Genomic DNA, 72,089 nt, shown 5'->3' on the forward strand with positions numbered 1-72,089 from the left:
GGCCTGACATCATATTATCTTACTTTCTTTCACTCTAACTGTATTCACTATGACAAATTTGTTGCTCACTCCATCGGCCAGAAACTAAGTTCCTCAGACATCCTGTCTACCTCTGACATACTAGGTGTTCAATAAATATTTTTTTAAACTATATCTCAAATCAGACCAGCGCAAAGGAGAAATCAGAGAAGGGCAGATAGAGATTAAATACTTTTGCAGAAATCAAGAGAAAGTTAAGTTGGAGAATAATTTGTCTCCCTAGTATGTTGTCTGTGTCTAAGAGCTCATACCTACTCTTAACGTGTTCTTCCTAATTTTATTTTTTCTTTGCCCTTGCTTTCTCACTTTTTCTTTAACACTGTTGCATTGCATATGTATACATTTTAAGGCTTCCATAAATACTAAGGTCAAGTTTAAGTATTAATAAAAACCATGATTAAGAAAATGATCAGAGAAGCTCACCTTTGTTTGTAATCTTCAGTATTTCCTTTAGGAGAAACAGTCGAAAACAGTGGAGATTGAAAAGCTTTTACCAGTACAGCTGCTCTCTCATCATCAGGTAGGAAAGCTGTAAAATTTCAAGTTCTATCCTTATAATAAATCTAGGACTGGGGTTATCAGGCTTAAGTAAGTAGAATCTTCTTAATTTATTAAAGGGATTTCTGGGCCCATCCCTAGAGGCTCTGATTTGACAAACCAGGGTGGAGTCAATTTACATTGTAATGAGCTCCTGGGGAATGCTGAATGGCTGACCTTGATCAGGAGTTCCAACTTCTTTGCATGGGTGAATATTTGGTGTTCTCTCTCCAAGGTCTTATAATAGTGAATAAGATTTTTAGTCCTGGCTGATTTGGCTCAGTGAATGGAGCATCGGCCGGCAGACTGAAGTGTCCTTGGTTCGATTCCAGTCAAGGGCACATGCCCAGGTTGCAGGTTCTATCCCCAGTAGGGGGCGTGCAGGAGGCAGCTGATGGATGATTCTCATTAATGTTTCTCTCTCTTCCTCTATGAAATCAAATATATATATATATATGTGTGTGTATATATATATATATATATATTAAATAAACCTCATATTTAATAAACAATTTCACAGGAAAGAAGCCTTCTACAAGCTATTAACCCAGAATGTCATTGTATTTTCTCCTTAGCCATATCACTTTAGCTTAAGCCATTAAATACTTTCACTAGAAAACAATGCCTGATTTCATTGTTAGTTTCTAGATGTTTGCTGACGGAAGTCGTCATTACATTATTTATAGATAAAAAAATCACGAGTAGATATATGTATAACCCATGGACAGACAACAGTGCAGTGAAGGCCTGGGAAGGGGATAGGAGCCAGGTGGAGGAGGTTAATGGGGAGGAAAAAGGGAACATCTATAATACTTTCAATAATAAAGATCAATTTAAAAATAAGTCAAGAGTAGGGAATAACTGCTTCAGGAATGTTTTACAGACAGGAGGTCAGGGGACAGCAGGGAACAATTTCAGATAGTTCATAGTTGAGTTCCTTGAAGAAGGAATTTGCACAGCTTCCCAAATTGTATAGTTTTATCTTCTGGAAGATTTTTATTTGCCTCATTCAATTATCTGCTAATCAAACTACAGTGATCCATTTACTGTGGTTAGGAGAATGGGAACATTCTTCTGTCTGCTATCTGATCTTACAAATCTTGGTCCCACCCTATGGAATCTTAAGTACATCCTTTCCCTTTATCTGACTCAGCACTCCATACCTACTCCCTCTTCTCAGTCCTATCTCCTCAAATAGACTTGTGATTTCTGAGCATTCTTCCCCTCCTCAACCAGGGCAGCCTGCTCTTCTACTCAACATTTTTTTCTACCCAATCCTCCTTTCTCTTCTAAGGCTTGATGCAGTTAATTTCTATAAGACTTTTGTATCAGTTACTCAGTCATTTTTTCTCACCATCCTGAACTTACATAATTCATATGATTTCATTTTGACAGGAAAAACTTATACTCTTTGAAATGAAGGGTAAAACATTGAGCAAAATTCTGATAAAATATCAAGCAAAATTCTCCTATCTTGGAGTCTTTTAAAGCCCCTCTTAGATTTTAAGTAAATAATATATTACTAATTCTGGAAGACTAAATATTTTAACTTAAGATAATTCTAGAAATAATGCTATATAGCATGCTAAGCTCTTTTTTTTTTATCTCTTGCTATATATTTCCCACAAACCTGTGTGTTTCGTGGTATTAGACTACATTTTACAGTTGATAAAGATGATTTAGAGGTTAAGTAGTTGACCCAGGGCACTCAGAACAGAAAATTACAGATCTGGGATTTGAATCACAGCCAAGTTTCGTGACACATCCTTATTTCTATTAAATGTTAACCAAATATTTTGCCAATTTATAAAAAAAATATCTCAAGTCTGCATTATAATTTATCATGAGACACTTTATAGTCCTAGAGTAACAACCTTAGAGAGAGTACAGATCACTTTAAAGTGTTAGATTTTACATAGGAAAGCTCTTGATTTCAAAAAATTCCTGAGGAAATGTGTTTTCTTCCACTACTGTCAAAGAACAAAATTATCAATGAGTCATAGTTCTCACAGCTTATTTCATGAATTTTTACTAGTTCCATGGCATTCATTAGCCACAGGTCCCCTCACCAATGGCTTCATGGCAGCACATGCCCACCTTCTGTGTGGAATGGACATGGCTGGCACCACATGAGGTTGTATTTGTTACTCTGGACTCATTTTGTCCAGCAGATTACCTCATCCCATTTCAGAAAGGAATAGTGGCGGGGGCGGGCGGGTGGGGGTGGTCTCTGCCCAGCTCAGTGTTATTATCCTGGCTCCTTTCCTTCAAGGCTGTTCAATTGGAAGCAGGGACTTAGTATCCATTAGTTGCTTCCTACAATTTTAAGAGACTTATAAGTCTATATGTTCAACTGCTATTTTGCTTAAAGCATTAATATTTAAAAATAAACAGCCCTCGCCAGTTTGGCTCAGTGGATAGAGAAGTGGTCGGCAAACTGCGGCTCCACGGGTCGCCGTTCTGTTGACTAATGAGTTTGCCGACCGCTGGAATAGAGCATCGGACTGAAGAGTCCCTGGGTTCGATTCCGGTCAAGGGCATGTACCTCATTTGCAGGCTCTTCCCTGGCCCGGGCCCTGATCAGAGCTGGGGGAATCGATGTGTTTCTCTCACATGGATATTTCTCTCTGTCTTTCCCTCTCTTTTCCACTCTCTCTACAAATCAATGGAAAAATATCCTCGGGTGAGGATTAAAAAAATAATAAGTAAAATAAAAAAATCAATCATTATAAAAAAAAATAAACATTTATGGCTAATGTCGATGATAATACAACTGTTCTTTTGTTATTGTAATAATAGGTCAATGCTTATTTGTATTAATTTGGTTTTACTTTTTCTAAAGGAAGATAATCTTCCTACGTGAGAACTCAACAGAGGAAAAGAGGTCTTAATTTGGTTTTACTTTTTCTAAAGGAAGATAATCTTCCTAGGTGAGAACTCAACAGAGGAAAAGAGGTCACTTTTACCTCTGCTCATTCCAACACAGAAACAAGCCCTCTTTGGTTTAACAGCAATGGTCTGGCTTTAGTGGGAACAGTTCTGACTCTGAGGCAATGAAGCTCAGAGTCATAACTGTGTTCAGTTGAGAGCACATCCCAGATAACACCTTAAATTAAGAATCACTGCTTGGCTGCCTCCTGCACGCCTCACACTGGGAATCCAGACCCCAAGCAGAGAACCCAGCCATGGCATGCTGGACCCTTCACCTACAGAACTGTAAGTTCATAAATGGATGCTAGGTAGTTTTTTTAAAAATATATTTTTATTAATTGATTTGAGAGGGAGAGAAAGAGAAGGGAGAGAGGCAGAGACATCAATTTTGTTCTTCTACTTATTTATGCTTTCATTGGTTGATTCTTACAAGTGCCCTGACCGGGTATTGAACCTGTAACCTTGGCATATCAGGATGACACTCTAACCAACTGAGCTACCTGGCCAGGTCAATAGATGCTGTTTCAAGCTGCTAAATTTGTGGCAATTTGTTACACAGCAATAAAAAACTAATACAGACACTTTAGTGAACTATCATTTGATGACCAATTAGAGAAACAAATAGGGCTAGAAATGTTTTTTTTTTGTGTGTGTGTGTGTGTTTTTTCAGGAAATCTCCACGTCTTATGTTGGAAATGGAGAACAGGTCAAAAATTCTGTTCAACCAAAATAACAGTTAAATCTGAACGAGAGCCTCACAAGAAACTTAGATTAGCTTTAGCTTTGACCATTTAACCTTCAAAAAAATTCTCTGTTGAGATTTTTTTCATGAGAAAATAAAAGGATACAATTTATACTTCCCCTAGAAGGGAGCAACAATCTGTCCCTGAACCAAAATATCATTAGAGAATAGACTGTATTTCTTATTTTCTGAAGAGGCACCCTACTTATCTTTATTCCTATTCTCATAAGAGTGACCCGATGTATTCACATGTTCAGTAAGATGGGTGTGAATTGCTGTTGATTTCAGCAGTCTTTTCTCTGACTAGATTCTATAAGAGTATCTCATACAGAAGTCTTCTGCAATATTGAGAGATTCTTGTACTTTTGTTTTTGCTCTATCTTCTCACCCATTTATACAAAAATTTTAAACTTTATTTTATTATTTATTTATGTTTCTATTGATTTCTCAGAGGAAGGGAGAGGGAGAGGTAGAAACGTCAGTGATGAGAATCATCAATCGGCTGCCTTCTGCACGCCCCCTACTGGGGATTGAGCATGCAACCGGGCATGTGCCCTGACCAGGAATCCAACCATAACCTCCTGGTTCCTGGGCAGATGCTCAACCACTGAGCCACAGTGGCCAGGCAAAATATTACAATTCTTTTCATATATTTGGATCTTCACTTTAGAGTAAAAAATCTAAATTAATGACTTAATTGGCATGATTTACAAAGTGAAAATTATTTCCTGTCAAAATGGGGCCATTTGGAGCGCCCAAGACTCCCTGGTTGATGGGTCAGGGATGAAAAAATGATTTGAATATATACCACTTTGAAGACCCAAGCTATTAAGGAAAGAATGATTGAGAATGAATCCCTGGAATTTTGAAAGAAAAAATAATCTTACCTTAAAGATTCTTTTGCCTTCTCAGTGATAAATACTGTGAGACTCATGTTCTCAAGACAGCAAACATCTCACAAAGGGGCATGTGATTGATCACACAGAACTCTTTAGTTTTTCTTGGTTTGTCTCACATGCACTACTCTTTAAGTTTGCCGTGTGAGGATTTCGCTATCTGAGCCATCATCCCCAGCTGCAGGTTACACCTGGATCTCTAACTTGTAAATATCCTTCCACATAAGACAAGCACTGCAACCGGACCTTTCCTTTCAATTTCCTCAGCGGCACCCATAGCTAGACTTGTGTTCACACCCAATTCCAAGAGGTTCGTTCAAGTAGTGTAAACAGAACAGTTCAGCTCTTCCATAAAATCTGGTAGATGTGAGGCAGCCATGGCCCTTTTCAGGGAGGCAGAGAAGGTCTAAGAAGAAAACAAAAAATCACTCGTTTTAACTGTTCTTTTGCAAGATCAGAGATTTATCTTCAGCAGTTCATGATCACATTCTTCCATCTTCTTGGTTACTCAAAGCTATCCTTTTAATTACCATTCTTACCCCATGAGAAGTTGTCTCAAACTTCAAGTCCTCTACATTATACCACTCTCAGAAGGTTATTCCCCACCTACATTCATGCTAAAGACTCTTGTTTCTTTTTAAAAAATATATTTTTCCCTAGAAGGTTTGGCTCAGTGGATAGAGCATCAGCCTGTGGACTGAAGGTCCCGGGTTCAATTCCAGTCAAGGGTACATGCCCAGGTTCCAGGCTTGATCCCCAGTAGGGGGTGTGCAGGAGGCAGCCAATCAAGGATTCTCTCTCATCATTGATGTTTCTATCTCTCTCCCCCTCTCCTTTCCTCTCTGAAATCAATAAAAAATATATTTAAAAAAATATATACACTGAGTTGCCAGATTATTATGATCTCTGAACGCATAATAATCTGGCCACTCAGTGTATGTGTATATATATTAGAGGCCCAGTAAATGAATTCGTGCATGGGTGGGGTTCGGCCAGCCTGGCCAGGCGGAGGGGACATGGGTGGTTGGCTGGCCTGCCTGCTGGTCGAACTCCTGGTCGAGGGGACAATTTGCATATTAGCCTTTTATTATATAGGATATACACTGAGTGGCCAAATTATTATGCGTTCAGAGATCATAATAATCTGGCCACTCAGTGTATATATTTATTGATTTCAGAGAAGGAGGAAGGAAGGGAGAGGGAGAGAGAAATGAGAGAGAATCGTTGACCAGCTGCCTCTTGCACACCTCCCACTGGGAATCGAGCCCCAGACAAGGAACTGAACAGTGACCACCTGGTTCATAGGTCAACACTCAACCACTAAGCCATGCCAGCAGGGCTCACCTGCATATTCTTACTCACCTTTTAGTTTTGCAACAGTCATATCTCCCCTCCAGGACTTGGACACTACCATCACCCAGCCAGTCCTATAATTTAGCACCCCAGCTGGGCTGGAGACTCCTGTTTCTAACCACAGGAGGAAGACAGGTAGTTTTTGTGAGAGGCAGGGTAAAAATCTAACCAGCCTGCAGTGGCTCTGGAACCTCGTCTCTGTGGGGTAGTTTTGTTCATTAAAGTCGTTGTTCTGAAACTTCACTGCGTATTAGAATCCTCTGAAGAGCTATAACAATTGTGATGTCTAAACCTGTGGCTTCCACACTTGAGACTATATCAGAATCATCTGGAAGGGCATAGGCTTCAGGTGGTTCACTTCTCAGGTGGTAGTTTGAGACTCGGAAGAGACTGGAAGGGTTTTATGGAGTATCTAGAAGGCAGCAGATGTGAAACCTCAATGTCCTAGCTCAGCCCGACCACAAAATAGGCATCGTGTCCCCAGTTGCTTGGCCAGCAAACTTTCCAGTCTTCTGGGAATGCTTTTCCCCAGAGATTTCTAAAGGCTTTTTTTAGCCTCTCTTCCTTTCAGTCCTGATGGAAGCAATGTTGCCTGGCCCTGGGGTCAGTGCTACAGATCCTTAAGGCATACTTGCAACAATCCCCCCAAGGACATGTACACGGTATTTGGTTATCAGCATCATTCCTATAATTACTGCATTCCCAGCGATGCCTAGGGCTCTCATTCTTTTTATTTTTTTATTTTTTTTTAATAGTTTATTTCAGAGAGGAAGAGAGAGTGAAAGAGGAAGGGAGAGGGAGGGAGAGGTAGAAATATCAATGACGAGAAAGAATCACTGCTTGGCTGCCTCCTGCACGCCTCACACTGGGAATCCAGTCCACAACCCAGGCATGTACTCTGACTAGGAATGAAACCGTGACCTCCTGGTTCATAGGTCAACACTCAACCACTGAGCCACACCAGCCGGGTAGGCTATGAGGATTCTCTCCAACTGTATTGGCAACCTAGCCCCACAGACATTTTCTTAGGTCTTTGCACTGCAATATCCAAGAAAACCCTGGGGTAGTGAAGAGGGAGCCATTTGTTTTTTTCTCAAGAGTCACACCATACACTTACCTAGAACCACTCTCTTCCAACCTTATCTGTAGCTTCAAGCAACACATAAAACAAGGCAGGAGCGCCCCCTGGCAGTATATGATACCAATTACTATTGGATAGTTGGGGGCGGGGGAGACACAGCCCCTCCACCATTAGTGCTCAACTTGGCTGGATCCTTGCACAACCAGCAAACCTGTTTTGGTCACAGTTGTAAACTTCTTAAGTTTAATGTCTGTGGCTCATTCAAGCCCGTGGGAATGTCAACATGGCTGTGTGGGTTATAGCACACCCACCTCTGTGGATCTAGGGCTAGTTTCAGAACTACAGTCTGTTTTCTCATCTGTACGTGGGGCTAGAACTAATAGCTACCTCGTGGGCTGTCGGAAGGATTAGAGAAATATATAAAAGTGTTGAGAATGGTGCTTGGCACAGAGCCAGTGCTCTCTATTTTTACCAGCTACTGTCACGTGTTCCCCCCTAAAGATACTGTTGTATGATGAGAGTTAGTTTTATGAATAAGTGTTAAGATTTCCTTGAGAGAAGAAAAAAAGTGGACCTTCCCATTAAAAAGATGACGAGGCAACATGTATACATACACATAGGCATCTGTTTCTTTACCTATAAAACACTGGTCTAACATGGGGTGATCATTTGTTTTTCTAGTCTACTGGGTGCACTACATCACCTAGAACATAAGGATATTGAATAATTCCTGTAGAATTAAGTGATGGCATCTCATAAAGGGTGTCATGTGATAGAAGCAAGATACAAACAAGTAACCTTTGTGCTCTTAAGTTTTTGTTTTTAATATAACATCATCCTTAACTCCATTAAACCCTCTGGACATTGTACTAACTCAAATTATTTTTCTGTAATAAACTCAAATCCCAGGCCCCACATTAGAAAGGGAGGAAAGAAAGTTAGACTGTTAACTCCTGAATTCAGAGTGTGCTTTTTTATTCTCATGTGTCAATATTGGTTTGAACTTTTCTTAAAGCGAAGGGATGAAACGTAAAGGGTTTATTCTCCAGAAAAACAAACAAAACACCTCACCTTAAAGTCTCAAGTTGTGTAAGTTGCTAAAGCTCTGGAAAGCAACACTCCACCACCAACTTTGGCAACTCAGCAGGGGTGGCTGTGTTACAGCTTCTGACTGAGTCTATGGATTTATAGCACCTGGATCCTTGCCCCACTGATCTGGCCTCCAGGTGTTGCTGGTAGGACCAACGTGCTACCTATAAAGAAGAATAAAGATGAATATTTCCAAGTTGAATTGGTCTTTTAATATTTCCGAGATTAAAAGGAATGATACAATCTAGAATTTTTTGTTATTGTAATATTTGACCTACTTTCAGATCATGTATTTTATTCTTCAAAGATTTTAAGTTTTCCCACTTCTAAATAGTAGCTATTCCTTCATTTGAAACATGCCTTAATTTAAAGGTTCAAATCAAATACCATTTCTCCCAAGTTTTCCCTGAAAGAATTTAATATTCCCTCCACTAAAATGTCAAAACAGTTAATAAATTTAAATTCTATAACTTTGCCGAAACTGGTTTGGCTCAGTGGATAGAGCGTCGGCCTGCGGACTGAAGGGTCCCGGGTTCGATTCCGGTCAAGGGCATGTACCTTGGTTGCGGGCACATCCCCAGTGGGAGGTGTGCAGGAGGCAGCTGATTGATGTTTCTCTCCCATCGATGTTTCTAGCTCTCTATCCCTCTCCCTTCCTCTCTGTAAAAAATATCAATAAAATATATTTAAAAAAAAAAAATTCTATAACTTTTTTAAAATTAAAAAATTTCAAATACATTCAATATTATTTTTGTTCACATTCAATGTATTTACATTCAGTGTTATTTTTGTATTAGTTTCAGGTATACAGCATAGTGGCTAGATATAAATTCTACCACTCTTAAGGTATGCATCTATTAACATTTCATAGCTTTTCTTTTTGCACACCTAACTTCTGCTTTCATCACTGAGCTCATTGCTCTATGTATAAGAAAGGCTCGATAACTTAGTTAAATAAAGAACTGTATCAAAAATCACAAAAACATTTTAGAAAGATTTATTATGTCACAGCTGAAATTAATAATCTGAGATGACATTTTTTCTTTCCCCCCTCAACCTGAAAAAAATTACCTCATTACTTGGTTTACTGCAAGTCACGCCTCACATTTCTTTGCTCCTATCCCACCCCCCAATATTTCTCTACTGGAAAATGCTGAAAATACATGAAAAAGGTCAGACAAAATATAATTGTATACAAAAAAATTATACAATAAAGAAGTAAAGTGATACCTTCTGATGCTCCAATCCCACCACACTAAACTGCCTGTCGGATTTGTATTTTTCATAGTGGTGTCTAATTTCAAAATCCTACTTTGAAATACCTTCCAGTAGTCCATTTTAAATTTCTACTGTGTTACCAATTATCTCCTCTTAGGATGTGCTTCATTCTTTAGACACAATACTTGGCCACATGGTTAACAAATATGGTCCATACTTGCTAAAAAGATGTGGGATAATCCAGTACAAAACCACATAAGTAAGTAAATAAATAAATGAAAAAATAATACAAAGGAAAATAATATGAGTAGAAATTCATGATGAGAGTGGGGGAAAATACACACACACACACACACACACACATCTGGAATACACATTGGTATAAGTTGTTAGGTAGAGATCCAATTTTTTCCCCCAGATGGCTACACCCACTTGTCCTAAACCATTTGTTGGATAATCTATCTTTTCCACACCAATATGAAATGACAGACACAGGCTTTCAAACAAGATATTTATTTTTTCAAATAATTCCCTATCTAGCCTACTATCGTCACCAGTAAATAACCCCTCACTATATCTTTAAGGTTTTTCTTTTCTTCGTGCTTCAAACCTAATCCCATGTGGGTGATAGTTATGACTGTGGACCTCTTGGGGTATCCCTATTATCTCCTCCTCAGGAGGAGACAATCCAAAGAAGAAGCTATTTGAGTTGTTGATCTCAGAAATCATGTCTGGCAGTGCAGTGCCCTGAGGGTTGGTGTAATGTGCTTTGAGATACCTGGTCCACGCTATAATTTTCTTTAGCCATGAAGTAAGCCCAGTCAATGTTGTCAGAGAGATGATAAAGAAGTCTGCATTCCCAATAGTGCACGTAGCCAGTGATTTTAGCTACCTGTCACAACATCACACCATAATGACAGCTGTCCAATTTCTTTCTCAAAGCACTTGAGCTGTACTTATATTTCACTGAGATAACTGAAAATTTTCATCCACTCACAGACAAGTGATCTGCAGTGCAGTGTGTTGACAAAAGAGAATGACTGGGAGGTAAGAGATCCAGGTTCCAATTCCTGACCTCACTCATGCAGTGAGCAAGTATTCAGGGGCAAACTCAATCTATTTGAGTCTCACTTTTCTTCATCATCTATGGAAGGTAGTTGGACTAGGTAACCTCTTGACTTCTGGCCAGATAAAAACTGTAATTCTATAAGAATATGTTTTTTCTATTTGTTCATTTAATACTTATTTACAGTCAAGTTGAGTCCTTGCTATGTGTAAAGATATGTTTATTGTGTTAAGGAGTCTCTGAAAGGAGTTATTTGGAACAGGGAAAGTGGGATGGAACAGAAGTCAGTGTGGCTTCAACTTAGAATACGCTGGTCTCCCCATTCCAAATTAGAATACAGGTTCTGTGATGTACCCTAACTCTACTGCAAGTCTTATTCTAATGAATCTGGTCAATGTTAAAGACTCTTTCTGGGTTTGTGTGGGAATAACACACTGAATGTAGATGGTAGTTTATATTTTCCAATGAAGGCAGTTAGTGCTTGTATAATTTTTTTTTCAAGGCACTTAAAACTACTCCTTATATTAAAGCTCTGACCCAGTTACTAGCCTAGAAGCTATCTAAACAGTAGAGGTTTCATGACCCCAAACTGATGCTACCTCTCTTTCTATTTAAACTAGTAAAACTCATAAATCAAGTTTTTTTGTTTCTTTGTTTTTTTAGCATAAATTTTCATCCTAGTAATTCATAAATGCTATACAAAGGACATATGATTAAAACACTTGGGATTAATTATTTCAGAAAGACCTTTAAAATATATTTTTTTTATTAAGTTCAGAGAGGAAAAGAGAGTGAGATAGAAACATCAATGATGAGATAGAATCATTGCTCGGCTGCCTCCTGCACGCCCCCTACTGGGGATCGAGCCCAAAATCCAGGCTTGTGCCCTGACTAGGAATTGAACCGTGGTCTCCTATTGGAGATAGTGAGAAAGAAGGATCAGTTTGAATCATAAAAGCCAGAAGGTAATTAATGGAATAATATGAGTGATGGAGACCCATCGGAAGTTGCCAAGCTGGAGAGTGACAGCATAAAAATAGAAAGAAGGTATGATGCACTTAGTGGAAGGGAACTGGTTAGACCCTGAGAAAGGGCTTCGAAGGTCCCACTCTCTGACATACAGTGAGTAGAGTATAGACCACGCAAGAACTGACTCATGAGCACATGGTATAGTGAATTTATAGAAATTGGTACTAATCTCAGTGGTCATTGTACACAGTCCCCATGCTATACATTTATTTTGTCATATCTAAAAATGATGTCTGAACATTTAATTTCTGTCTGGTAAGAACTAATAGGGGCTTAAGAAGACATTTTCAAAGAGTGAAAATAAGTGAGCAAAATTATATTTATACTAAAATTCTCTCTACCCACTCCATAGTGCAATAGATCCTTGAGGCAACTTCCAATAAGAATAATGCTATAGAGGAGAAACCAAGATGGCGGCATAGGTAAACATCTGAACTGCTGCCTCGCACAACAATTTCAAAACTACAACTAAAAGACAAAATAGACATCATCCAGAACCACAGGAAGGCTGGCTGAGTGGAAATTCTACAACTAGAAGGAAAGAGAAAAGCACACTGAGACTCACAGGAGCTGCAAAAGGCAGAGGTACGGAGGCGCGCGCGGAGAGGGCTGGCAACTGAGTACGCGGCTGGCTTTCTCAATCGGGAGAGAGACAAAAGCTCCTGACTGCTCTGAACTCCAGTTCTGGTTGAGACTCTGGGACCCAGACTCATATGGGGAGAGACTGGACTGTCTGGCAGCTGGCGGAACTCGAGGGTGGCTTTCTCTCAGAGGTGCTTGCAATGATTACCACGGGACACTGAGACCAAGGGCCCTCTTAGGGGAGGGCTGATGGGAAGCCATTGCGGTTTGCTCCACTTTGAGATCCCGCCCCACAAAGCCATTGCTGCTTGCTCCACCCTGAGACTCCACCCCATCCAAGCTGAGTGCAGAGGCTTTTGCATATGAATGGCCTGGTCCTTTGAATTCTAAACTTACCTAACAAACTGCAGCTGAGTCAGTGAGACCCAGAACATCCAAAAGAAGGCCCAAGGCCCCACAGCAGCTTGCATTGCTTCACAACAGGGCCTCATCTGGGCACCTCCAAAACCCAAACAAAGAAGAGGAATCTGCAGATATCTCCGTAGCTCCTGCTGGGTGGCCTCAGGCAGAGGCTAAATTAGCACCTCCTTGGATATTCAAGAGCCAGTGTACTCAGCAATCAGAGTGGGACCATCCAGATTACAAATCCTCAGATCCATAAGGGACACACTCAGGGGGCAGACTCAGTGAGCACCAAAGCCCCACTGAAGCAAGTCTTGTCTCATAAGGGTGTCTCCAGCACAGAAGTTCTCCCAGTGTAGACAGAGCTGATCCTCGTAGCCAACTGGCCTGAAGGTCAATTCCTCCCAGTGATACCAACAACAATCAAAGCTTAACTACAACAGGACTATGCACACAGCCCACAAAGGGGTGCACCAAGAGTGTCCACCTCAGGTAACTGGGGACGCTGAGCCACTGGGCCCTATAGGACACCTAGCACACAAAGCCACTCTATCAACTCAGGGAAGCAGCCAAAATGCAGAGACAAAGAAACAGGTCACAAATGAAATAAATGGAGGAAAGCAGACGACTGGATATAGAGTTCAAAACCACAGTTATAAGGTTTTTCAAGATTTTTCTAGAAAAGGCCGATAAATTTAGTGAGACCCTCGAGGATATGAAAAAGGACCAACTAGAAATTAAGCATACACTGACTGAAATAAAGAATAATATACAGAGATCCAACAGCAGACTAGAGGATCACAAGAATCAAGTCAAAGATTTGAAATACAAAGAAGCGAAAAACACCCAACTGGAAAAGCAAAAAGAAAAAATCCAAAAATATGAAGATAGTGTAAGGAGCCTCTGGGACAACTTCAAGCATACCAACATCCGAATTATGGGGGTGCCAGAAGAAGAGAGAGAGCAAGATACTGAAAACCTATTTGAAGAAATAATGACAGAAAACTTCCCCCACCTGGTGAAAGAAATAGACTTACAAGTCCGGGAAGCGCAGAGAACCCCAAACAAAAGGAATCCAAAGAGGACCACACCAAGACACATCATAATTAAAATGCCAAGAGCAAAAGACAAAGAGAGAATATTAAAAGCAGCAAGAGAAAAAGTTAGTTACCTACAAGGGAGCACCCATACGACTGTCAGCTGATTTCTCAACAGAAACTATGCAGGCCAGACGGGAGTGGCAAGAAATATTCAAAGTGATGAATAGCAAGAACCTACAACCAAGATTACTCTACCCAGCAAAGCTATCATTCAGAATTGAAGGTCGGATAAAGAGCTTCACAGATAAGAAAAAGCTAAAGGAGTTCATCACCACCAAACCAGTATTATATGAAATGCTGTTTAAGAAGAGGAAGAAGAAGAAAAAGGTAAAGATAAAAATTGTGAACAACAAATACATATCTATCAACAAGTGAATCTAAAAATCAAGTGAATAAAAAATCTGATGAACAGAATAAAGTGGTGAATATAATAGAATCAGGGGCATAGAAAGGGAGTGGACTGACAATTCTCTGGGGGAAATGGGTGTGGGGGTGCGGGAAGAGACTGGACAAAAATCGTATACCTATGGATGAGGACAGTGGGTGGGGTAAGGGCAGAGGGTGGGGTGGGAACAGGGTATAGAAGAGCTATGGGAGGAAAAAAGAGGAACAATTGTAATAATCTGAACAATAAAGATTTATTTAAAAAAATAATGCTTTAGATGCTCTCTATCGTAGCTGAGGTGAGTGCTATGGTCTTCAGGGCAGACCAATAAACATAACTCTGGTAATCCATTGTACATCTAAAATTGGGGAAAACTACAATGGAATTGTTCTAATTTTATTGGGTAAATCAAATGAAAAGACCCAGTATCTGATAAAGGAGCAAAGAGCTTTTAGACTTTGGTCAAGCAGAGAGCATGGCCTAATGATGGAAGAAATAGATACTACAGTTTTCTTCCTTCAGTTTCTCAACTAGATCCCATTAGCCAAATAGTCTAAAAGATTTGGACCATAGGTCCAATTCAGATATTATTAGAGACCATCATGATTTAAATAGCTGTACTGGCTTTTACCAAATTACCCAAATGTCCAGTCTAAGACCAATGTGTTTAAATGGTTTTATGGTGCTGCTAATATGATATAACCAACTCTCAAAATGAAAACGCTGTTAGGAGCAAGTATCCTCAGTTTCAGCATGTGGCTTACCCAGTGAGATTTCTGAAAAGTTCGGGCTTGATGATGAACCAGTGTACGGGAGTTCCACATTAAGTCATAATGGCTTTGTGTTGAGAGAGTACATGTCAATTGGTGAAATCAGGCACAGAGGAGAGTAAGAGTTTCTTGTACTAACAACGTAGCAATTGATCACTCACTTGTTACTCAAAACAATAGAACCTCAAAGAGGAATTTACTTCCAGACAGAGGCGTGACCTTACTCGAATGTCCTTCTTGGAGAAAATGTCTACTTCAGATTTGATGGAGAACCTTAGGGAAGAACTGACCTGTTTCATCTGCTTGGACTATTTCACCAGCCCAGTGACCACTGAATGTGGACACAGCTTTTGCCTGGTGTGTCTCCTGAGGAGCTGGGAGCAACATAACACTCCTTTATCTTGTCCTGAGTGCTGGAGGACCTTGGAGGCCCCTCATTTCCAGCCCAATGAGCGTTTGGGGAGGCTGGCTGGCATCGGCAAGCAACTCAGGTCCCAGGTGCTGCAGAGTGAGGACCAACAAGGCCCCTATGGGAGAATGCTGGCAGCCACTATGATGTACCCTGAGGATGATCAGGGTGTAAACGCTTTCTCAACCCAGTGTCATGGAATAAACAGAATGTCTCTTTCCAGTGAGGCTGAGGAGCATCACAAAGTAAGATCAGCAGCTCAATACAAATTTCACAACACTGATCAGGTTCCATCACTTAACTACCATAGTATGTCTACCAGCGACAACCATCTCCAGGCACAGACCACAAACTTGGCCTGGATTCTGCTTTACCCTTTCTTTTAGGGTCCCAGTCATCTTGTTGTTATTGGTCCTCGAGACCCCTACACGACACTGCTCATTTGTCACAGAGTGTTTGTTTCTATTGCAGGAGAAACTCCAGGAAATCCTAAATCTTTTGTGTAAAAAGAAAAAGGAAACTCAGGTTATGTTAACCCACGAGAAGGAGAGAGTGATATTGTGTAAGGTCAGTAACTGTCCTATTTGTGCATCTTGTATATGATTCTGTGAGGGGGGCATTTCTAAAGGGATACTTGGTGAAATGAGAGGGCAAAAAAAACAACATTTTCCAGTCCCCATCTACAGTATGCAGTATACTTGCTCTGGCCTACCTACATTTGCTTGTCCACCTGGGAAGCTCAAAACTCAGCTCAATTTCCTATCCCCAGGCCAGCTTCCCCCACCCCTTGGTGCACCTATATAACTCAGAAGCTACCTCTATTTTAGCTCTTACTATAATTATCTAAAATACAATGTATACTTATAGATAGATAGATATCATAAGATGGAAATCAATAAAAACATTTCAAGTGCTTTGGGCCCAAAAAAATTCCAAATTAAAAACAAAAGAGAATGGGAAAATATGACAAAATATTAGTAAGGATTAGTACACCTGCACAAATGCTAGTTTGTCGAGGTTAGTCACAGATTTAATTTTAGCTGTCTAGCAACGCAGAGAACCAAATGTTTGGATATTTTAAAAATATGTGTGTATCTAATTCTCCCACTAAACTTTGAGTTCTTAAATGGGAGTATTTGTGATGGACATTTCTATATCTAGTATGTGAGCCAATGACTACTTTGATTGAGTAAATATTTGTTGAATAAATGAACACACTTTTAAAAGTAATGCTGTCCTTATTTTATACTGCCTTATATTTTATAATGGGACTGATCATCACCTGCCATATATTTTTTTGTTTATTTTTGTTTGTTTTCTTTTTTTCCAGTAGAATGACAACCTCCTGGGAATATAAAACTTGGGGTTTCTCTTTACTACTCTATCTACACACAACTAAAATACAGCTTATTCAACCTAGCTAGTCAATAGAATATATATATATATATATATATATGTCAAGTTTCAAAAATTGTCACAGTGAAACTCTAGGACTTACTTTGTAAGGGTAAAAAAGCACATTCTGTTACTAACCTTATTATGTTGTGTGTGTGTGTGTGTGTGTGTGTGTGTGTGTGTGTGTGTGTGAGATGGCAGGAAGAGACAAAGAATTGTAAACAGGTTGTTGTGTCCGAATATGTGAAAATGCACCAGTTCCTGAAAGAGGAGGAGCAGCTGCATGTGCAGCTGCTGGAAAAGGAGGAGAGAGAGAACCTGAAGAAACTGAGGGACAATGAGATCAAGCTGACCCAGCAAGTAAGGGGCCTGAGCAAAATGATTGGTCAGATAGAGTCCATGTGTCAGAACTCGAGTACAGCATCTTTAGAGGTAAGGACTTTGGGAAAATTAATGGAAAAGTAAAGTAGTAACACATAATATTTCAAGTCATATGAGATAAAATGTTCTTTATTAACCTAAAAAACTAAGTTTTGATACAAAAATAGTTTTCTGAAAGAATTAACATTCCATCTCATATAAATAAAGAGGTGGAGAGAAAAAACAGAGGGATACCCACCCGAACCAAGCTTGATGATGACTCCAGTTTCTCCTGTGCCAGCCTCTCTGCAACCTCAGCTTTGCCAAATATTCTAAGTTTAGTGAGCATCAACCATAGGCTGCACACATTAAATATCTTTTTTTCTTTATTGATTAAGGTATTACATATGTGTCCCCATCCCACCATTACCCCCCACCCCTCCCCACTCATGCCCTCACCCCCCTGTTGTCTGTGTCCATTGGTTAGGCTTATATGCATGCATACAAGTCCTTTGATTGATCTAGCCCCCTTACCCACACCCTCCCCTACCTTCACTCTGAGGTTTGACAGTCTGATCGATGCTTCTCTGTCTCTGGATCTGTTTTTGTTCATCAGTTTATGTTGTTCATTATAGTCCACAAATGAGTGAGATCATGTGATATTTATCTTTCTCTGATTGGCTTATTTTGCTTAGCATAATGCTCTCCATTCCCATCCATGCTGTTGCAAAAGGTAAGAACTTCTTTTTTACCGCAGCGTAGTATTCCATTGTGTAGATGTACCACAGTTTTCTAATCCACTCATCTGCTGATGGGCATTTAGGCTGTTTCCAAATCTTAGCTATGGTGAATTGTGCTGCTGTGAACATAGGGGTGCATATATCCTTTCTGATTGGTGTTTCTAGTTTCTTGGGATGTATTCCTAGAAGTGGGATCACTGGGTCAAATGGGAGTTCCATTTTTAGTTTTTTGAGGAAACTCCATACTGTTTTCCACAGTGGCTGCACCAGTCTGCATTCTCACCAGCAGTGCATGAGGGTTCCTTTTCTCCGCATCCTCACCAGCACTTGTCCTTTGTTGATTTGTTGATGATAGCCATTCTGAGAGGTGTGATGGTACCGCATTGTCGTTTTGATTTGCATCTCTTGGATGATTAGTGACTTTGAGCATGTTTTTATATGTCTTTTGGCCTTCCTTCTGTCTTTTGAAAAGTGTCTATTTAGATCCATTGCCCATTTTTTGATTGGGTGTTTATCTTCCTTTTGTTAAGTTGTATGAGTTCCCTGTAGATGTTGAAGATTAAACCCTTATCAGTGATAACATTGGCAAATATGTTCTCCCACGCAGTGGGCTTTCTTGTTGTTCTGTTGATGGTTTCTTTTTCTGTGCAGAAGCTTTTTATTTTGATGTAGTCTCATTTGTTTATTTTCTCTTTAGTTTCCATTGCCCTAGGAGCAGTATCAGTGAAGAAATTGCTTCGGCATTTGTCTAAGATTTTGCTGCCTGTGGATTCCTCTAATCTTTTTATGGTTTCCCATCTTACATTTAAGTCCTTTATCCATTTTGAGTTTATTTTTGTGTATGGTGTAAGTTGGTGGTCTAGTTTCATTTTTTTGCATGTATCTGTCCAATTTTCCCAACACCATTTATTGAGGAGACTGTCTTGACTCCATTGTATGCTTTTGCCTCCTTTGTCAAATATTAATTGAACATAGTGATTTGGGTCGATTTCTGGGTTCTCTATTCTATTCCATTGGTCTATATGAACACATTAAATATCTTCACAGAGCCCTGATGAAGTTAAATACTATCATGATATGTACTATAGGTAATTGTTATCTACTAAATGGGGTTAATAGCTCTTATTTACTAACTCACACCTAGGGAAGTTAGGTAATTTGCCTGTCAAATAGCTAGTAGGTGGTAGAACCCAGGTATATATGTACTGAGCCCACATTGCTCACCATCTCTGCTCTACTGTTCGCCCAGGCTGCTGCCTTCTCCAGACCTCCTCAAACATAAGCTATGGGAGCTATCTCCAGCTTCAGATCTCTTTCCTGGACTGGCTCCTCAAAATGCTACTAATTTCATATCTTCCCAACAACCCATTCCAACTGTACACACAGGTGTAGTCTCAGCTCTCACTGTCTACTTTCCTGTAGTTACCTCTGACTCCTCAAGACATTGGATAATGAAGCCAATAGTCTGGCTCCTTTCTCAGCCACAGGTTCTCTTGACAAAGTGATGATATGAAAAAAAAGAAAGGATATGCCCTTGCTGGCATTGCTCAGTGGTTAGAGCAGCCTTGGGCAAACTACGGCCCACGGGCCGGATCCGGCTGTTCTATCCGGTTCTCTTGCTCTCCCCTCCGCTCCTTTACTTTAAATTTATATTAGTTCACACAAACACTCCATCCATGCTTTTGTTCCGGCCCTCCGGTCCAGTTTAAGAACCCATTGTGGCCCTCGAGTCAAAAAGTTTGTCCACCCCTGGGTTAGAGTGTTGGCCTGCGCAACAAAGGGTCATAGGTTTGATTCCAGTCAAGGGCATGTATCTGGGTTGCAGGTTAGATCCCAACCCAGTCAGGATGCGTGCAGGAGGCAACCAATGGAGGTGACTCTCTCACATTAATGTTTCTCTCTTTCTCTCTTCCTCCTCCTCCCTCTTTTCTACTCTCTCTGAAAATCAATGGAAAAAAATATCCTCAGGTGAGGATTAAAAACAAAAAAGGAAAGGACAAAGTAGTCTCTAGTCCAGCCGTGGGCAAACTACGGCCCACGGGCCGGATCTGGCTGTTCTATCCAGTTCTCTTGCTCTCCCCTCGGCTCCTTTACTTTGAATTTATATTAGTACACACAAACACTCCATCCATGCTTTTGTTCCGGCCCTCCGGTCCAGTTTAAGAACCCATTGTGGCCCTCGAGTCAAAAAGTTTGTCCACCCCTGCGAGAAATGTCTCATGTTTCCTAGAAGAAGCAGGGGATTTCTTTTCTCTGCCATATGCATTCCCACTCAAGGTGTCCTAGAGCTGTAGGAAGCAGATTCTGTGAAATTTTCAAGGACTATATCCAGCATGGATTCAGTCTTTGCTGTTGATCAGAGTGCACAAATACTAACGGTCTTTCTGTTATACCCTTAGGAGATGAAAGAAGCACTGGAAAGGTAAGTTTCCATCCTGTGTTTAGTGATGTCAGATACAGGGATGTGGTGCTGATGAAACAGGTGGGGGTCAGAGTGGGGATGAGAGTGTCCATGCTGCTGGGACAAAATGAGCAGATCATGTGGAGGAGATGGAGTGACACTCTGCCCTCTTGTAGGAGTGAGCCACTGTTGCTTCAGTGTCCAGAGACCACCAGCACAGAGCTGAGTCTGTGCCGCATCACCGGAATGAGGGAGATGCTAAGAAAATTCCACGGTAAGTCAGCCTGATTTCCAGAGTTAGCTTCAGCTTCCTCTAACAGAATATTCAGCGTCTGGGCACCAGGCTCTCAGTGAAGGCATCCCGAGCCAGCAGGGAACACCGGCAAAGGCTGGGCCACAGAGCATCTCTGTGCTGGAGTAGACAGACACAGGTGGGATAGATGTCTGCCTGGCTTTGTCTTTTAATGATTCCTGATCCTTCCTTTGTTGGTTTGTTTCATTGTTCTGTTTTGTCCGTCTCAGCCTCTTACACATACTCACACACCTCTTCAGGGGTTTCTGCATTTCCACCCCTGTCTTTGTGAGAACAAAAGCTAACACACTTAAATCCCAGTGAGAGAACATTCAAAGAACTATCCTTTTAGAATATTCCAGCAATTTAGACTGGCTAAGAATGAGAAAGGTCAGTGTTAGTTCTCAACATTGATCTTGACAATCTGACTTTCAGAGGAAGGCCTAATCAACTTTGGACTCCATAGATATTTGATAAGTGCCTACTGTGTGCCTGGTACTAGGCTGTGAGGCTCTGAGCATATTTACAATGATAATAAGATAGACTTGCCTTTGCTTTTGTAGGACTTCCAATGAAATTGTGGAGATGGACATTAATAATCACAGATATTTATTGATGATTGGAATTTGACCTATCAATAAAAGTATAAATTGTATGATAAAGGGGACCTAATCTTGTCTGGAGAGTAGATGAAAGTAGGAGGCCTCCTCTTTAAAAAAATATTTTTATTGATGTCAGAGAGGAAGGGAGAGATAGAAACATCAATGATGAGAGAGAATCATTGATTAGCTGCCTCCTGCATGCCCCACACTGGGGATCGGTATGTGCCCTTGACCAGAATCCAACCCGGGATCCTTCAGTCCACAGGCTGACACTCTTATCCACTGAGATATCAGCTAGGGCTGGAGGCCTCTTCTGTAACATCCTTTCAAGAGAGTGAGAGAGGAGTCTCTCACTGGTGCTCCTCATCAAAGGGTCACTGGGGTTGAACTAACGCTTATGCAGCTGCATGTAAGCATGACATCATGAAGAATGCTGTTTAGGAATTACTATTCCAGCACTCGGAAACTTTGTAATCTTGGTCCAGCTTTCTAACCTTTATGAACCTAAGTTTTCTCTTTAATAAAAAAATAGATAAACAATAATGCGTGCCATGATTAAATGAGATAATGTACAGAAAATGCTTGATGTCTAAGTAGGAGTTCAGTCAACGATAACTGCCTATATTTCTCTCCCACTCCAATGGATGAACCAGAAGCAATCCTGGCTGAAGCAAATACAAACGACAAAGAGTACATCACCCTGTGTGGATAAATAGTTCTGAGTGCTCAGACTGTCTTGTGAACAAACAACTTCCATTCCATTATCAGAGATTCCTCTCTCCCTCTCCGACAGGCTAAATATCACTTTCCACACAACTGTCTTCTGTTTCCTTTTAGAAATGCATTCTCTCTTTTGTGAAACAGTAAAAGGGCTCAGAGATTATTTACTAAAAAAAAAAAAAAAAAAATCCCCACCATGCTCACCTAAGTTATATTTTTAAAAAGTAGGACTGAATACTAAGAATTTAATTTACATTCCACATACATGGGGGAGGGGGCCTCAAGAATATAAATGAGCCCTAACCAGTTTTGCTCAGTGGATAGAGTATTGGCCCGCCGACTGAAGAGTCCCAGGTTTGATTCCAGTCAAGGGCATGTACTGTGGTTGTGGGCTCAGTCCCCAGTAGAGGGTGTACAGGAGGCAGCTGATCCATGTTTCTCTCTCATTGATGTTTTTATCTCTCTATCCCTCTCCCTTACTCTCTCTAAAAAATCAATACAAATATTTAAAAAAAGAATACAAATGAACATTCATTCTTTTCTCCTCTTGCAGCAGATATAACTCTGGATCCAGACACAGCCAACGCCTACCTTGTCTTGTCTGAGGATCTGAAAAGTGTGAGGTATGGAGGGATCCGACAGAAGCTACCTGACAACCCAGAGAGATTTGACCAGTCTGCAACTGTGTTGGGTGCTCAGAGCTTCACCTGCGGGAGACACTACTGGGAGGTGGAAGTCGGAAACAAGACGGAGTGGGAAGTGGGCATCTGTAAGGACTCCGTGAGCAGAAAGGGGAATCTCCCCAAGCCACCCGGAGACCTCTTCTCACTTATTGGCTTAAAAATTGGAGATGATTATAGCCTTTGGGTCTCATCACCTTTAAAAGGTCAACATGTCAGAGAGCCTGTGCAAAAGGTCGGTGTGTTCTTAGACTATGAGTCTGGACACATAGCATTCTACAATGTGACAGACGAGTCTCTCATCTACAGCTTCCCTCCAGAATCCTTCGAAGAGGCACTCAGACCTATATTTTCCCCTTGCCTCCCAAATGAAGGGACGAACACAGGCCCCCTCACCATCTGCTCACTAAGTAGCTATGTCTGAGGGAGATGCTCCTGAGTCTCCTCTGAGAATGAGGTCTAAGACCAACAGATGACTATTCATTAAGATGACAAATGTGTTGATAGTATTGACATCAGGTGATCTAAAAGTAAAGCTCCCCCCGCCCCAAAGAGTTTCCATTGACTTGAGCCTACAATGAACAGCCCAATTGGACCATCAACTTCTAACACAAATAGGAGAAAGCCAATCCTATTCCGTGTCTTTAACTAAATTTATCATCTAGACCGTCCCATGTATGCGCCGATCATGAAACATGTAGAGTTAGAACTAGCCCTTATTACCCTGAATCCCATGGCCATAGGCCAGTTTTATAAATATATGTCATTTTTTTCAAGTGTATTTATTTATTTGACGCTAAAACACTGCTGTTTGAATGTGTCTTTGTTCCATGTGCAGAGCTCTGCATACTGATGCAATCCTAACCCCCCAGGGGCTGGATGCACGGGTCCTCCCTTCCAGGGGTGATGAGAGGGGCACACGGCACAGCCTCCTCTGAAAAGTCACTTTTCTTTCCATCCCATGGGGCCTGGAGCACTTGTACTCAGGGAGGGTTCAGAATGCTGCAAATATATGTATGACTGTCATTGTATCATTCATGCTTCCATAATCACAAAACGCTGAAACATCTGCTAACACATTCAAAGATGACAGAGCAAAGTCTCTACTCAATAAATCTATCAATGCTGTGAGTGCCAAGTTATCTTATTAAGTTTTATGTAAGGTTATCTTCTGTGCGTTTGCTATTCGCAATGAGCAGAAGCCTTTTTAAAAATTTTTATTGAATTTATTCAGGTGACGTTGGTTAATAAAATTATACAGGTTTCAAATGTACATGACATATTATACTTATAACTATAATTTTTGTTTTTTGCTTAATCCCTTCACCTTTTTCACCCAGCCCCACACCCCCCAACTCCTCTGACAGTTGTCAGTCCATTCTCTATAGGTCTGTTTCTATTTTATTTGTTAGTTTATTTTGTTCATTAGATTCCCCATATGAGTGAAATCATATGGTACTTGTCTTTCTCTGATTGGCTTTTTCACTTAGCATAATGCTCTCCAGGACCATTCATGCTGTCGCAAAGAGTAAGATTTCATCCTTTTTTAAAACCAAGTAGTATTCCATTGTGTCAATGTACCAAAGCTTTTTTATCCACTCATCTATTGATGGGCACTTAGGCTGCTTCCAAATCTTGGCTATCCTATCTAATAAAAGAGTAACATGCTAATTGACCACACCTCCACTACACCCACAAGCCATGCCCACCAGCCAATCAGGAGCAAGTATGCAAATTAACCTAACCAAGATGGCTGTGGCCACAGAATGAGCAGGAGGCTTGGGTTTCCCTGGCAATGGGCAATGGAGGAAGCCAAGCTTCCTGCAGCCCTGGCCTGCCCTGGCATCCATTCAAGGCTACAAAGTTTCAATTATAGAAGATAAATAAATCCCAGATACCAGGGCCTCCGCTTGGGTCGCCAGGGGGTGTGGCCAGCCTGGAAACCACCACAGACCCCTCGCCCAGGCTGCCCCATGCCCCAAGGGAACCCCCACCCTGATCCAGGACACCCTTCAGGGCAAACCAGCCAGCCCCCACCCATGCACCAGGACTCTAGCCTATCTAATAAAAGAGTAATATGCAAATTGACTGTCACTCCAACACACAATATGGCTGTCCCCATGTGGTCAAAGATGGTTGCCCCCATGTAGACACAAGATGGCCACCACAAGATGGCCAGCAGGGAAGGGCAGTTGGGAGGGACCAGGCTGGCAGAGGAGGGAAGTTGGGGGCAACCGGGCCTGCAGGGAAGGGCAGTTGGGGGGGACCCAGGCCTGCAGGGGAGGGCAGTTAGTGGTGACCTGGCCTGCAGGGGAGGGCAGTTAGGGGTGACTAGGCCTGCAGGGGAGGGAAGTTAGGGGCAATCAGGCTGGTAGGGGAGCAGTTAGGCATCAATCAGGCTGGCAGGGGAGTGGTTAGGGAGTGATCATGCTGGCAGGCAGAAGCAGTTAGGGGCAATCAGGAAGGCAGGCAGGCAAGCAATTGGGAACCAGCAGTCCTGGATTGTGAGAGGGATGTCCAACTGCCTGTTTAGGCCTGATCCTAGTAGGATCGGGCCTAAATGGGCAGTCGAACATCCCTTGAGGGGTCCCAGATTGGAGAGGGTGCAGGCTGGGCTGAGGGACAAACCCCCCCCCCCCCATGCACGAATTTCATGCACTGGGCCTCTAGTTGTAAATAATACTGCAATGAACATAGAGGTACAGATATTCTTTCAAAATAATGTTTTGGGTTTCCTCGGATATATTCCCAGAAGTGCAATTGCTGGATCAGAAGGCAGTTCCATATTCAAATTTTCGAGGTAATTCCACACTGATTTCTATAGTGGCTGCACCAATCTGCATTTCCACCCACAGTGCACAAGGATTCCCTTTTCTCCATATCCTTGCCAACATATATTTTGAAAATTAAATATCACTCTTATCATTAGATATTTCTTGAAAACATGAATTTTTAAATCCCTAAATATATAAACATGTACCTTCTAAGAGTCAGTGCCTTTTGTTAAATTACATTTATCATATCAAAAATTTATATTCAATAAATGGTATTATTTAATGATATCTAATAAATATTTATATTAAAAATTTCTCAGTTAGGGTTGTAATGTTCTTTAGTCTTCCAGCATCCAGGAATAATACAGGGTCATGCAGGAACTGTAATTGTCTTGAAAAATATAATTAAAAAAAAATATTTTTATTGATTTCAGAGAGGAAGGGAGAGGGAGAGAGAGACAAAAACCTCAATGATGAGAGAGAAACATTGATCGGCTGCCTTCTGGACATCCCCCACTGGGGATCAAGGCTGCAACTCGGTCATGTGCCCTTGACCAGAATCAAACCTGGGACCCTTCAGTCCACAGGCCGACACTCTATCCACTGAGCCAAACCAGCCAGGGCATTGAAAAATATAATTTTTAATGGGAGTAATATTTTATTTTCTTGGTTCCCCTAACTTATTTATTTATTCCCCTAGGGTGGGAAATTTAGCTTGTTTTCCATTTGTAGCCACTATAAACAACACTGACGAATGACATAAAGATAAACTTTTGGGTGTATTTATAAGTATTCCTCAGGTGTATCTCCTTCGGGCAGAGCAGTTTCTTGTGGATCCCGCTGGCATATGTTTATAGTTGTGCATCTGCCCACAAGTTTTCTGGCTCCACAGGTAGTCCAAAAGGTTTTACTCCCTGGCATTTCTACACCGAAGATGCAGAAGCGCAGCTTGGAGACACAAAAGAACATGTTTTCCTCTGCCCTACAGTCTTGCCAGCAGCACTGCATTTATTCCTAAGAAATCTCTGGGAGCAACGGGGGAGTAGTGGTTGGGCTTTGAAATCAAACAGTCCTTGGTCTGAACACTTATCTTCACAAAATAACTGTTTCAATGTTCACAAATTATTTCAACTCTCCGAGCCTGGGGTTCCTCTTCTCAAAAACTGTGAAGAATACCTAGGTGTGATGAGTATGTGAGAATACAGAAAACAGTGGATTCGTGTGCATGGTGATTTGTTACTTCTCCCCTGACCACCTTAGAGACTGCGCTTTGCAATTTTTTAGGGACCAAAAAGCCATAGAATGCTTATGAGGAATATAGAAAACATAGGCAACAAAATCTCTGAAAGATTTCCAAGGTAGTAATTATTTTACTAGTATAGGAAAAGTATTAATACAAAATTTAGTTGGAGAGCGAAAACCCTTTATGGATCATTTTCTTATCTTTCATGGAAATCCTTTTGACCTTCACACTTGTGAGCAGCTCATTGCCTAATAAAAAATAAATATAATAAGTAGAATATAGATAAAAGTGAAAACGTCTAATGTGTTAACCTCACTTTCATTCCTCTGTCTTGGTGATCTCACACCTTCATCTGGACTCTGGGAGGAGGTATGAACTTTGCAGGCCATGTGCTCTGCTGGCACTGTAAAATGCGATCCCTAGAGGAATGGCGATGCAGCCTCATTAACCTCTGTGGTTCCGCTGGTGGTGCTCAAGTAGATTGGGGGACCTGAGATATTCGCCTTATGAGCCTTTGGGTGGGGCTTGGGTGGTCACCACCAGCTGTGAACCTCTTCCTCCCTTTATTGTGGCCCATATCTAATATGATTTATTACAGTGGTCTGTTGACTAATGAGTTTGCCGACCACTGACCTAGACTCTCGATTCCAATAATTACAGGCTGTTGTTGTTCCTTGTGATTAAGCCCCTATCCCAGTGGTTGGCAAACTCATTAGTCAACAGAGCGGCAAACTGCGGCTCACGAGCCGCATGTGGCTCAAGAGCCGCAGTTTGCCAACCACTGTTATAAATCATATTAGAATGGAACTTCCATTTGACCCAGTGATCCCACTTCTAGGAATATATCCCAAGAAACTAGAAACACCAATCAGAAAGGATATATGTACCCCTATGTTCATAGCAGCACAATTCACTATAGCTAAGATTTGGAAACAGCCTAGGTGCCCATCAGCAGATGAGTGGATTAAAAAACTGGGGTACATCTACACAATGGAATACTACACTGTGGTAAAAAGGAGTTCTTACCATTTGCAACAACATGGATGGACCTGGAGGGCATTATGCTAAGTGAAATAAGCCAGACAGAGAAAGATAAATATCACATGATCTCACTCATTTGTGGAATATAATGAACAACATAAACTGATGAACAAAAACAGATCCAGAGACAGAGAAACATCAATCAGAACGTCAAACCTCAGGGAAGGTAGAGGAGGGTGGGGGTAAGGGGGAGAGATCAACCAAAGGACTTATAAGCATGCATGTAAGCCTAATCAATGGACACAGACATCAGGGGGGTGGGGGCATGAATGGGAGGTGGGGAGTAATGGGGGAATAAGGACACATATGTAATACCTTAATCAACAAAGAAATTTAAAAAAATAAACTGGGCCAGACTTTACAGGATCTTAAAAAAATAAAAATAAATAAATTAATTAATTAATAATAAATCATATTAGATATGGGCCACAATACGAGACAGATGGGAAAGCACTGACCCCTAACCACCACCATAGGCAACTATCATCTATATCTATCCACCGATCACCTATATCTATCTATCTATCTATCTATCTATCTATCTATCTATCATCTATCATCTATATCTATCATCATCTATATCTATCTATCTATCATCTATCTATCATCTATATCTATCTATCATCATCTATATCTATCTATCATCTATCTATCTACCTATCTATCTATCTATCTATCTATCTATCTATCTATCATCTATCTGATATATTACTCACCTGGGATGTCCTATTATTAGCTTTCTTATTGACAGCAGCACAGAACCAAGTTTTGTGAGGCCTAAAGCTTATGCAGGCCAGCTGCTGTAGCTCAGTTGTTTGGAGCATCATCCTGTGCACCAAGAGGTCTCAGGTTTGATTCCTGGTCAGGGCACATGCCTGGGTCGCAGGCTCCAGTAGGGAGCATGCAAGAGGCAGCTGATGGGTATTTCTCTCTCATTGATGTTTCTATCTCTCTCCCTAGTTCTTCTTCTCTAAATTAAAAACAAAACAAAACAAAAACATATTCAAGCTTATGCAAATGAGGAAAGTCATCTTTAAGAAAAATAATTAAAAATTACAAATTTTAACCTTAGGTCAGAATTTAGAGGGTCTCAAACAATTAAGGGGCCTGATACTTGTTTAACTAGTTTCGTGGTATATCTGCGTATGGGTTAGCCCCGTGGTTGGCAAACTGCGGCTCACGAGCCACATGCGGCTCTTTGGCCCCTTGAGTGTGGCTCTTCCACAAAATACCACGGCCTGGGTGAATCTACTTTGAGGAAGTGGCATTAGAAGAAGTTTAAGTTTAAAAAATTTGGCTCTCAAAAGAAATTTCAATCGTTGTACTGTTGATATTTGGCTCTGTTGACTAATGAGTTTGACGACCACTGGCATTAGCCAGATGCAAGGTGAGGTGACAAGGCAGTAAAACCAGAACTCTAGGTTCAAATCCTGGCTCCACTCCTAACTCTATGGCACTGGGCAAGGTGCTTAATCTTCGTATCTCAGTTCCTTCATTGGTAAAATGTGGTTGAAGATAATGCAGACTCATGGATTGTTGCAGCAAATGACATAACACTTGCACTTATTATAGAACACCACCTAATTTAAGGTTAACTGCTCAACAGATGTTAATTATTAATAGCTCTTTACTAAGCTTTAGCAACAACGTTAGCAGGACTCTGCATTTTTGTTGCCTTCTGTGGCATTTTCCACGGTGCTGACCATGAACTTATATGGAGTTCAGAAATACAGCCTCTCTTAGTCTTGCCCTTGCCCTTATGTCCTGCTTTCGATCCTTGGTGGAAACTCTACCTCCAGTTTTGCGACGGCCTCAAAGCACAATGCTGATCCTTCTGAGTTCCTAATTCTAATCCTCACTCCTTATCTCTTAGGAATTCTTCCTAAAAATTCTTGAGCATTTCAAATATTGCCTTTTATTTGACTCAATGACTCTTTTTCTTCCTTTCTTCCTTTGGCGTATATCTAAAGAACTGTTATACTCAGTTAAATTTTTATTAGACATTTTAAAGAGTAACTGTTAAATGTGTTGTCTTTTTTGAGGTGTCAGAGATGTTTGCTAAAACAGTCATCCAAACTTCCATCCAACTTTTCTCCCTCTCCTTCCCCTGGCTGCAGCCTTGGCCAGCTCCCTCCCCCAGCTCCCCTTACGAACAGCGGTGTGTGGCAGCACGCTGATAACTAGAAATGGCGTGGTGGGAGTACATACATCAACCAATCTACAAACATTTTAAATCAGCTCTCTACCCTGTAGAGACCTAGTTGTTGAACAATTATCAGCATTTCACCTCATAAAATTTCTGCACATTTAATCCTCTCTGGTAACTGCTTCTGGGCATACCCAGATTAACATAAAAGGGGAGAGGAGAAAATATAAAATCAGTTTGGGACATGTTGAGACAGTGGATAGAAATCTTGAGATCCTTCAAGATCATCAAAATAAAATTGCTTTCTCCAGTAGGAAAATTATCACCAGCCAAAGCTAAGTCTTTGCCCTCAGGAACTAAAGCTTAGGATATTCGCTTTTAGTAGAAATAACTCCCAAGATTGAGGAAGCAAAGCCTTTCTGGTGTGGTGGCCCCCCGTACCTTCCTCATCAGACCTAGTTTCCAGGCTCTTGTCTACAAGTGTTTCACTGAGATGGGAATTATTTTTTCCTTAAACTGTATTTTGCGTTTTCCTCACTTCACTTATCATCACAGGCCAACCCTTTCTCAATTTCCTTCTATTTCTGAAATTTTACCCCTTCTTTGCTGCTCTTGAAATTCTCCAGGAATTTTTTTAAGCTAACCTGTACATGTCAATTCATGAAATGTGCTTTCTTTTTCTGTTAAATATTTCACAAATTTAAAAAAAGTATATATAATATATATCCCCCCCAAGTCTTTTGCCAACTGCTTCTGGCCCTTTAACTCTTTCTTAATTCCTGCAACCTGGATAGCACTGGGTAACACAGCAAATTAAAAAGTTTGGCTTATGAGCAATAGTTAAAGATGCTCTTCCTCTTCCAAAACTGCTGTCTTTCTTTCTTTCTTTCTTTCTTTTTTTTGGTGTCGGGAGTGGGATTTGGCTGCTGTCTTTTTTATACCAGGATGTTTCTGAAATTGCTCAACTTAGTCTCCTTTCCCTTTGTTCCACCCTTGAGTCATTTTCTTTCTTTAAAAAAAATATATATTTTTTATTGATTTCAAAGAAGAAGGGAAAGGGAGGGAGAGATAAAAACATCAACAATGGGAGAGAATCATTGATCAACTGCCTCCTGCACACCAGCCACTGGGGATCAAGCATGGAACTTGGACATGTGCTCCAACCAGGAATCAAACCATGACCTCCTGGTTCCTAAGTTGGTGCTCAACCACCAATGCTGGCTGGGCCGTTGAGTCTTTTTCTCAACCCTTGTGATGCACAGTCTAATTCTAACAAGTGTGTGTGTGAGAGAGAGAGAGAGAAAGAAAGATATTTCTCTTCTTTCCACAAATGGATATATACGAAAATACTGGATATTCATGTCTACATGGTAAAAATCAGAGTCTTTGGCAAGTTATTTGATCCTCTCATTTATATCCCCCCTTCTCCAGCTTATTCGACTTATTTTTTATTAGCTCCCTGAGACTTGAGTGTATTTGGGAGTAAGACCATTCCTCTAGCCCAGCCGTGGGCAAACTACGGCCCGCGGGCCGGATCCGGCTGTTCTATCCGGTTCTCTTGCTTTCCCCTCCGCTCCTTTACTTTGAATTTATATTAGTTCACACAAACACTCCATCCATGCTTTTGTTCCAGCCCTCCGGTCCAGTTTAAGAACCCATCGTGGCCCTCGAGTCAAAAAGTTTGCCCACCCCTGCTCTAGCCTCTAAGCTGGTAAAAAAGCTTGTTAGAATGGCTGCCTTTTCTCCATGTATCTTCTTAGATTTGAGTTTCTTGGGGTGTATGTTACAGACTTTTAAATCATCCTAAAGGTGGAGGATAGAGGAAATGAAAAGCCCCTCCAGTTCTGGGAAAATAAGTTAAAAGGGCCTGAATTATCTGTAATAAGGCCACATAAATATGTTTAAAAAATGACTAATTATACATTTAAATTCACTTTTTGTCAAAGAGTATAAATACAGATATAGTTGCATATATGCCCTCTTATGGCAGTGTCTCTCTTTTCCGAGTCCAGCATGGAAAGAGAATGATCTGGTTCTTCGAGTAGAGGGGCTGGGAATTGAGAAAATGAAAGAAAGAGACAAGACACAAACTGGAAGGAAAAAGCTGGGACCAGGTGGGACCGCTGCCCTCTTCTGATGGAGAGACAGTGACCCAGAGCTGATGCAGCATGTTTATTTTATACCCCCACATACCAGGAAGTTTCACCAAAAGTCAAGACAAAGGAGATTATTTGCATTCTTGAGTAGGCCCGAGTCCTATTCATTCCTGGAGCTTGACTGGATTTACATATCAAAACCCACTCCCCAACACCTGGGCAAAGATAGGAGTCAATGCTGAGAACACATCTGCCTTTTTGGTAAGATGTGTATCCAAGACGCGGCTTTGCCTGTCGCCTTGGGTTCAGCTGACAATTACTAAGGAAGAATGCCCATGTGCCTTCCCAGGTGCTCTCTACACCCTCTCTATGCCATATTCCAAACTAAGACAACCATTTGGGGTTGTATTTAAGGTCTGATGGCAACATCCTCTGGTACTGTTTGGCTTTGCCTGGAGAACATAACAAGCATTATACATACAAAGGGAAGGATGATAAAAGTAAAGTTGGTACAAGCCAATGGAACCTTTGTACTTTTTTCCAGTATTGGAGTAATGGGCCATTTCCTCCACCTCTTTGTAATGAGATGTTTCCCTTAAGATGTCTGTTAGTAGAGGGAAGTTTTGCTGTGAGTCAGGTAGTTAATTTATTAACGGATGTATTTTAAAGTGCTTTATAGCATATGCTTTGTAAGCTAATTAAGAATAAAAATCGATGCAGTGAAATTTGATTCTTAATGACACCTTTTATGGCCCAATGTTGGCTGCCCTTCAGGACTCATCTTCTGTACACATATGTATATACAATTCATATACAAATAGCTGAAAAGAGCAGGCTTCCTTCTCTAACAAAGAATCCCATCAAGCAGAGGGTTGCTCTTGACTCCATCCCTGACATATAAATTGTTTTCTGCTGTCCTTAGCAGGATGATTGCTTTGAGAAAGGAGGTGTGTTGCAATACAATGATAATAGCCATAACAATGAAAGCAAATCATTATAGCACTTACTTTTTGCTCAGGACTGTCCTAAATGCTTAAATACAAGTGCTAATTTTATCCTCATAATGATCCGGAGAGATAGTTACCATTATTACCTCCCATTTCCTGATGAGAAAGTAAAGTACAGAGAGGTTGAGTAACTTGACCAGGTTCACAGAGCCAACAAGTAGTAGAGATAAAATTTGAACCTAGGTGGTCTGGCCCATGTGTGCAATTTTAAACTGTTATTTTAGTTACAGAATAAAATAAATCCTTCACATACTGAATATACAAAGCTGTATTTATTAACTCTTTAGGAATTGGATGAGTAATTAGATTATTTTTTTACTAGAGGCCTGGTGCATGAAATTCGTGCACTGAGCAGGGGGTGTCCCTCAGCTCAGCCTGCACCCTCTCTAATCTGGGACCCCTCAGGGGATGTCCAACTGCCGGTTTAGGCCCGATCGGGCCTAAACTAGCAGTCGGACATTCCTCTTACAATCCGGGACTGCTGGCTCCCAACCCCTCACCTGCCTGCCAGCCTGATCAGCCCCTAACCACTCCCCTGCCAGCCTGATAGACACCTAATGTCCCTCCCCTGCTGACCTGGTTGCCCCTAACTGCCCTCCCCTGCAGGCTCAGTCACCCCTAACTGCTCTCCCCTGCAGGCCTGGTCCCCCCCAACTGCCCTCCCTCCCCTGAAGGCCCGGTCACCCCCAACTGCCCTCCCCTGCTGGCCTGGTCACCCCCAACTGCCCTCCCTCCCCTGCAGGCCCAGTCACCCCCAATTGCCCTCCCCTGCCAGCCTGCTCACCCCTAATTGCCCTCCCCTGTTGGCCATCTTGTGGCAGCCATCTTTGACCACATGGGGGCGACCATCTTGTGTGAGGCATGAGGGTCAATTTGCATATTACCTCTTCATTATATAGGATTAGTTCCTGTAGGGGAGAGGCACTGAAAAAAAGAATCTGTGGAAGACACAGGATCTCCTTAATAGTCCCTGAGTACTCTGCTGCTGGAAGCAGATTTTATGTTATATACCTCTTCTCATCTCTACCAGTTACCTTTCACTTTATGAACAATATCTTGACTCTGCATTGGGGGGTCAGAGCCTTACTCTTTTCCTGGAAGCTTGCTCCTCTGGGGACTGTAATGTGGCTTTTAACCCAGTGGGTGATCACCAGGGCTAAGTGCTTAGATAAGCAAGCTCACTGAGATATGCTGAGCCACTGCTTTCAACCTTCTTTGATGCGTTTAGGAGGTCAAGGCAAAGAGAACACCTTTGACTTGAAGGATTTTTTATGCATATGTATTTTCTTTATAATAAGATTATACTCTTTTGGATAATGTGTCCCAGGTGGAAAATAATTTCTTCCATTTATGAAACATTTATTATAGGCCAAGTACTGTGTGTAATATTTACACTACTCTTGAAAATTTAAAGACATCGCCTAATGCCACACACTTAAGGGAACTGGATACATACCCAGCTCTGCTAACTCCAAAGCCTATTTTTTAAATACCGGACTATATTATTCTTCAATAGAAATTAGTTAGGTGAAGGTCCAGTTTGTTAAATGGAGCATTTGACTTTGAGTGACACTATGGTACATAAATGTAGAAAGAACAGTGAATCCTTTGGCTGTTAGAGACAGAAAGTCAGTTCTTTTGACAAGTTGGGGCTGGAGGAAGTAGTTTTAAAGCAATTGTCATATACATAATAACTGAAGTTGTAAGACAGCACCATTCCATTCTAGTAAAGACTGAAGATCAAGAACATAGGGTTAAGTACTGAGATTTAGAAAAAAAAAATAATCAGTTTAGCTTAAAAAACAGCAGACCAGAAGAAAGGAAGAGTTTCAAATAAGGGTCTATTGAAATTTCATTTGAATCAAGATAAGTCATTGAAATACTGGACCACTTTAGTATTTTATTGTATTAAATTCATTCATAAATAACTTCCATGAGGAAAAAAAATAGGTGGAAAGGAATAAGATGTTATAATAGACTCCATTTCTTTTCTTCCCATGTTTAAGTTCCCTTTTCTTTCTCCATTCTGCATTTGGTTGACCAACTCAGATAAAACAAATGTACTTTACTTATTGGGGCATAAAATATAAGATCTTAAAATGACAGCAAATTTTAGTTATAAAACAAAGGATTATAGTAAAATGTCATGTTCTTGGTTATTAAGTAACCAGAGGATACCACTGACATTTCAAGCCAAAGCTCAGAACTCTGGATCCTGAAATGACCAATAGTTTCTCAATAGGGCTGAGGATTTGCCCATTGGCAGATGGAAATGTCCATCAGAATGTTCTTGACCACCTGGTATAATTGGATAAAGTGTCAACATTTTGGGACACACATGTTTACCTTCAGAAGGTTAATAAAAATTGGTGGATTGGGGCCAAACTGATTAGAAATTGGGGGAATCATAAGAAATAAATCAATAGAAAGAATAATCCCCAGAATTTATAAGAATACACTTTGTACATGTTTATACTTTTAGAGCCCTTTAAAAACATCTTGTTAAAAAGAGACACAAAGTTATTTTGCCTTTTTCCTTTTACGGAGATAGATAGCTAAAACAGGCACCATGCCCAGCATCAACCAGCTAGGAAAGTTGGAAGTGATGGCAGGGATGCAGAGAGGATGGGGCACATGAAGTGGGGCGAGTCCCTTTGATCCCTGGACAACATTTCTAAAGCAGCTCCTTTAAAAAAAAAAAAAAGGAATGTATTGGTAGTATTGTTATTAAGATGATGAGGAAAAGACATTGGAGGAAGCAGCATGAGTGCAAAAGAAGGTAGACAATAAGTGGCACTAAAAATCCCATTGCTCTGTCATCCAGAACTGACTCTTCCCTCAACTTGACCCCAGGATTCTCCCCACTAGCGACCTTCCCTTTATGCTATGACTGCCTGCTTCCTTTCCTGCATTTTATCCTGTGTCTTTCTGAGACACGTTCACACTCTCTTCTCCATTTTGCCTTTAATGTAGGGGAATGACTTCCATTTCTCACCATACGCTGCCGGACAACTGAAAACAGCGTAATGATGAATAGCTTGATAAGCCAGCATCCTTTGGTATTCCTCCATCAGGAGGATCTGATCAGAACACATATAAAAATGCAGTCAGTTTTGCGATAAAGCTTGCTTTGAAAATGCAAATTTGTGCCATTTCATTTGAGCATACCAAAAATCTCACCTTTGGCAGTGTCTGATTTCATCCACGAGAAGCAGTAGGTGGACATAGAAAACTGCTTTCATCTGAGCCTAGTCACGCAGGGATGCACAATGTCCCCCCACCTCCATCCCCACCCCCATCACCAACATCTGCCCACTGTCTTCATTCACAGAACTTATTTAGAGCCACATGTGGCATTACAACCTTCCTTCTGATTTCCCCCCTTCCCTACCCTTTCTGATTACCCTCCTGTCACCACCTCACAATCACTCACAAGTTTCAATCCTTCTGATGCCTATATCCACAAGCAAATTCAGGTCTTTATCGCTGGCAAGTGTCATATTTATTGTAGCATTTATGTAGTTCTTAACCATTTAACAAATATAAAACTGTGCTCCTATATTTATTAGGTCCTATTTTTTAGTGTGTCACTGAGAAAGTTTTTAAGTGTTAGGTTCATAAACTCGTAAGCCCTGTGGTTTTTATTGCACATTTTTGCATAACGCGGTGATTTTTAGGAATAAATATGTAGCATTCTAGCAGAACTGACTATATGTGACAGGATGTTAAATTCAAACTCCTCTCTTTAGGATTTCACAGAGGAACAAGATCATCTATGGGCCAACCTTGTTTTTTCTTATGTTAAACTTGCAAAGGAGTTGTAAAAAAATATATAGCTTTTGCCGTTACTCTTGTTTTAGGTGAGCCCATGTTAAAGTCAAAGTAGCTGGAGGTTTCTTTGGAAATTGGAGGCTTTCTTTGGAGAGAGGAATCCATGCCCTCGGGATCCTAGATCCCCTCTCTATGGGGGAAGGATAGAGCTTACTTTCCTCTAATCTCATGCCCCATAAAAGAGACTTCAGGTCATTGAAGCAGCTAAATGTACATCCTCAGAGTTCGAGATTACACAATGGAGTGATGTCAACCTGAGGCCTGACAAGAAGAGCCTCCAGCCTGGCTGAAGTGGGCTGAAATCCACTGAGCAGTACTCACTCCTGTATATCCTGTTACCTGTGCTTAAAAAAACTATCCAGTGGGGTGTTTCTGGGCATGAGAAGAAATGGAGATGATGGCCCAGAGGAGTGCAGACAAGATGCAAGGTCAGAAGAAAGAAACGGTACTATTCATGGGCCGCACAAGGATGTTTCACTCAGTGATGGCCCACAGATACACAGTGGTCCCTTAAGATTATAATGGAGCTGAAAAGTTGCAATCACCTGTGATGTCATAGCCATTGTGATGTCAGATGGCTCATATTTATGGTAGTCTGGTGTACACAAACTGATTGCACTGCCAATTGTATAAAAGTATAGCACATACAATTATGTACAGTGCATAATACATGATAATAAATGACTGTTGCTGATTTAGTTTTCGCTATGCTATGCTTTTTATTCTTATTTTAGAGTGTACTTCATACTTATATAAAAAATGTTTGCTGCAAACAGTATGCTCTGCTACATTGGCAGCAGCCTTATACATCCTGTGTTTACACATCTCTTGATTGCATCTTTTTCTCTTGTGCTTGATTTAATTGCATGTTGTTTTGTACAGTAACATGCTGTACAGGCTTGTACCTAGAAGCAGTAGACTATACCAGCAACCTAGCTGTGTAGAAGACTAACACCATCGAGGTTTGTGTGAGTGCACTCTATGATGTTCACACAACAAATTGCCTAAGGATGCATTTCTCAGAACGTATCCCCATAGGTAGGTGTGACATGACTGTATTCTCCTGGCTTTAAAGGTGGAGGAAGGGGCTATAAGCCAAGGAATGTAGGATGCCTCTAGCAGGGGTCCTCAAACTTTTTAAACAGGGGGCCAGTTCACTGTCCCTCAGACCGTTAGAGGGCCGAACTATAGTTTAAAAAAAACAAACTATGAACAAATTCCTATGCGCACTTCGGGCCCAGGACAAGTCAGCTGCTAAGCAGCACAGGCAGCGGCACCTGGTGGGCCGGATAAATGTCCTCGGCGGGCCGCATGTGGCCCGCAGGCTGTAGTTTGAGGACCCCTGCAGAGGATGGAAAATGAAAGGAAACAGAATTTCTCTAGACCTTCCAGTAGGAACTCAGGCTTTTCTACACCTTCATTTTAACCTAGGAAAAAAGATTTTAAACTTATGACTTCCAGAACTGCAAGATAATACATTTGTGTGGTTTAAGCCACTTAGTTTGTGGTAGTTTGTTACAACAGTAATTGAAAACTAACATATGCTGAAGTTACAGGCAGAGGGGAAAGGGGAGTAGAGGGAAAGGCCTTTAATTCTGACTTGAGAGTAGGATTACAATTACATTTGCCCACTGAGTGCCAACTTAGCTCCAGAGACTGAGGCAGGTTCACTGGGGACCAGAGCAAAGGCACTTGGAAGTGCTGACACCATCGGCAGTACCATAGCCAGTGGCTTAGGAGTTCAGTCCAGGCAGACACTCCCTACTGACTCTACTGATAACACATTCCGGTTGCTATTGGTAAAATATTTTTCATCTATGAGTAAAATGATGTTGTTTACAAGTGGAATTGAAAGCCTAAAATATTTTCAATAAACTCCTTAGGGCTGATTAGAATTGGAATCAATTTTATGCACTCTGTGTTGGGTAGCATCCTTCGGTGATTAGAGGGTGAGTCCTGAGCAGCCCATTGCGCTAGGAATAGGAGAGGTGCTGGAAGTATTTTTTTTAAAATATATTTTATTGATATTTTACAGAGAAGAAGGGAGAGGGATAGAGAGCTAGAAACATCGATGAGAGAGAAACATCGATCAGCTGCCTCCTGCACACCTCCCACCAGGGATGTGCCCACAACCAATGTACATGCCCTTGACCGGAATCGAACCCGGGACCCTTGAGTCCGCAGGCCAACGCTCTATCCACTGAGCCAAACCGGTTTCGGCTATGTGGAAAAAGATTTTAGAATTGTCCAAGTTGAGTGGAAGGACAGGTGGAAAGAGCTCAGTGGGTTTCTCCACCTTTGTGCTGTGATGGAGTCAGTAAGTGAAAAGTTAGGAAAGTTTTCCTTCTCCTCCAACCTGTGTCCTCCTTTTCCTTCTCTTTCTCCCCCCCCACCTGCATCTGCATTTAAATTTCATTGATTAAATGGAAATGGGTTTATCTTTTATGGTATGCTGATCGTTTTATTCCATGCTGATCCTTTTATTCCCTACCACTTCACCTTTGTCTGACTTTTTAACTATTTTTTTGAAAATACATTTTTATTGAATTCAGAGAGGAAGGGAGAGATAGAAACATCAATGATAAGAGAATCATTGATCAGCTGTCTCTTGAACGCCCCCTACTGGGGATCAAGCCTGCAAGCAGGGCATGAGCCCTGACATGGAATGGAACTGTGACCTCCTGGTTCATAGGTCTATGCTCAACCACAGAGCCACACCAACTGGGCTTCTTTTTAACTGTGAGACACAGCATAGTAGTCAGGTAGAGCTGGGCTAGATTTCAAGTCATTCACATTCTAGCTGGATGACCAGGCTCAAGATCTGGCATACTGACTGTAAAACAAATGTTGCTCTTTGTCTGGTCCCTCTTTCATTTTACATATCATAGTGACTGGTACACATCAGAAGCACAGAATACAATGTCAGCAAATCCTGCTGTTGGTTCAGGTCAAGAAGATGCATGGACATCGATTATTCACACAAGTGAACAACCAGTGACTCCTGTGGTCTATGATCCAAGAGAGATTTGGCTCCAGAATAACATTATGTACTTCTATTCAATTAGGAAAAGGGAAATGCCATATTTTTCCAGGTATAAGACACTACTTTTTTTTCTAAAATCGTTACACTGAAAATCGGGGGGCGTCTTATATATGGAAGTCAGCCAAGGTTGCATAGCTGCTTATACCTTGTCAAACAGGCTTCCTCTAATCACGAGCCTTATTGTTCCTGATGTCAGCTGATGCCATAATTGGAGGTGGAGGTGGAGAGTGTGCAGATGCAACAGGGACCAGAGCATTCTGAGCCAAAAGATAAATAAAATATTATTTTATCAAAAATAAAAAGATAAATACCGGTAAGCAATTGTCTTACTCTGCAAAATTCAAACTGAATGTAATCAGCTATGCAAAAGAGCATGGACATAGAGCTGCAGAGAGAGAATTTGGATCTCCTCCCACTAGTGTATCATCAGACAGTGAAGAAAACAGGAAGAACAACTCCATAAGATGCCGAAAAAGCAGAAGGCCTTAAGAGAAAAACCAGCAAAATGTTTAAAATATTGATTTCTTAATTTGGGGTTGGAAGAGTGGGGGGCGTCTTATACATGGGGGTGTCTTATACACGGAAAAATATGGCAACATTACTATATGCCTACTATGTCCCAGTACTGATTGGAGTGCAGGATACTTACAGAAATTTACTCCTTTACCATGCTTATAGTTCGCCCATGGTATAGGCTTAATTGTCAGATACACAACCTTAGCAAATGGTATACTTAGATTCTCAATAAGTGTTAGGAATTTAGAACCAGACAGGGGTTGTAATGCTTACTTTGCTTCTTAGAAAATTTTTTACCTTAGATAATTTTCTTAACTTTTTCAAGCCTCATTTAGCCAACTGACCTTTTATTGAGCCTACATGGGGTCCACCATTGAGCTATCCTGGAGGAATAATAGATAGAAGACAGGGTCCCAGCCCTACAGAGAAAAACCATTGCTTTTGGTTTCTTCAAGTGTCAAAATCTGAGTAACAGTATCCATCCTGCAGCATGTCGTGAGATTAAATGAAATACATTTTTATGAGAGTGCTTCACATTTAGAGGAAACTCAGTAAGTGTAAATTTCTTTCTTTCCCTAGTGGCAGCCTAGTGGGAAGAAAAAATTTAAGCTTGGAAATCTTTTTGTTCTTCTCAAATAATACTAACACTGCCCTGGGGGTGACTGGCTTTCAATAGCAACAATGGGAACAATATTAGACTGAAGGTAACTCCGTAGATTGGGGAGATTTTTATAAATGATAGTGAGATTTTGGTCAATCTCCATTGTTTAAAAATACTCTTCTTATAATAATAACTCTAGTGTGTACAATTTTATGATGTGATCAGATGTACTGGAAGATAACCTTTTCTTCACTGACAAGGACAGGTGGAAATAGGCGAGATTTTTGAAGCGAATTAACAGAAGTACACATTAATGCCCTTGGATTTCTAAGAGACTCTGGTATAGCCAATGTAGTAATTGTTGTAATGTAAGACATGCCAGAAAAGAGTTAAAGTTTCCTTAGTATAGTGATTGTTGATTCACAAATGGCAGTTCTAGTAACAAAAATATTCTTTCCTCATAAGAAACTAGACTGTTTTATCTTAGAAAATAGAAGCTCCTCTTAGAGGTGTATTTGCTTCTTAGGTGATTTTATAAGGGAAACCCCATAGCCCTCATAATGGAGAGAAGAGGCTGAGGGAGGGGAGGGTCCAAAGGCCACCTGGAGCACTTGTAGTCAACAAGGTGGGATTATGGGTACTGAGGCAAGGAGACCACATGATGGGGACCTATGGGGTATCTCAGGCAGAGAATATTAGAAGGGGCTGCTATGGGATTTGGACTTGTGTTCAGTGATTTGGGTGAGGAATCAAGGAAACATGGTTTTTCTCTGATGCTGTCAGAAAATTCTATGATAAAGTGTATTAATTTGTATCTAGGAGGCAGGAGGAGTGGAGTAGAATTTAAGTGACAGTTTGTAATGAATGGGGCATTCATGGAAGCTGGGTGAAGGAGACTTTGAGCCATTATTGTGGTTAGCACAGTGTGGCTGCTTTTAATCTGTGCTCAGTCATGTTTATGGAGTGGTCTTGTTTTTGCTTCTCTCCATCACAGTCACCGAGTGGCCGTGTCTGATGTTGGTGTTCTCTGAAACTGTTTTTGTTCAGCAGAACAGAAGGCCTAGCTGTGAGCGTGGGGCAGCTCCCGGCCAACAGCTGTCATGAGCAGCTTTTCCCTTTCTTGCCTCTCCGCTCACTCCTGTGTGTCTGTTCCCTCCCTGTCCAGTAGGAATGGGTGGTGGCTGAGCCAACACAAGGAGCCACTAGCGATGGGCATCTGAAACAGGCCTAAGGCTTTAAGTTTGCAAAACACAAGAAGGAGATAGTCTATTAATAGGGAGAAGAGGGAGCAGGGAGGGAGGGATTGAAATGGGGAAATTACAGGAAAGGAGAGGAGTTGGAGAGAGACAGAGAAGGAGGGAGGGCCCAGGGAAACACTTTCCTTTCCAAGTCTGTAAGGTTCCTTCTCTTGTTTGGTGCAAGAAAATGTAGCTTAGATAGGACTTACACATAGAAATGCTCTTTTGAAATCCACCAAGTTTATTAGTGAATAACTGTGCACCATCCTTGGGGCTGGGTTTATGTTTTGCTGTGGCAAAAGCAGGAGGTTCTGGGAGAAAGAACCAGAAGCTCCCTTCAGTCTCTTTCATGAATTACATTTGAGTCAGCTCTGTATTGTCCTGTGTTTCTCACCTCTACTGTCCTGATCTTTCATTAATTCTGTGCCGTTACCACAGGTAGTCATAAAGCTAAAGACTTGGGAGTAGAGGTGTTATTCTAGGAGCGGGAGAAAACACCCCCTATATATTAGAAAACAAAACAAGACTCCAACACAAACAAGTGCACTAAGGGCAGTCAAGATGAAAAGTCATGCCCGGCCAGTGAGGCTCAGTGGTTGACCATCAACCTATGAACCAGGAGGTCATGGTTCGATTGCCAATCAGGGCACATGCCCAGGTTGTGGATTTGATCCCCAGTGTGGGGGCATGCAGAAGGCAGCCTATCAATGATTCTCTCTCATCATTGATGTTTCTATCTCTCTCTACCTCTCTCTTCCTCTCTGAAATCAATAAAAATATATTAATTTAATAAAAAAATGGAAAAGTCTGAATTTCACAATGGGCGATTTACTGCTATAGTATATTTCCTTGGAGCATGATAACGAAGTTTGTGATAGAAGGCTTTGAAATATAATAATGGTTTCTTAAATTAGATATAAGAATTATTTCTTAAATTAAAATGTGTGTATTCATGGTGAATTATCTAGTTAATATACTTAAAATATTTTTGACCCTTAATTTGGTTGCCCCCAAATTAGATTAGAACAGTTTTCTGAGATACTGCTATAGTGGAAAACACGTCTAGTGGTACTAAAGACCGGGGGAGCTCTGCAGTGAAGCTGGAATTTATTGCAGGAGATGATTTTCAGCCAAAGGACAGTATGCACCCCTTTGGCAACCCCTGCCCCAGCTACAAATCTACAGGGAGTGCTGGTAACCCAGAGAGAGGGAGAGAATGGCTCCTGACCCTGCAGACGAGCGTTCAGAAGACACAAGGCAAGGGCAATTGCAGCTCTGCCAGGGGCGCACAGCACGTTGGGAGGAAACACAGCCTTCCATACAAATGACCGGTAGGATGATGGTGAAAGACCAGATTTTGAGCAATTGTACACGCAAGCATCAAAATTCACGGGATTAGGAATTGCCCTGAAGGAAGAGGAGGACAACTCTGGCAGGTAACCTGGAGATCAGTGTAGGACACCTAGCCAGGTCCAAGCCAGGCAAACTGTAATCATGTTTTTGGAGAAAAACATACATACATCAGAACGTCCTCCATTATGAGGTAGGTAAAACATTATTTTGTAAATAAGTTTGCAAAGTAAGCAGTATATCATTTTCACCATGAATTAACAATGACTTCAGTTATTCTCTAGAAATCCTTTGTCAACATCAGAAAACCTCTAGGTTCTGCTCTCTAAATGTGAGAGAACAAGGTAAGGAGCCTTGCCCCTTGCCCTTTACCCCTTTTATAAAATGCAGTCTTGAGGAGTCATGCTGTTCGGATGAATTAGAAATGAAATATTTTTGCTTATGTTGAGAACATTTCTTTTTTGCATTTCAACTGAGAGATCAAGCTGAAGACAAAAAAAGCCTAAATATATCTTAAAATTATTATTAAATGTAGGATCAAAATGATCGTCAGAACATTTATTTTAAATTTTATTTAAATATATTTATGTATAGTATATAATGTAGGTGAATAATTCAAATACAAGAAGATATATAATGACAAGTAAATATTCCAGACTTTTTTTTTTTTTTTTTTTTGGCATTATGATGAGCCAATGATCCTAAAACCTTGCAGCAAAACAGAAGAAATAAAATGAGGTCAGAAAATAAGACAGTTGAGTCCAGGGCAGTGCCTGAAGGCACCAGATATGCTGGGACAGATCTTTGCCTTCCCGAAAAGGAAGTGAGCTGAGGATACAGTCTCTGCCCCTCATAGGATGGGTAGTTGGGTTGGAAATCCCTTTCATAGAGCCACAGGGAAACAGAAGGAGCATTTTCTCTGTGTTGGTTTGGGTGGAACTTAAAAGAAGTGCTCTTGCCAGCTCTCACCTGGGTCTGCACTCAGCAAACTGCAGGCAGGGAATTTGAATTTAAGGTACATAGACTGTACAGTGCCCATAGGTCATTAGGACTAGAAGTGGATGCCAATACTACATGGAGAAATAAATCCTCAAATGAGGCCACAGAGTCACCTCACAGAGAGCGGCAACAACTCTGACTAATAAGAAGTCAGAAAACACATAAGAAGAAGTTATCATGAGCAATTGTCAACAGAAACAGACCTGCACAGATGTTAGATATTGGAGCTAGTGAATAAAGAATATAAAAGGGGCATGCTGCATATGTTTATTTTTATTTAAAAATATATTTATTGATTTCAGAAAGGAGAAGAAGGAAGAGGAGGAGGAGGAGGAGAGAGAGAGAGAGAGAGAGCAAGCGAGAGATGGAGAGAGAGAGACTTCAATGATGAGAAAGAATCATTGATTGGCTGCCTCTTGCACACCCCACACTGGGGATCAAGCCTGCAACCCCAACATGTGAATTGAACTATGACCTCCTGGTTCATACTGGCCAGGCTGCTGCATATGTTTAAGTGAATAAAAGCAGAAATGAAAAATGTGAAGAAATTTCCAAAGATCACCAGACAGTTTTGGAAAAAAAATTAGGGAAAAAACCTAAAAACTAAAATAATTAAAGTATATAAAAAAAATCAATGAAAGGATTAAAACAACTGATTAGAAGGAGATGAAGCAAGAACTAGTAGACTGGGTTGCTTATCTGAAAAGTCATATAAAATATAACACAAAGAAACTAATGTATAGAAAATTGAATGTATAGAAAAAGGTTAAGAGATGGAGAGAATCCAGCATACATCTAAACAGAGTTTGAAAGGGAGATTATAAAAATGTGAGAGAGGAAATATTTAAAGAAGAGATGGATTCTAATTTTTTCAGAATTAAGGAAAGACACAAAACCATTCCAGGAATCATTATAAAAATCTCAAGAAAAATAAATAAGAACAAATCAATTCTAGAACATATCGTAGTGCAACAGTAGAACACCAAAAACAATAAGAGATCATGAAAAAACAGGCACTTCACTAAAGAAGATAGCAAATCTATCATTTAGAATTGAAGGTCAAATAAAGAACTTCACAGATAAGAAAAAACTAAAGGAGTTCATCACCATCAAACCAGTATCGCATGAAATGTTGAAGGTACATTGAGTGATCTTCCCCAAAGTAAACCCCACTAGGGGTGGGCAAACTTTTTGACTCGAGGGCCACAATGGATTCTTAAACTGGACCGGAGGGCCGGAACAAAAGCATGGATGGAGTGTTTGTGTGAACTAATATAAATTCAAAGTAAAGGAGAGGAGGGGAGAGCAAGAGAACCGGATAGAACAGCTGGATCCGGCCCACGGGCCGTAGTTTGCCCACGGCTGCCCCAGACTCCCACCCAATTAAGACACATCTGAATGCTTCTAAATAAAGCATTGAGAAAGAAAGTCAATGGAAGAGTCCAAGCTGGTTTGGCTCAGTGGATAGAGCATCAACCCATGGACCGAAGGGTCCTGGGTTCAATTCCGGTCAAGGGCAGATATGTTGGTTGCAGGCTCCTTACCAGCCTGGGCCCTACTCGGGGCCTGTGCAAGAGGCAACCAATCGATGTGTTTCTCTCACATCGATGTTTCTCTCTGAATTTCCCTCTCTTCCACTCTCCCTAAAAATCAATGGAAACATAACCTTGGGTGAGGATTAACAAAAACACAAATGTCAATAGAAGAGTTACATGCTGGAATGCATCCTTAATATTCCATAAAAATCTTTGAAATAACAAAAATGTAATAAACCTGTGGCAAAATTGATTATAAAATTGTCATAAAAATTGAACAGAGATTTAAAAAGGGAAGAGGATAAAATAAATAATGCAAATAAATTTTAAAATAGACTGACTGAACTAAAAATGTACAATTTCTAAAGCTGGCTTAAGAGAAAATAAGAAACTTGAGTTGTCTTATAATCATTAAAGACATTTAATCAGCAATGAAAAATGTTCTCACAACAAAAGCAGAATGTAATTGCTGTCTCCTATACAATCATCCAGAGAATAAAAAGAGCGGATGCTCTCCAATAAATCCTAAGGACCCACATCTAAAAAAGCAGCCTTGTCATCAACATATATGTAGATATTCTAAGCACAATATTAGCAAACTCAGCAGAATATTAAAAAGGTTATTCATCATGACCATTTGGAATTTATTCTAATAACACAATGGTGTTTTAGAAAATTGATTAATGCAATGAATCACATAAGAAATTAAAGAAGAAAAGGTATATGATAATGTCAGTAGGAACAATAAAAAGCATTTGGTAAAATACGCCAAGCCGGCATGGCTTAGTGGTTGAGCTTCCACCTATGAACCAGGAGGTCATGGTTCGATTCCTTCTCAGGGAACATGCCTGGGTTGCAGGCTCGATCCCCAGGGTGGGGCATGCAGGAGGCAGCCGATCAATGACTCTCTCATCATTGATGTTTCTCTCTCTCTCCCTTCAACTCTGAAATCAATAAAAATATATATATTTTAAAAATGTCATAACTATTCATGCTAGAACTCTTAGCAAATTAGAAGTAGAAGAGAACTTCTCCAACCTGAGAAGACATGTCAGGCCTCCTCTGGGTGATCCATTGTTTGACCTCTACAGAGAAGAAGCCCCCAGCCCTCTGCCAGACAAGAAGGTGAGGTTAGTGGTTAAACAGTGCCAGCTTCTTGGAGATAGCCCCCTATTCAATTCCACGTGTTGAGATGTCTGGTGCCCAGACTTCCTGAGACTTTGGGATTTCCCCAATCAAATTGGTTTACCTCTTGCCTTGCTCTGTCTCTAGATTAGTCTTTATTTTTGGGATTTGTTCCATTAAATACCACCTGCATGCCTGCTTTCAGAATTTTGGTGCTTTTCATTTTCTCTCTACTTTTTTCCTTGTCAAAATTAATCATTTAAAAAATCATTTTGGTTGACATTTTTAGAGGAATAAGGTAGTTAGATTACTATTACATATGTTGAGAACTATGTTGCTAAACATTTTAAAATTTGCCAAGCTGAGAATTAGTAAATGGTATTTCAGGGTAGTTTCAGTTTGCATTTATTTTTCTAAGAGGAACATTGAGCATATTTTCATTAGTTAAAAGGCAGCATTTTTTATTGTGAATTATCTTTCATGTTCCTTGATCATTTTTCTATTGAAATTTTCTTCTAAATTTTTATATTATATGTTACTAGTAGCAAATCTTTTAATTCTAATATTTTACTGCTCTTTTGACTTTGCTTATGCTATAGCATGTTTGTGTATGTTCATTTTCTATGCAGATCATTTTTTAGTACTTAAAAGTAAACTATTAGAAAATTATATTTTCAGAAAACAACTCCAAGACCATGTGGATTCCTGCAACAGAGAGGAATTGACAGGACTGCTCCAGCCATGAAGACAGAAGAGAAACAGTCCAGAGATGGAAGACACTGACGACGCCTTGCCATACTAGCAGTCAGCAGCTGTGCATCGCGGCAGGTTGCCCAGGACCAAACCAGAGAGGGTCGGACCTGCATTACCACCATTTGTCCACCATCCAGAACTGAAATATCATTGCTGACATGTACACATAATGAACTGTTTGACATTGAAATTGGGACTCAAAAGAACTGTTGGCCCAGAAAGAAACTCACTACAGACTGATTCATTTGCCTCTCAGCATAATCATTATTGCTTGTCTCATTTTCGGTTCTTATAAGTGTATTTCTAGTATCACATGATCTCACTCATCTAGGGGAAATAATGAACAACATAAACTGATGAACAAAAACAGACCCGGAGACAGGAAAGCATCGATCAGACTGTCAAACCTCAGAGGGAAGGAGTGGGGGGGGTGGAGGTAGGGGGGAGAGATCAACCAAAGGACTTGTATGCATGCATATAAGCTTAACCAGTAGTCACGGACAACAGGGGGGTGGAGGCATGCGTGGGGAGGGGTTTGGGATGAGAATGGGGGGATGAGGACAAATATGTGATACCTTAATCAATAAAGAAATTAAAATAAATAAATAAATATCCTACCTTTCAAAAAAAAAAAGAAAATTAACATTAATTGGGTGAAAAAATAGCTGGCAGTTCTCTTTTTTTATTTTATTTTATTATTTATTTTTATTGATTTCAGAGAGGAAGGGAGAGGGAAAGAGAGATAGAGACATCAATGATGAGAGAGAATCATTGATTGGCTGCCTCCTGCATGCCATACTGGGGATTAAGCCGGCAACTCGGGCATATGACCTTGACTGAAATAGAACCAGGGACCCCTCAGTCCCCAGGCGGACTCTATTCACTGAGCCAAACCATCTAGGGTGGCAGTTCTCATTTTTTCCCATATTAATAAATTTTTCTAATAAATACACTCAAAACCTGTTCAGAAATTTGCTCTGAAATAAAAAAATGTATTAAGTAATATATCAGATATTTTAAAGAATGATAAGTGATATGCTATTCCATTCCCTTTTTTCTGCCCCAGTCTCCCCATGTTGCTTCTCACTCTCCCTCTATACACCTCTCAGTGTCTCCCCTCTTTCTACCTTTAATTTCCCTTTGGCTCTCTCAAAGCTCACTAGAGGTTTAGGTAGGAAGTCATAACTGAAAGTGTCTATTTTAAGCTAAACTTGGGAAGGATGGAGAGTGAAGGCCAAGGACAAATTCCTGGAGATCACCAGTACTCTGGAGCCAAGTGGAGAAACAGAAGCCCATGGGAGACACTGAAAAGAAATGTTGGAGAAGTCATAAAAAGATATGTGGGTGGGAATGCAGACTGGTGCAGCCACTAGTATGGAGTTTCCTCAAAAAACTAAAAATGGACCTCCCATTTGACCCAGTGATCCCACTTCTAGGAATATATTCCAAGAAACTAAAAACACCAATCAGAAAGGATATATGCACCCCTATGTTCATAGCAGCACAATTCACCATAGCTAAGATTTGGAAACAGCCTAAATGCCCATCAGCAGATGAGTGGATTAGAAAACTATGGTACATCTACACAATGGAATACTATGCTGCTATAAAAAAGAAGGAATTCTTACCATTTGCAGCAGCATGGATGGACCTGGAGAGCATTATGTTAAGTGAAATAAGCGAGGCAATGAAAGAAAAATACCACATGATCTCACTCATTTATGGAAAATAAAGAACATTATAACCTGATGAACAAAAAGATAGATACAGAGGCAGTAAAGCACCGAACAGACTGTCAAATTACAGCGGGAAGGCTGGGGGGTGTTGGGGAGAGGGGAAAGAGATCAACCAAAGGACTTGTATGCATGCATATAAGCACAACCAATGGACACAAGACACTGGGGGTGGGGTGGGATGAGGGCATGCGACAGGGGGTAGGTGAGGCTGGGGGAAGGTCAATGGGGGAAAAAAAGGAGATATAAGTACTACTATATGTAACACTCTAAACAGTAAAAAAAAAAAAAAAAAAAGATATGTGAAGAGGATGCCACAGAATATAAAAGGAAGAGAGATTTTAGGAGAGTAGTTAAAAATTAAAGATTTTTAAGATATTAAATAACAATATTAACAACAATAAAGACACATTAGATTAAACTCTGTTGGCCTTTTTCAAAGCAACTTTCATTGTAGAGGCACAGAAAATGTAGTGTTTTAGTGGGATGAATAGAGAATGGCAGGAGAAATTAATACAATAAATGAGAATTATTGCTTTTGAAATGAACTTGGCAAGAGAAGGAAGTAAGACAATTCAGTGGAGGAAGTTTATTGTTTTCTGTGGGCTTTTTTCTTTGTTTTTGAAATATAGCAAGACATAACCATGCTTTATGACTGGGAGATTCAGTATTTGCGATAAAAAGTAGAAAGGGTGTATGTTCAGGCAGGTTTCTATTGTCATAGGTTCAACTGTCACCCTGATCTTAAATTTTAGCAGATCCTCACCAGAAGTGCTAGTCCTGATTCAGAAAGTTCTACTAGCGACAGCTACTAGAGACCCCAATCACTTCATATGTAATACAGCCACCCTTTATTTTGTCACTCCTCTCTTATCTAAACCTTCTCTTACTTCCACTTTTTCCATACCTATCAGTGACAAAGAAAATGTTTAGAGAGAAACCAAGATGGCGGCATAGGTAAATACCTAAATTGCTGTCTTGCACAACAATTTCAAAATGACAACTAAAAGACAAAACAGACATCATCCAGAACCACAGGAAGGCTGGCTGAGTAGAAATTCTACAACTAGAAGGAAAGAGAACAGCACACTGAGACTCACAGGAGCTGCAGAAGGCAGAGGTAGGGAGGTGAGCACACGGGCGGAGAGGGCTGGCAACTGAGTATGTGGCTGGCTTTCTCAATCAGGAGGGAGACAAAAGCTCCCAAATACTCTGAACTACAGTTCCAAGTGAGACTCTGGGGACCCAGACTTTTTTGGGGAGAAATTGGACTGTCTGACAGTGGGCAAAATTCAAGGGCAGCTTTCTCTCAGAGGTGCTTGCAGCGATTACCAAGGGACACTGAGACCCAAGGGCCTCTTAGGGCAGGGCTGATGGGAAGCCATTGCTGTTTTCTCTGCCCTGAGACTCCGCCCCATCCAAGCTGAGTGCAAAGGCTTTTGCATATGAATGGCCTGGTCCTTTGAATTCTAAACTTACCTAACAAACTGCAGCTGAGTCAGTGAGACCCAGAACATCCAAAAGAAGGCCCAAGGCCCCACAGCAGCTTGCATTGCTTCACAGCTGGGCCTCATCTGGGCACCTCCAAAGCCCAAACAAAGAAGAGGAATCTGCAGATCTCTCCATAGCTCCTGCTGGGGGGCTTCAGGCAGAAGCTAAATTAGTACCTCCTTGGAGATCCAAGAGCCAGTGTACCTAGGGGTCAAAGTAGGACCATCCAGATTACAAGTCCTTGGATCCATAAGGGACACACTCAGGGGGCAGACTCAGTGAGCACCAAAGCCCCACTGAAGCAAGTCTTGTCTCATAAGGCTGTCTCCAGCACAGAAGTTCTCCCAGCATAGACACAACTGATCCTCACAGCCAGTTGGCCTGGAGGTCAATTCCTCCCAGTGATACCAACAACAATCAAGGCTTAACTACAACAAGACTGTGTACACAGCCCACAAAGGGTGCACCAAGAGTGTCCACCTCAGGTAACTGGGGAGGCTGAGGCACTGGGCCCTATATGACACCTAGCACACAAAGCCACTCTATCAACTCAGGGAAGCAACTAAAATGCAGAGACAAAGAAACAGGTCACAAATGAAAGAAATGGAGGAAAGCAAATGACTGGATATAGAGTTCAAAACCACGGTTATAAGGTTTTTCAAGAATTTCCTAGAAAAAGCTGATAAATTTAGCGAGACCCTTGAGGATATGAAAAGGACCAACTAGAAATTAAGCATACACTAACAGAAATAAAGAATAATATACAGAGATCCAACAGCAGACTAGAGGATCACAAGAATCAAGTCAAAGATTTGAAATACAAAGAAGCGAAAAACACCCAACTGGAAAAGCAAAAAGCAAAAAAAATCCAAAAATATGAAGATAGTGTAAGGAGCCTCTGGGACAACTTCAAGCATACCAACATCTGAATTATGGGGGTGCCAGAAGAAGAGAGAGAGCAAGATACTGAAAACCTATTTGAAGTAATAATGACAGAAAACTTCCCCCACCTGGTGAAAGAAATAGTCTTACAAGTCCAGGAAGCGCAGAGAACCCCAAACAAAAGGAATCCAAAGAGGACCACACCAAGACACATCATAATTAAAATGCTAAGGGCAAAAGACAAAGAATATTAAAAGCAGCAAGAGAAAAACAGTTAGTTACCTACAAGGGAGCACCCATACGACTGTCAGCTGATTTCTCAACAGAAACTATGCAGGCCAGACGGGAGTGGCAAGAAATATTCAAAGTGATGAATAGCAAGAACCTACAACCAAGATTACTCTACCCAGCAAAGCTATCATTCAGAATTGAAGGTCAGATAAAGAGCTTCACAGATAAGAAAAAGCTAAAGGAGTTCATCACCACCAAACCAGTATTATATGAAATGCTGAAAGGTATTCTTTAAGAAGAGGAAGAAGAAGAAAAAGGTAAAGATAAAAATTGTGAACAACAAATACATATCTGTCAACAAGTGAATCTAAAAATCAAGTGAATAAAAAATCTGATGAACAGAATAAAGTGGTGAATATAATAGAATCAGGGGCATAGAAAGGGAGTGGACTGACAATTCTCAGGGGGAAAGGGGTGTGGGGGGTGTGGGAAGAGACTGGACAAAAAGCGTACACCTATGGATAAGAACAGTGAGGGGGAGGTAAGAGCAGAAGGTGGGGTGGGAACTGGGTGGAGGGAGCTATGGGGGAAAAAAAGAGGAACAATTGTAATAATCTGAACAATAAAGATTTATTAAAAAAAGAAAATGTTTATATCTTATAAATGTTCATATATAGTTGGAGAATTAACAAACGTATGTGAATTAGTTTACTAGCAAAGGATTGTATCTTGCTGATTTCATACACTAACCAAAAACTGTGTGTGTGTGAAGAACTTGAAGTAGCAAATTTTAATATTTTAAAATCGTAATATTTATAATATCATGAAAATTTATATATCATGAAAATTGTCTGGATATTTTCCTGGGAGAAGGTTTAAGCAGATGCTTTCTCATTAGGTTCTCAAGGGAAATGATTTTCATGATTCTCAGTAGCTTTTTGAAAAGAGCTGATGCCAGATCCCTACTATTCCTTGTGATCTCCTTGTCTCAGCAGCGTCTCTCTGTCCTTCTTTTCCTATTTGCATTCACTAGGGAGAAGTCATTCTGATTCTCATCATTTGTCTAAGAAGATTCAGTAAACTAGGGGCCTTTTTAAAACTTCAGGTTCTTTAGCATCAATATGAACAGAATGTGTTTTATAGAAAACTAGAGGCCCGATGCATGAAATTTGTGCAAGGGGCTCGGCCCTTGCAGTCGCACGGGCTTGCCTCAGCACTCACAGCCGCGGCTTCATCTGGAAAGTCATCTGGAAGGACGTCCATAAGGATGTCTGGTCGAATTAGCATATTGTGCTTTTGTTATTATAGATTAAAGCTTGTACACTGAGAACATAAAAACTCTTTCATAATAAAAACCCTGAGTTCAACTAGCTCACTGAATCTTTTCGAGATAGATAGAGCATGATGCAGGTGGTTTAAATAGAATTTTCCAACATCTGAATCTTATTATTATTTGAAAATGATATTTTTTACAAGAATAGCAACTAAATCAAATGAATATTCAGATATTATAAAGGAGAATACATAGCTATATATGCTGATAGAGAAAATTCGCCAGTATACATTGTAATGTGATAAATATACAAAGCAAAAGGATAATACACTCCATGCGTATAGAAATTATGGTTATACATGCAAAGAATATTTCTGAAAGGACATTTCAGAAACTGTTCTGGTGCTTATCTCCAAGTAGGGGACATAGGGGCTGGGAGACAGAAGAGAAGGAAACCAACTTTTCACTCTATGCCATTTGGACTTCTTGAATTATGTACTGCAGATGTAATATCTACCAAAAAGGAATGAAAAAAAAACTTCTGTTTTTAACTTTGGGGAAAAAAAATCAAAGAAGTCAAAACAGAGACATTAAGGCAAGAATAATAAAGTAACTTGGGAAAGGGTGGGATTGTGAAGTAGACCGTTATTATATGAAATGATCTATGACTAAAGACAAAAACAGACCTTGTCTGGATGCTAAGCTAAAAGTAAAGGCAAAAAACAGAGACAAATAATTTAAAGATTATTAAAATTTTCCCCTATTTAGTGGTAATATCTGTGATATACTATTTCTATGTTATGAATGTTGTTTTCACCTAATGTCTACATCGATGAAGATGCTGGTGACTTTGTAGAATGGTCTACAGTTTACAGTGGTCTGAAACCCTGGCTGTGCACCAGATTCTCTTATGAGGTCTTAAAAACTACAGCACTGTGTGGTCCCTCCCTGGAATTAGGAATTAGAATTTCCAGTGCTGAGGTCCAAAAAGTCATGGGATTGCAGTTTTTAAAGGTAGGTAGCAGGCAGGGAGGAGCCTGGCTTAGTACCAGGAAAATGTACTGAACACGGTGAGACAACTCTTCTAAAATTAGTTCTTTCTTTCCCCATCTTTCAGCTAGGGACTATGCACTTTAGAAGACTATTCTGAAAAAATTTGTGGAAAGTTTACCACTTTGCTAGGTATTTTAGGTCTATTTACATCTACAGCCCAGCGTAGCAAGATATGCCCAAAGTCAGAAGAGCAGTAGATCCATTTCTCCATTTCCGCTCAACCGCCTGTAAGTCTCAGAACACTGTGAGCACAAAGCAAATATCAGACTCTGGGAAACTACTGAGAGGGGTATTTGGAGGGTTCAGGAGTACATACACAGGAAACCTTCTGGCTGTGTACGGTAACCTAGGGGATGCTTTCTGCCAGAGGCTAAAGTCTTGAGTTTCAGTTTATGAGTGTACTGTTTTAGACTCCAGCTCTAACTGTACTTCTGCAGAACACCTATTTTCATCTCCTTTACTTTAGACTGCTAGCAGAGAGACGAGGAAATTTATTTTGTGGACAAGCATATGCTCATAGTTAAGAGGTCTGAGTTGCTACTCCTTGACCCCTGAACTCACAGGAGGAAAATTCTAGGATTAGTCCATTTTAAAAAAATATATTTTATTGATTTTTACAGAGAGGAAGGGAGAGGGCTAGAGAGTTAAAAACATCGATGAGAGAGAAACATCGATCAGCTGCCTCCTGCACGCCCCCTACTGGGGATGTGCCCACAACCAAGGTACATGCCCTTGACTGGAATCGAACCTGGGACCCTTCAGTCCTCAGGCCACGCTCTATCCACTGAGCCAAACCGGTCAGGGCGGATTAGTCAATTTTGAAAAATTGGGTTTATATATACTCACTGTCTCTAAAACCCTAGGCTCTTCTTGGTAATCTTTCAAGATATTAGTACTTCTTTTCTCATCCTGGTTAGTTAGCTCTGCTCATCTCTAACACAACTTTTCACTTTAGTTTCTAAAAAATATATATTTTTATTGATTTTGGAGAGGGAGAGATAGAAACATCAATGATGAGAGAGAATCATTGGTTGGCTGCCTCCTGCACACCTCCCCACTGGGGATCGAGTCTGCAACCTGGGCATGTGCCCTGACCATGGAATCAAACCATGATCTCCTGGTTCATAGGCTGATGCTTAACCACTGAGCCATACCAGTCAGGTACAGATTTTCACTTTAAAGAAATTGTTATTATGATCCGAAACAACTCATTCCTGGTCTAAAATTTACCTTAGATTTTTGAAATCTTCACTAAATGTTTTTTTTTTAATTCTTTAATTGAAACTTGAATTTCTATGGTGCACAGTATTGCCTACAATTCTTTTAGGTAGAGGCATCTCATTCTAGAAACTAAACACTTCAGAATGTCCACTTCTATACAAGTATTCCACCACCTGTGCATTGAAACCTTGTTGTTTTAGACTAGCCACCTCCAGCTCGATGTTCTCTAGCTTTTTCATTGTTGTCATTGTCATGCTCCTTACCATTCTCCATTATTCACTGGAGATCTTAAAACCAGGGTCATTTTTCCCACCCTGAACCCTGTAGCATCATACAAAAACGACGTCAGCATTGGTTGACACATTCAGCACCCTGATTTCTAAGTTCCTTGGGGCCTCCTTCTCTTGAAAGACCATGGTTTTTAATTTATTTTAGCAATTGTCTCCCACTGGACTTTGATATAAAGAATTATTATACTATGACATATCATATTGAAGACTTATATCTTATTATGTATGATTACATCTCAAAAATCTGTAATACCCAAATCCCAATCTGTCAACAATTAAATGTCTACCTTTTTTGCCTGTTCAAGTTGGAGAATCAGAGCCACTTAAAAAACTCCCAACTTTACAAATTCATGGTATCCAACTTCAATAATAGGAGTCTGCCTGTTGTTGTTAGCTACTTTTATTTTATTCTCATCATATTTCAGACATTTACACTGTTTTGAAGCCTTGACCCCCCAACTTCTCTGTCCTTTTTTCACTTCCTAAAGAAAAACTTGCAGAAACAACAAAGAATTAAAAACAAACAAAACAAAACAAACAAAGAAGATTGCACACAATGTTCTAACTCCTACAAGAGCAACGCTATACAAGTGTCTGTATCCATGCCCACCCTTTCCTTTTTCTCTCCCTACAATCAAATAATGTAAAGGCTATACTTTCTCATTTTGTTTTCCTAATCTAATAACTTAGGAGCTGTAATGTCATTAACCCTCCCTATTTTATTTTCAATCTTTATTCTCTATTTATTATCATGTAAACATATGTATTCTTTTTTCAACTTCCATAAAAACTAAGTGAAATAAAAAGCAAAATTCTTATTTCTTGACTTTTTGTACTTCATGTTCTATCTACTGTATCCCAACATGAACAACATCCTTTTCACCATACCACTAAAACTGTTTTTCCAATACACAAAAGCATACTTCTTGCTGAGTGCAATCCTAAATGCTTTGTTCTTACTTTTGCTTCACTTTAAAAGATCATTTTTAAAATTCCTAGACAATACTTGCTATCCTTTTTCAACTCCGAGGTCATACTTCCCAATATTCTTTCTAGGCATCTTCCTCTGACTATTCTTTAAAAGCTGTTCTTTAGGGTTCTGCTTTATCACTCATCTCTTCCATTTACTGATTTAATCCACCAGCTTCAAGTTCACAGCTGCCAAATCTATGATCTCTACTTCAGCTCTCTTTCTTGAAATCTGAACCTATCTATCCACTAAACAATCCACTGGGCTATCCCCACAAGAGCCTTCAACTAAATACCTCAAATATAAACTTCTAGTCTTTCCTACTACTCTATCTAAACATCCTTTTTACCTGATCTTTTTCCAATATTAATGAATGACATCACCAACAACATCGTTTCCAAAGCCAGCAGTCCTTCCTCTTTCAATTGCATTAAAATCATTCCCATGTTTGGCAAATTTAGTCTCTGAAGTTGTTCTTAAAACAGTTTCTTTCCTGTCTGTGTACACCACCACTTCCCTGCTCTCTCCAGTCATATCTCAACTGGATCATTGCACTAATTCCCTCACTGGTCTTCTCACTTTCAATCTTTCACCAGTTCAGTTCTCCAGATTTAAAATAAAATGTCTTATAGAAAAATTTATTTCCTAATACTTTCCAATGGCTCCCCAAATAGGGCACATATCCTTCATGCTCTATCAACCTTTCTCTTTAGAAACTTGTCTCATTGTCTTATTGCTTCCATTCACACACACCACACACACACACACACACACACACACACACACACTTATTCCATGCTTCATCCATATTTTTAAAAAAATATATTTTATTGATTTTTTACAAAGAGGAAGGGAAAGGGATAGAGAGTTAGAAACATCGATGAGAGAGAAACATCCACCAGCTGCCTCCTGCACACCTCCCACTGAGGATGTGCCCGCAACCAAGGTACATGCCCTTGACCGGAATGGAACCTGGGACCCTTCAGTCCACAGGCTGATGCTCTATCCACTGAGCCAAACCGGTTTCAGCTGCTTCATCCATATTGACCTATCCACTGATTCATGTTATATTTTGATGTCGGTCTTTTTGCTCATGTACTATTTGTTCAAAAAACTTCCTCATTCACCTTAATGCCTCATCCCTTGCCACCAATAGACTTCTTTAACTAAATTTTGTCACCTCCAGCTTGTCCTCCAGAATCACTGCCTCACCTCAGGCACTACTTTATCTGAAACCTTCCCATAATCTATATGAATAGTTAAACTTCAGAGTTCTTGACTTCTCATAATCACTACTCACATAATCACTGTGATCATTCTAGGGAATGCTCTGGGGTGAGTGGTAGAAAGAGAAATGAGTTCAATAGGGGATGTGGGTGTGTGAGATGACATGGTCTTATTTATGAAAAAATGTATAGTAGTGAGTATAAAGGCCTGAAGAGGAAGAGGACTGGAATTGAGATACAGACTTGATAATTTTCATAATGTAGATGATAACTGAGGCCTGGGAGCAATGAGATTTCCAGAGAGTGTGTAGAAGATGAGAAGGTAAGAGAAGGAAAAAGGGAAGAGAGAGAGAAGAGGTGAGGAGAAACCAGGGCAGAATACTGAATGTGATGAAAGCTGGTTGGCCCCACAAACATAGTCTTGGTTATTCTGAAACTAGCATCCAAATGATCTCTTGGAGAATTTTTTATTTCCCTATTGTGTTCATTATTGATATGCTGAAATTCAGTTGCTTTGCCTTACTCCAGCTAAGGAATGAGATTAAAATCTTCTAGGTAGAGTTTGAGTAGAATGGCACAAGAATAAGAAAAAAAAATGTTGGGGAGTACTTATTTCAGATCAGGCAATCTGATGAGACTCTCAAGTAGTTCTTTTTTTAAAAAATATACTTTATTGATTTTTTACAGAGAGGAAGGGAGAGGGATGAGAGTTAGAAGCATTGATCAGCTGCCTCCTGCAACATCCCCTACTGGGGATGTGCCCACAACCAAGGTACATGCCCTTGACCAGAATCAAACCTGGGACCCTTCAGTCCACAGGCCGACACTCTATCCACTGAGCCAAACTGGTTAGGGCTCTCAAGTAGTTCTTGCCAATAAGATCCCTGAAACTACCATGGCATCCAATCCTCTTATAAGTAAATCTGGTTATTTAGGCCTCCCTTTGAGCCAGGGAGTTATGGATATGCTTCCAACAAATTTTGTACCTGCTTAGCATGGCTAGAGCCAGTTACTTCTTATTTTTTCTTATTGCCATCCAACAACTCAGTCACTCTAAGCAGAAGAACATTCATAGTATCTGCATTTAAAAGTATCATTCAAGATGTTTCAAAAGCCAATGGATAGTTTTAAAAAGAAAATGTATTTTAAGAAGAAAGTCATTGTTCATATATGCAATTTAACTATTTTACTGGTTGTATTAATTAAAGGTATAAATAAAAAACATGTGAATACATAACTTTTGAAAAGCTTTGTTTTTTTGCTGCACCAATTTTATGATTTTAATTGCTTACTGATTTTGTGTCTTCTAAATTATTTTTTCAGGCTGATTTAGTTTGCTTTGCTTTTTCAAACTTTTGCTTTGAATGCATAATTATTTCATATTCATTTCTTTCTATTCTGATAGTCAAAGTGTTTAAGGCCTACATTTGTTTGTAAGTGAAGTTTCATTTTCCCATAGTTTTAGTACTTTTGTTTTTGCTACTTTAAAGATATTCTTCTGTTTTAGTTTTGATTTCCTTTTGATCCAGAAGAAATTTAAAAGTAAGTTTTAAAAATATAAAAGTATTTGGGAATATATGAAATTATTTGTTATGTTTTATCTTACTTACAGAAATAATACTTCTAATATTTTCTGTATTACAATTAAAGAATGTGGTATTATTTCTATGTTTTGGAAATTATTAAAGTCATGTTTTCTATTTTTTATTTATTTTTATTTTTTGTTAATCTTCATTGAGGATATTTTTCCATTGATTTTTAGAAAGCATGGAAAGGAGAGGGAGAGACAGAGAAAGAGAAACATAGATGTAAGAGAGACACATCGATTGGTTGGTTGCCTCCTGCTCCAGCCCAATTGAGGCTGGGGATTGAGCCTGCAACAGAGGTACATGCCCTTGACAGGAATTGAACCTGTGACCCTGCAGTCTGTTGGCTCACACTATTCACTGAGCCAAACCGGGTAGGGTTAAAGTCATGTTTTTGTTGTGATACAGAATAAATTTTCAAATAAAAGTTCTACAGATACTTGTTTTCAGCTTACAGAGTTTGACACATACAAATATAAACAGTTTTTCATTATAATGTTTAGTCAGCTGTATCCATTATTTCTGGTCTCTTTTATCTGTTATGAAACTGAGTGTCTGAAAATCTCTTATGATGACATTTCCATAGATTCCTTAAATTTAAGAGTAATTTATGATATTAAAAATATAATTCATGAGTTATATTCTCCACTGGAAATTATATTCTTTGTGATTAATTACAAAGTGCTTTTCTCTTTCCCTTTTCTTTTGCCTTGAATGCAATGTAGTCTGAAATTAATAGCTGAGCTCATGTTTGTTTTGGTGTTTAATCATCTGCTCTATATCATTGTCTATTCGTTTACATGCAATCTTGTTCGGTCACTTCCTTTTAGACAGCCTACCTTTAAAGTTTTCTTTAAACAATCTGAACTTCCTTTCTTTAACAGGTGAGTTTATCCATTTACTGTTATATTCATGTTTGGGTTTAATTTTGCTCTGTTAGATTTTTTTCTTTTTACTGACTTTCTTAAAACTGCCTGGTTCCCCGATTTCCATGGCATTATTGAGATAATTCTTAAATCCTCCTTATTATCATTAACGAGAGGCCTGGTGCACAAATTCATGCACAGGTGGGGTCCCTCGGGGTGGCCTGCGGAGATTGGGCCCCAGTTTGTGCCCCCAGCCTCACAGCCCCACAGTTCCACCTGGGACCCCGCCTTGGCCTGGCACCACCCCCTCACCTGCTCCGTCATCCTGCCTGTGGGGTGATCGATCAGGGCCTGCCCCCCCTGCCCAGCTCCCTCAGTGCCTGGGAGCCAGGCAGCTGCCCCGCCCCCCACTGCTGCCACTGGTTGCTGTCTGTGGGGTGATTGGTGTGGCAATCGGGCCTGGCGCTGCCCACTCACCTGCTCCACCATCCCGGCCCGGTCCCGCTCTCATCGAGGCCCATCGGAGCTGGCAGTGCCTCCACTGCCACCCGATGCCAGCGCTGCATCGCTGATGCTCACTATGCTCCAAGCCACCCCCTAGTAGTCAGCGCACGTCATAGCGAGCAGTTGAACTCCCAGTCTCCTGGTTGAACTCCTGGTCGAAGGACCGCCTGAGGGAACAATTTGCATATTAGGCTTTTATTATATAGGATTATAAGCATAACCACTATTTTAAAGAATAAACATGTTAATCTGTGTATATACACATATATTTATATATAATATACATATTGATATACTTGAATATACTATGTTTATATATGTGTTTATGTGTTGTATGTGTGTCTGTACATGTATTTCATCTTTACAATAACCCAACATGGCACACACTTTTTTACAGTGGCACATATTTTAATATGGTTTTAGAGATGGGAAATCTGAGCTTCAGCAAGAACAGAACCTACCCAAGTGAACTGGTAAGCTGGGGATCCTGGTAACCTAACGCATTGCACAACATTGCCTTTGCGTTCTCTTAGCACTCTTGTGCTGCTTTGCCATTCTCTTCTTCATTTATTGCTTGTTCTATCTCTACCCGGTATCAATTCATTCATTCATTCCACAAATACTATTATCTTCAGCAACTAATTACAGTCTTCTTGGTTCTGAGGACAGGTAGCAAACAAAGTGAACAAAAATGTCTATCCTTATGAATCATAAATAAAGTGAACATCTTGGGTCTACTCATTGTGCTAGAGCAGGGGAGTATAATGGAAGCAAATGCTAACTTTAAGGAGAATCTCTGCCTGCCTAGAATTATCTTTAGGATGTCTTCGGGTTGGAAGTGGACCTTCCTCCTACCCAGAACTTTGTTTCTCCTTAATTTCACATATAAATTTAATCCTCATATTAGCTGGTTATTAAAGCATGTATTTTTTCTATGGACATACAATACAATAGTAATAATACTTAATAATAATAGCTATGTTTGCTTGTACTAGTTTCTAGAATTTATACAACCAACTTTAATTTATGCCTAGCAAGCGTATAAAGCCTCGTTCCTCCATTTACATGGGCCACACATCTGGTTTGTCAACTATAGTTTTAGTTTTCACCTCTCGCTTGAACATAATCAATAGTCATTCTTGTGCTTTTATTCAAATAAGAAAGCTTTTAAATTACTCATATGAAAAAAATCTCTAAGATCTATTGCTAAATAGAAAAAGCAAAGTGCAGAATAGCACATGTGATATGTATGCATTTGTCTAAAACTGGAAGAAAGGAAAATGCACACACATATATTTTCTTGCTAGATGTGTAAACTGTCTGCAGGATACACTAGAAGGAAATAACAACTAGCTTCTGAGTCTGGGAGGTAGACATTTTGTTGTGTACATTATTTATACATTTTTCCCCTTTATTTTTATTGTTGACATTATTACAGATGTCCTTCATTTTCCTCCTCTTTTGTCCCCCTCCACACAACCTCCCCCACTGTCTCTGCCCTGGCCATCAGCATACTGTTGTCTGTGTCCATTGGCCATGCATATATATTCTTTGTGTTATCACCTAGACAAGTAATAAATATAATTTACATTTAAAAAGCAAAGTTGTATGGCCAGTGTGGCTCAGTGGTTGAGTGTCAACCTATGAATCAGGAGGTCATGGTTTGATTCCCGGTCAGGGCACATGCCTGGGTTGTGGACTCAATCCCCAGTGTGGGGCATGCAGGAGGCAACCGATCAATGATTCTCTCTCATCATTGATGTTTCTATCTCTCCCTCTCTTTTCTGTCTGAAATCAATAAAATATATAAAAATAAAAATAAAATAAATAAATAAAAAGCGAAGTAATGGTTAGCTAATTAAACAGAAATAAAATTCCATAGAAATTATTGATGATTAAAGTCCAATTATGCATATTTATAAAAGATTATCAATACTGGCTAAGAAAATCATGCTCTTGAAGTCTTTCTGATCCCACAGTGAAATTTGATTTTGAACCCTTTTCATCTTCTGCCTAGATGATTGTACCCTTATACTCTTCAATAATATATTTTATTTTCAGAACAGTTTTAGATATACAAAAAATCCCTGAGAATATAGTATTGAAACTTCTCATGTACTTCACACCCAGTGTCCCCTATTATTATCTTATATTAGCACTAGAGGCCTGGTGCACAAATTCATGCATGGGTGGGGTCCCTTGGCCTGGCCGGCAATCAGGACTGATTGGGGCCATCTTGCCCAGTCCCGATCGGGGCTGATGGGAGACTGCCAGCCGGAGGGAAGTTGGCTATGGGAGCACACTGACCACCAGGAGGCAGCTCCTGCATTGAGAGTCTGCCTCCTGGTGGTCAGTGCACGTCATAGCGACTGGTCGACTGGTCGTTTGTTCATTTGGTCGCTTAGGCTTTTATATAGAGAGATGGGTATTTGTTTCAATTAATGAACCAATTTTGATACATTATTAACTTCAGTCCATATTTCATTCAGATTTTCTTAGTTTTACCTAATGTCCTTAATCTATTTCAGGATCTCAACCAAGAACACACATTGCATTTAGTTGTCATGTCTCCTTTGAGTCCTCTTGGCTGGGACAGTTTATAAGACTTTCCTTGACTTTGATGACCTTGACAGTTTTTAGGATTAGTTTCATTACTCTGCAGTATGTCCCACTAATGGAATTTATCTGATGTTTTTCTCAGAGTTAGATTGGGATTATGGTTTTTGGGGAGGAAGACCAGAGAAGTGTTATTTTCATCACATTATATCAAAGGTACATACTATGAATATGATTTTCCATGCAGACTCTGACCTTAATCACCTGGCAGTGGAAGTGTTGGTTAGCTTTCTCCATTGCAGAGTCACCCCTCCCCCCTTTTCCATACTGTACTCTTTGGAAGGAAGTCATTGTATGCAGCCCACACTTAGGGAATTTGTGCCCCCTCCCCAAGGTGGAGTATCTCCATAAATTACTTGAAATTCTTCTGCAGGGGAGATTTGTCTCTTCTCCCCTATTTATTTATTTATACAGTCACATATTTATATTGGTATAGACTTATTCCTCATGTACTTTAAAAAGTCTCCCCTGTTAAGACCATAAATGACATGGTTATTGTCTTTGCCTATGCATCACAACCCCAGCCCATCTGATTGGTTACTTGGGCTTTGCACTGGTCTCACATTTGCCACTTATTTTACATTCCAGTTGTCTTGCTCTATTGCACGTTCTGCGTTGCACATGTGTACTTCTGGAATATTGTGGGGAACAAGTAATTTTATACGGCATACATCAGTACAGAGGGGAAACAAATACACAGAAAGATGTTGTTGGTGGACCAGCGCTGCCGCGGCATCAGTAGCTGGCCTGTGTCTCTGTGTATCAGACGGAATACACGGAACAGCATGCATTTGAACCACATGAGCAGATTTATTTGCGAAACGTTGTACTTGGCAACTTTGCTATCAGTCATCTCACCCTTGGAAGCACAGAATAAGTTACTCTGGGCAGCTTCAAGGGAGATTTAATTTCAGATTGATGTTTGCTACTCTGATGGTCCATTCTTCCATCCTTTCAGTCAGTCTCACTGACATCATCCCAAGCAAACAAACATCCCTGCTTGCAATGTATCTGCTAGGCAAACCCATCCCAGGAGCACAAAGCCAAGCTTAGGGCACAGGGTGTCAATGCATGCATCACGGTTGTGTAGTTTCATTCACCACACACTTGGTGGCCACCACCCGGATGTGTCTGCCGAATCCTAGAACCATAATATCACTGTCTCCCAAATTTTAACTGATTTAGAGATGATAATAATAAAAAAGCTTAATGTACAAAGTTATCACATTGACTTTTAAGGTCTCTTTCTTTATTTCCTTCTCTACAAGAAAAGTTGTCATAATTATGTGTATAACTTTTTTGTGTGTGGACATATGCTTTTATTTTTTTTATTTTTTTATTTTTTATTTTTTTAAATAAATCTTTATTCAGATTATTACAATTGTTTCTCCTTTTTCCCCCCATAGCTCCCCTCCACCCGGTTCCCACCCCACCTTCTGCCCTTACCTCCCCCCCACAGTCCTCATCCATAGGTGTATGATTTTTGTCCAGTCTCTTCCTGAACCCTCCATACCATTTCCCCCCTGAGAATTATCAGTCCACTCCCTTTCTATGCCCCTGATTCTATTATATTCACCAGATTATTCTGTTCCTCAGGTTTTTAATTCACTTGATTTTTAGGTTCACTTGTTGATAGATATGTATTTGTTGTTCATAATTTTTATCTTTACTTTTTTCTTCTTCCTCTTCTTTAAGGATACCTTTCAGCATTTCATATAATACTGGTTTGGCGGTGATGAACTCCTTTAGCTTTTTCTTATCTGTGAAGCTCTTTATCTGCCCTTCAATTCTGAATGATAGCTTTGCTGGGTAGAGTAATCTTGGTTGTAGGTTCTTGCTATTCATTACATTGAAAATTTCTCGCCACTCCCATCTGGCCTGCATAGTTTCTGTTGAGAAATCAGCTGACAGTCGTATGGGTGCTCCATTGTAGGTAATTAACTGTTTTTCTCTTGCTGCTTTTAATATTCTCTCTTTGTCTTTTGCTCTTGGCATTTTAATTATGATGTGTCTTGGTGTGGTCCTCTTTGGATTCCTTTTGTTTGGGGTTCTGTGCGCTTCCTGGACTTGTAAGTCTATTTCTTTCACCAGGTGGGGGAAATTTTCGGTCATTATTTCATCAAATAGGTTTTCAGTATCTTGCTCTCTCTCTTCTTCTGGCACCCCCATAATTCTGATGTTGGTACGCTTGAAGTTGTCCCAGAGTCTTCTTACATTATCTTCAACTTTTTGGATTTTTTTTTGCTTTTTGCTTTTTCGGTTGAGTGTTTTTTGCTTCTTTGTATTTCAATTCTTTGACTTGATTCTTGTGTTCCTCTAGTCTGTTTTTGGGTCTCTGTATAATATTTTTTATTTCAGTCAGTGTATGTTTAATTTCTAGTTGGTCCTTTTTCATATCTTCGAGGGTCTCGTTATATTTATCGGCCTTTTCTAGGATATTCTTGAAAAGCCTTATAACCGTGGTCTTGAATTCTATATCCAGTCGTTTGTTTTCCTCCATTTCTTTCGTTTGTGATCTCTTTCTTTGATGCCGCATTTTCATTGCTTCCCTGAGTTGGTAGGGTAGATTTGTGTGCTAGGTTTCCTATATGGCCCAGTGGGTCGGCCTCCCCAGTTAACCTGAGGTAGACACTCTTGGTGCAACACTTTGTGGACTGTGTGTACAGCCTTGTTGTAATTAAGTCTTGATTGTTGTTGGTATCACTGGGAGGAATTGACCTCCAGGCCAGTTGGCTGTAAGGATCAGCTGTGTCTATGCTGGGAGAAGTTTGGTGCTGGAGACAGCCTTATAGGATTAGACTTGCCAAATTGCAATAGCCTCTGTGCTCAGCTTGGATGGGGTGGAGTCTCAGGGCGGAGCAGACAGTCTTGGCTTCCTGTCAGCCTTGCTGTTGCGCGCACGCGTGCGCCTTCAGACCTCTGCCTTCCCCGGCTCCCGAGTCTCTGCCCAAGAGTCCAGATTCCCCCCACAAGAGTGTGGGTCCCCAGGGGATCGCCTGGAACTGGGGTTCAGTGCAGTCAGAACTGGGGCTCAGTGCAGTCAGGAGCTTCTGACTCCCTTCCACTAGGGAGTGCACTAAGGCTCTCCGTAGCCTTTGTGTGCACTGGCACGCACGCTCTTTCAGACCTCTGACTTCCCTGGCTCCCGAGTCTCTGCCCGAGAGTCCAGATTCCCCCCGTAAGAGTGTGGGTCCCCAGGGGCTCGCCTGGAACTGGGGTTCAGTGCAGTCAGAACTGGGGTTCAGTGTGGTCGGGGGCTTCCTTCCCCCTTCCGCCAGAGAAAGTCAGCCAGGCTTTCAGCCGCCCTTCCTCTCTGCGTGCACAAAGACCCTTTGCTGTACCTCCAATTCTCTGTGAGCTTTTCTCTTTCCTTCTAGTTGTAGAATTTTCACTCAGCCAGCTTTCCTGTGGTTCTGGATGGTGTCCGTTCTGTCTTTTAGTTGTAGTTTTGAAATTGTTGTGCGAGGCAGCAGTTTAGGTGCTTACCTATGCCGCTATCTTGGTTTCTCTGCTTTTATTTTTTTTTAAATAAATACCTAAAATTGGCTGAGTCAGATGGTAGATGTATGTTGAACTTTAAAAGGAATTGCCACGTAGTTTTCTAAAGTTTTGTATAATTTTACATTCTACCACTAGCATTTGAGAGTTCCATTTTTTTTCTCTACATAGATGGCAACACTTGGTACATTGGCTGTTTTAGTTTTAGACAATTTTGCGGGTGTGTAGTTGTATATCACTGTGGGTTTACCAAATAGCTTTCATTAGTGATGTGTAATACACTCTGGTAGAATTCCCTGAATTGCCTCATTTGAAAAAAAATATTTATATTCAAGAATATTTTGCTTTCCAGTAATATTTCAGAATATTTTGATGAAAATTTAAAAATCCTTTTAAAGTTTAATTTAGAATTGTTTTATTTTATAAGATAGCATAAAATAACTTTTTTATACATTCATTCATGTAACAAACATTTGTTAAGGACCTATTTTATGCCAGGCTCTGTGTTAAGTGGGTACTAGCTATAAAAGGATAAATTAGATGTTTTTCCTATTCTTATGAAGTTTGCAGTCTAGGGGGTAGAGCAGGTATTTTTGACTATAAAAATCAAACTATAGTACACAGTTGGGTATTTTAGTTTTCATGTAATGTGAGAATAAAAAATATTACTGAGGAATTTAAATGTTTAAAATATATAGACAGGGGAGATCAAGGAAAGCAAATTAGAGGTAGAAATGATGGGTTGGAGGAGAGGTAGAAATTACTGAAAAGAAAGAGAATTTTAAAGGTTTTAAGAAAGGAGAAGATTCTCAAGGCATGTACAGATCTTGAGGAGAGAGGCCCACTGGGATGAGATCTGACACAGACCTTTGGGTTTGAGAAAGTCAGCTTGTGATCTAAATGTGTTTGTAGAATTGTGATAAAAGCTGGATCTTTTCATCTAGAGCAGTGGTTCTCAACCTTTCTAATGCTGCGACCCTTTAATACAGTTCCTCATGTTGTGGTGACCCTCAACCATAAAATTATTTTCGTTGCTACTTCATAACTATAATTTTGCTACTGTTAATGAATTGTAATGTAAATATCTGTGTTTTCCGATGGTCTTAGGCTCTACAGCAGCGGTTCTCAACCTGTGGGTCAGGTTGAGAACCACTAGCAGCGTCGCCTAAGACCATTGGTTATATCTTTCTGGTTATATTTTCATGTATCACCCAAATTTCACAAACGTTATCTAAGACTTGTGGTGGTAGTTGCCATCCTGATTTTGTGTCAATTTTAAAGAGAATAACTGGAGATTAATATTAACCTTCAGTTTACAAGAATTTTGTTCTATCATATTAAGGAAGAAACAATTTCTTCCTGTTTCTAAATATTTAAATGGGAATAATTGTTGACATTTTATTAACTATACTTCTTATATTCATTGAAATTATATATATACATACATATACATATACATATACATATACATATACATATACATATATACATATATGTGCGTGTGTATGTATGTATGTAAGGTATGTATATATGTGTGTGTGTGTGTGTGTGGGTGTGTGTGTATGTATATATATATATATATATATATATATATATATATATATATACATACACACACACTAGTGGCCCGGTGCACAAAATTTGTGCATTGAGGGGGGTGGTCCCTCAGCCCGGCCTGCACCCTCTCCAATCTGGGACCCCTCAAAAGATGTCCTACTGCCGGTTTACAGGGATCAGGCCTAAACTCGCAATCCGGGACTGCTGACTCCTAACCGCTCACCTGCCTGCCTGCCTGATTGCCCCTAACCACTCTGCCTGCTGGCCTGCTCACCTCCAACTGCCCCCTGCCACCAGCCTGCTTGCCCCCAAATGCCCCCCTGCCAGCCTGATCACCCCCAACTGCCCCCCGTGCCAGTGTGCTCGCCCCCAACTGCCCCCCCCTGCCAGCCTGCTCACCCCCATCTGCCCCCCCTGCTGGCCTGCTCACCCCCAACTGCCACCCCTGCTGGCCTGTTCACCCCCAATTGCCCCCCCTGCTGGCCTGCTCACTCCAAATTGCCCCCCCAACTGTCCTGATAACCCCCAACTGACCCCCTGCTGGCCTGCTCACTCCAAATTGCCCCCCCCACTGTCCTGATCACCCCCAACTGACCCCCACTGACGGCTTGCTCTCCTCCAATTGGCCCCCCTGCTGGTCTGCTCACCCCTAATGGGCCCCCCCCCCACCGGCCTGATCACCCACAACTGCCCTCCCCTTTTGGCCTCTAACCACATCTACCTCAGCCCCGCCACCATGGCTTTGTCCAGAAGAACATCCAGAAGGTCTCCTGGAAGGTCTCCCAGTCTAATTAGCATATTACCCTTTTATTAGTATAGATAGGGGCCTGGTGCATGGGTGGGGGCTGGCTGATTTGCCCTGAAGGGTGTCCCAGATTAGGGTGGGGGTTCCCTTGGGCATGGGGCAGCCTGGGCGAGAGACCTGTGGTGGTTTGCAGGCTGGCCACGCCCCCTTCAGGGTGAGGGTCCCCACTGGGGGGCATGGCCAGCCTGGGTGAGGGGCTGATGGCTGTTTGGAGGTTGGCCAAGCCCCTGAGTGGGGACTTTTACTCCATGGGGGCATGGCCAGCCTGGGTAAAGGGCTGAGAGCCGTTTTTAGGCTGGCCATACCCCCTTCAGGGTGGGGGGTCCCACTGGGGTGCCTGGCCAGCCTGGGTGAGGGGCTGAGGGCCATTTGCAGGCTGGCCACACCCCCTTTAGGGTGGGGGTCCCCACTGGGGTGCCTGGCCAGCCTGGGTGAGGGGCTGATGGCTGTTTTCAGGCTGGCCAAGCCCCCCAGCAGGAACCCTCACCCCATGGGGGTGTGGCCAGCCTGGGTAAGGGGCCATTTTCAAGCTGGCCATGACCCCTGGTGACCCAGGCCCCAGCCATTCCTTTAGCAGTGGCCTGGGAGGGCAGGAAGCTTGGCTTCCTCTGTTGCCAGGGGCAACCCAAGCCTCCTGCTCACTCCAGCTCCATGGCCACTGCCATCTTTGTTGGGTTAATTTGCATACTCACTCCTGATTGGCTGGTGGGCATAGCGGAGGGATGGTCAATTTGCATGTTTCTCTTTTATTAGTGTAGATATACTGAGTGGCCAGATTATTATGATCTCTGAATGCATAATAATCTGGCCACTCAGTGTGTGTGTGTGTGTGTGTGTGTGTGTGTGTGTGTGTATATATATATATATATATATATATATATATATATATATATATATTAATATATTAGAGGCCCAGTGCATGAATTCGTGCATGTGTGGGGTCTGGCCAGCCTGGCCAGGGGGAGGGGACATGGGCGGTTGGCCGGCCTGCCTGCTGGTCGAACTCCTGGTCAAGGGGACAATTTGCATATTAGCCTTTTATTATATAGGATATACACTGAGTGGCCAGATTATTATGCATTCAGAGATCATATATATACTACTTATATACAGGGTGTCCCCCTAAAAAAAAATATATATATATATATATATATATATATATATATATATATATATATACTTTGATTAGAAAGTCAGTGTTTATTAATATACAGTTCATTTTCAAATTAAGTGAGTTAGTGACTATTAAAGTGTATATACATTTTTGGGGACACCTTATGTATATAAATTTACATATATATATATATGTGTGTGTGTATATCCTATATAATAAAGAGGGAATATTCTAATTGACCATCACTCTGTCACAAAGATGGCTGCACCCACAGCTGAGGCCACGTTTCCATCAGGAGCCTTAATGAGCAATCAGCAGGGACCTGAGGCTATGCCCTCCCCCACCCCCATGGGGCTTGACAGGGGACCGCACTGGAGTAAGGCTGGGGGATCTCAGGCCACAACCCCCACCCCAGTGCCAGGCCAGGGGACCTGAGGCCACGCCCCTCACCCAGCGGGGCTTAACTGAGGACCTCAAGGTGCACTTCCTGTCCTGGTGCTGGGCTAGGGGACCTCAGGCCATACCCCCCATCCTGGCGCTGGGCCAGGGGACCTGAGGCTATGCCTCCTGCCCAGCAGGGCTTGACAAGGGTGGGACTGGCCGGGTCTGGATCTAGCCCAATGTGGGGGGGCAGCCGGGTCTGGGTCTCACGCGATTTTGAGGTACATGTGGGTGGGCGGGGCCTTGACTCTGGGTTCCGTGGTGTGTCCCAGACTCTGACAGGAGGAAGGTTTTCATATACATTTTACTAATTTTCTTTCATCTCTGACACTTCTATTACAGAGAAAGGGCAAATAGCAATATTAAATTATTTCCTCTAATTAATCCCCTTTTAATGTGCATGAATTTCGTGCACCGGGTCACTAGTGTATAATATTTATATATGTCTTTTTTAACCTGTGGTAATGTAGCTCATTTCAGCCTACCCTATTCTCATTCAGCTGCAGATACCTAAGACTTTCACAGTCTATGCTTGTCTGTGTCCTGATGGCAGCAGTCTGAGTGTGCTGGATGACCTCAAGTGTCAGAAATGAGTGCTGCTCTTCCAGCTTAGCA

General features: G+C 40.8%; 1 protein-coding gene across 2 annotated transcripts; it reads left to right on the top strand.

Moving 5' to 3' along the window:
• Nucleotides 1–15,448: 15,448 nt before the first annotated feature.
• Nucleotides 15,449–23,243, top strand: TRIML1 (tripartite motif family like 1; the record flags this gene model as incomplete). Of its 2 annotated transcripts, XM_080661870.1 has the most annotated exons (6): nt 15,449–15,874; nt 16,101–16,196; nt 17,226–17,456; nt 20,524–20,546; nt 20,702–20,799; nt 22,693–23,243. In XM_080661870.1, the coding sequence occupies 6 exons, from the start codon at nt 15,449–15,451 to the stop codon at nt 23,241–23,243; spliced, it is 1,425 nt and encodes a 474-aa protein (XP_080517996.1). The 2 variants fall into 2 exon arrangements, with proteins under 2 accessions (XP_080517996.1, XP_080517995.1); XM_080661869.1 differs by lacking the exon at nt 20,524–20,546 and having other exon boundaries at nt 17,226–17,485.
• Between the last annotated feature and the right edge of the window lie 48,846 nt (nt 23,244–72,089).

This window comes from Plecotus auritus (genome assembly GCF_963455305.1).
Source record: "Plecotus auritus genome assembly, chromosome: 3".
NCBI lineage: Eukaryota > Metazoa > Chordata > Mammalia > Chiroptera > Vespertilionidae > Plecotus > Plecotus auritus.